At 42.8% G+C, this 72089-nt stretch overlaps 1 protein-coding gene and 1 long non-coding RNA gene across 3 annotated transcripts; both read right to left on the reverse strand.

Annotated features, from left to right (window-relative positions):
• Positions 1–3712: 3712 nt before the first annotated feature.
• On the reverse strand, positions 3713–4227 carry LOC134218374 (uncharacterized). The gene is made up of 3 exons (XR_009981329.1): positions 4096–4227; positions 3906–4005; positions 3713–3826 (listed from the first exon to the last, which is right to left on the reverse strand). It is a non-coding gene; the product is annotated as an uncharacterized LOC134218374 (long non-coding RNA).
• Positions 4228–4661: 434 nt separating this feature from the next.
• Positions 4662–44863, reverse strand: LOC134213902 (coiled-coil domain-containing protein 1-like). 2 transcript variants are annotated; one of them, XM_062693375.1, is made up of 5 exons: positions 44711–44863; positions 6613–6698; positions 6309–6539; positions 5614–6251; positions 5419–5558 (listed from the first exon to the last, which is right to left on the reverse strand). In XM_062693375.1, exons 2-5 carry the CDS (start codon positions 6686–6688, stop codon positions 5553–5555), a joined length of 951 nt encoding a protein of 316 aa, XP_062549359.1. In that variant the 5' UTR covers positions 6689–6698; positions 44711–44863; the 3' UTR covers positions 5419–5552. The 2 variants fall into 2 exon arrangements, with proteins under 2 accessions (XP_062549358.1, XP_062549359.1); XM_062693374.1 differs by having other exon boundaries at positions 4662–6251.
• Between the last annotated feature and the right edge of the window lie 27226 nt (positions 44864–72089).

A 72089-nucleotide genomic window follows, 5' to 3' on the forward strand; every position in this document is an offset into this window, starting at 1 on the left:
AATTTAAGGCGAGACAAATTTTGATCAAAGTTCATATTAATCGCTTGGTGATGGCTGATAGTTTCCGTCGGTGGCGGAATCACGACCGTGCGTCAGGGACGCTACAAAAATGTATTCGCATGGATAGCATCAATACCAGTGGAATTTCCCCTCAAGATTATTATTTTTACTGCTACTTGTTTCAGGTTTAATTTCCATCCATGCAAATACATTTTTGCAGCTTCTCCTTCAGACGCACGCTCTTCGTTCCCACCGATGGCGTAGGTAGCGCTCGTAACAGGATCGTTGCGACAGAGAATCCAACGATGGCAATCTGTTGCAGTGTAGCGGTAGAACCATAGAGCCAGCATCTGCATTTGAGTGAAATACTCTTGTGATATTCTGACTATCGAATGGTTGCTGTTGTGTTGGTGATTAGAAATCCGCATGATCTGAAATCTGTCCTTTTCAGGGCATTAAATTTTTCATTGGAGGAATTTGGTTTGACTGAGAGTAAATTCATGAGATTGTTGCAATAAATCGGCAGCAGTAACGCAAAAATTCATAAGATTCAATCCATCATTCGACTTCTGCAGAGTAAGTGATTAAAAATCCATCGAAAGATAAAGACGCTATTAGTGTTTGAAATCTATCCTAATTTCGCGACGGTCTCGAATTTGGAAATTTCCGTTTTACACCCTGTATCTGAGTCTTCCCCTTAGACGTAGTTTACGTCAAAAAATTATTTCAACTTAACCTTCCTCCCAAACATAATGGTGGTCCTGGAAAGAACCGATTAATTTCCACTTATGTGCCTCATCAACAGCACGGCCTTGATTGCCAGATTCAACGATGCTGTTGGGAATACGGATGAAAAGATGTACTGCTGTTGCCACGACCGCCACCACCACCTGACGAAAAATTTCATCCGCATCATGACTCATAAATCTCAATCAACGAGCCGAGCCCTCCCGTGCTAACGAAATCGTCCGTTCTCCGTGACATGCAGAATAAAAATGACGCGCGCACGCGAAACACGGGGCTTTTTATACACAGGGAAAACGAAGCAGTGGATCAAAAGGCCCGTACGTTACTGCAATCTGATGTCCGTGTTGGGGATTTATGAAGGGGATTGAAATTTTCACCCGGTTTGGAAAGAAATAACATTTTCAATAGTTTAACGTTGATAATCAATAGTATCAATAGAATTGGCAAATTGCTGGAGAGTTTCCGAATCGATTGATAAGCAAATGTCGAAAATCCATCGAAAGATAAAGACGCTATTACCGTTTGAAATCTTACATGATTTCGTGACGGTCCCCAATTTGGAAATTTTCATTTTGCACCCTGTATCTGAGGCTTCCCCTTAGACGTAGTTTACGTCAAAACTAATTCACACGCAAGCGTATACGTAAACAGATAAAGAAACGAAAAGCAATAGATACCTAGCACATAGTGTAAACAAATACACAAATTGAAAATTCCTTGCTCAACGCGGTTCATTAGAAAGCGCCCATGGCCAACATACAAGCTGCCGTTGATAGTGGTCAATTGATCAATTGAATAATAAATGATAGTGGTCAGGTCAATTGAATAATAAATGTAGTTATATTTAGCACATAAGTTTGTTTTGACTATGATCACAGCACATAGTCAGATTTAAATTTGCTATTTTGTCACTAGAAGATAGTGAGGGCAATGAATCTTCTTAAAGTAGTATTAAGAATGATTATATGGCACCAGAACAACGCTGTATTCAAGGTCCAGTTAAGGAGTCTTCTGTTGAATCAGCATATCATAAGATCGGCAATCACCACATCCACTATCACCAGATGGAAATTATCGCGAAATTTTTGTGAATGTCCATCCTATTCCATTCACAAAAATTTCGCTGCGCTTCGCTTGGAGTTGTGTTACAATGACCAACGAATTACTCAACTGATTTAATTTATAAAATATGGCATTATGTACAACACTGTTCGATGCCGGTCAGCACCACTCACAACGCAAACTACAGTGAAGCAGTAGGATAAAACGAAACGCATAAATCATCTAACACTCATACAGCACATTTCCGGTACGAACGAGTACTAGCAGACTAGTGAAACAAGCAAACAATCGACTCGGTACCAGGTTTGTACTCGCCCGCGTTGAAAGTGCCCCGTTCCACAAGTGTGTCTGTGTAGTGCATGTACCATTAGACTGGCCCAGGAAACAAAAAGTTGTCTAATTCCACGGGGCACCCCCCAGGATTGTGTCTTTGGGTGAGAAAATCAATCTCTGAAAATTTCAGCTCAATCGCTTGTTGCATAAGCTGGCGCATTTGATTTGAAGTTTGTATGGGGATTTCAGTCAACATGTATAGGAAAATACACCTCCGTCACTTATTCGATCTGGAAATTGGTTCTGATTGCTCGATTGACCTCAGAATTGCAAAAACGGCAGTTGGTATGCTACAGAACAATTTCACAGAACATTGTATGATGATTAAATGAACTTTTATATGGGTTTCGGCTGATGCGATTCGATCAAAAAACCCAAAAATACACAAATCAGCTCCTAATAATTCAGCCGAAAATTATATAAAAGTTCATTTAATTATCATGTAATGTTCTGTGAAATTGTTCTGTAGCATACCAACTGCCGTTTTTGCAATTCTGAGGTCAATCGAGCAATCAGAACCAATTTTCAGATCGAATGAGTGACGGAGGTGTATTTTCCTATACATTTTGGCTGAAATACCCATACAAAATTCAAATCAAATGCGCCAGCTTATGCAACAAGCGATTGAGCTGAAATTTTCAGAGATTGATTTTCTCACTTAAAGACACAATCCTGGGGGGTGCCCCGTGGAATTCGACAACATTTTTTTCTCCCCATAGTAATCTGGGCCAGTCTAATGTACCATCTAATGCATCAAAGTGCATTACCGAAAGTGCAAAGTGTTGCACCATAACGTCAGCAATAATATTCCGGCTGAAGATCCACACAATGAATCCCGTACATCATTCACAAATCGAGCTCTGAGAAGTAACCGTAGTAGTGGGATTGTTCTGTTTCGTACAATACAACGGTCGAAGGGCAGGGTACGGAAATCATCGTGCTATCGTGATACCAGTGTGATTCTGGCTGACAGACATATGATTTTATGCTGTACAGTGGTATTGGTATCATATATGTGTCACAAGTATTACTATGTGCTTATTTACATCGGTCATTGATCTTCAGTGTTAATATCATTAATCCATATTGGCGGAAAAATACTGGAAGTATTTCTGAGTAATTGCGGTTGCATACTAGTCGGGCAATTGAAGTCAAATCTTATCGGTATCAACTGTTACCTTTAGTCTTCAATGAGATCGGTTATCTACTAGACTGGTGTATTTTCTGTGAGGCATACACACTTAATTCTATTTGCCGGGCTCGGTAAATGAATTACCGATTTCTCAACAGCTGAGCTCTCGGTAGTCACCTCGGTAATCGAATTCAATTACCGAGTTCTCGGTTCAGCATTCATGATAGCGAACTGTCAGAAAATACCGAGCAGATTTGTAATAGTTACTGAGTCATCGGTAAAATAATACTGGTAGATCTGTAAAAATATTACCGATTTCAGTAATTCATAGTTCCGAAAGGAATGTGATTAAATTTTCACTTTTTTATTGATATTTAAAAACACAAGAAATCTCAGGTCTATAAACATATTTATTGCGGTTTTTTAATCAGAAAACATACAAAAAGTTTCTGCGGCTAGCTTCTTCCAGTATTACAGCACTAGCGGTATTCTTTCACGCCCGGGAAATCATCACAATTTTAGCGGCAGGGAACCTCATTGCCACTCAATTATCTAAAAATGTGGAAACAAGTTGTAGAAAGTAAATTATTATAAAACCTTTTGGAAAACAGTATATTCATAGTTTACATACCTGATGTCTTGTTATAGATCCAGAGTCCAGACCCAGAACTAAGCATTTTGGCGATCCGGCATGCCGTAAGTCGTACGCTGATGATTTTTGTTTTCATTGACTTGGAAATGTATAAATTAAAAAATAAACAAATCTTCAGGAACCTAGCACAAATAAGCTGATACATGATAGTACAAAGGTTTAAACTTACCTGAATATTTAAGTAATCAAGAATTTCTACGGGTAGCATCAATCACTCGCCAAAAAAGTTCGTGCGATGCCATCAGACTTCCAGAAGTTCCGGTTCGCAAATAAATATGGCGCCAAACCATGCGGCACCTGGCCGAAAACTGAAAACTTTGTACTTATTTTACCGAGTGCTCAGTAAAATGAATTTGTTTTTACTGAGTGATCGGTTTGTTTTTTGACAAGTGCAGGATATTTTCTTAGAACAGAGTTGATCGGTAATACATACTACCGAAACCCAGTATTTTATTTTTTACAACTGAGACATCGGTAAAACTGATTGCAGAAATCCGTTAATTCTTTTAAATTAACTGTGCTCTCGGTTCAAATTGTCTTTTACCGTATAAAATCAGTAAAAAATATTACCGAGCTGGAATTATCAATTTAAGTGTGTAAACACCGTGAGTTGGTCGATACACTCAAATATCGCACCGTGAATATCGCTCCAGTTGCTTCTATCATAAACTTACTATAATAAATAAGATATCGACTCACAAGATGTGGGCAGTGTGATAATACAAAAATTAAATATTTGTAATGTTTATTCATCGCTAGTTTTTATTATCTCATTAGCGTCGAGACATTTCGGTGTTTTTTATTTGTAGGAGGTCAAGTCTTTTTACATTTTGAATAAATTAAATAAATAATTAAATAAATAAATAAATAAATATTTAAATTACCTTAATACTAAGGTCTTCTAAGACAATAGTCCTGTTGTCATGTACTTGTCTTTTACTTGGTCTTAATCGTTGATGGCTTTAGTTATATCGTTCATTGAGAAGTATACTGATTTGACATATTAAGGACAACCTTCGTACATCGAAGATTTAGTGTAGTTGGAGCTTCGTAACATTCATTTGCCAATCTAATTTGATTAGCACTTGAATGTTTGATCGCAAGCTCCTTAAATAAAGTCTTGTTTCTTCCATGTTCTCCCGTTTTTTCACTTCCTGAATATCCTTAAGGATTCAAAACCACCCTCTGTTTGAAACGTGAAACAACTTAATAATAATGATCAGTTAACATCTCATATCACTTTTGCACTTTGCTGCTTCTGATGATACTTCCCATATTTACTTATAGTTCTATACATACATATCTCAAACACGATACTATAATAGTTGAATAAGACTTAGTACTGAACATTATATTGAGTTGCCTTAACCTGGTAGTCTGGTCACACATCAGATTCTGCAATTTCTTCAACAGCGCTCTCATCGATCAATTCGTCGCTGTCCTCATCGTCATCGTCATCGTCATCGTCTTCGGCATCTTCAGGTTGTACCTCAGTATCGTTACTTCCAGTTTGTTCATTTTTCTGAGGTATCACTTCATCGCTATCATCGTCATCGTCATCATCGTCCACTAAAGATGTGATACCTTCGAAGATGTCGTCGTCGTCACTAGTCGGCTTCGTCGCAGTCACAGCTGCAGGAGCGGCAACAACGTCAACTTTGTTATTATCAGAGGATAATGATTGTACCTTTTCTGGGGAGCCCTCGTCGTATTCTAATTCGTCTTCCTCTTCCGCTGCAGGTTCCGTTGCTGGTTGAGCATTCTGGTCAGCCTTTTGAGCAGCGAGCGATTCCACAATTTTGTTTACTTCATTGTTTACATCTATTCCCTCTGGCTTCTGTTTTGGTGGAGCATCAATCTCGTTTTGGGCTGCGGCAGCATCAGCGAGATCAAGAAGAGCCTGAGTGTTAGCACCGACTGGTTCTTTAACAGGCACTGGCTTTCTCTTCTTCTTCTTGGATGGAGCTATTGGTCCAGGAGCATCAGATGACGAAACTGGCGCAACAGCAATTGCTTGATCGTCGTCATCGTCATCATCATCATCATCGTCGTCATCATCATCGTCATCATCATCGTCGTCGTCGTCTAAGGCGCCTAGAAGATCTTCACCGAAAAAAGACAATGCATCATCTTCATCATCTTCATCATCGTCGTCATCATCTTCATCTTCATCTACGGCAACAACTGGAGCAGCTGGTTGACTAACAGCCGACTGCTTCTGCTGATCGAGAATTACTGGTGCAGCGGGTGCAACTGCTACTGGGACATCATCTTCATCATCATCATCATCATCATCATCGTCATCAATTTCATCTTCAACTGATCCTAAAAACAGGACAAAGTTTGAAAAAAATTCTGTGTTAACTTATTACTAAACGTTACCAATCAGATCATCATCATCGTCGTCATCATCATCGTCATCGGCATCATCATCTTCACCTGAATCATCGTCTCCTAAATCAAACTCATCCGAATCATCATCGTCGTCATCATCATCATCGCCACCTGAAACTGGCACAACTGGCACTGGAGCCACCTCTACCGCTGCTGCATCCGCAACATCATCAGCGGCTTGCCGATAGACTAAAGCCCCTTTTCGAACATTTCGTTGTACTGAGTGAAAACGGATTGACATCGTGAAAGCTTTTAGACATTTTATTCTCAGATTGATTAAATAAAAGCATACCTTCTACTGGTGCGGAGGCTGCAAAAGCGATTATTATGAGAATCAATAAAAGCTCAAGCAGAAATGTGACTTTCATTTTGAATTTTCTGTTGAAGAAAGAAAATAGTGATAGTTATTGCTGGGACGTTCTAATATACTGCCATTACTTGCAAATTTGTGAAATGTTTTCGGGCAATTCTATGGACAGTGATCGTCAACGTGGTTTTTCCATCACATCCCGAGTAGACAAAAATAGCTCAATAATATCAAATGTGGATAAGATTGAAAAATTAGATGTGGACATGATTGATATAAGAGATAAAAGATCAGACGACAATATCAATATTTTGCACTTATAGCGATAAACCGGTCAAGGGCCTCTCTTAAATAAAAATATAAAAAATATATACTTTGCACTAAAATATTATGAGGAGATCGAGTTAAGCATTCAGTACACTGTTTGTCTAATTGACAAATATTTGCTAAATTTCAAAAAATATATTTGCTTTGTGTGTACTGACTTGTCAAATATTCGTTTATCAAATATTTGCAACACTGCGCATAACAAATATTTGCAGAAATGACAAATCGTGTACTGTCAAAACTGTTAAATATTTGATTATGTTTGCAACTCTTTACCGATGTTGAGTTGCAAATACTTACAAATAATTTTAAACTTGGACGAATTGACTGATCCGGAACGAAAAAGAAAAGAACAAATCTAGAAAAATAACTTGGTCCTGTTTGTTTTAAGTGCGTTCTGGGATAGTAGATGGTTAAGTGTGTACACATAAATCTCAAAATAAAAATTTATGGATTTTCTCCGATAAATATGTGCGGATTATCCTCAGAGCAGTCCAATATTTTCCACATTGTTTAGAGATTCGGTTCCAAATGATGTTCCGTAGACAGTTCCTTGGAAATAAGATTTAAAAACAGATTATTCCACTCATGTGGTGTAATCGGACCTGGGGACCCAAACGTTCGGGGGAAAATAGAGGGAAATAGACTAAGGAAATCCCAGCAAACATGAAACAATTATGCGTCTACCGGCAGTATAAATAAAGTATAGTATAATAAAGTTGCTCATAAGAAAAAAGGCGTAATCCTCCTTGATACAGCTGCGAGGTTTATAAATGTTGCAGCAAATTGCGAGTTTTATAAATGTTGCAACAAATAATAGCGTTGACAATTTTATTTCATCGTCGACGTTTCGATCCAGGGATGGGATCTTCTTCAGGGCTCGATGGCAGTCCTGAAGAAGATCCCATCCCTGGATCGAAACGTCGGCGATGAAATAAAATTGTCAACGCTATTATTCATGACTGATAGCCAACCCGAAAATCGAACTACAAAAATTCCCAGTCGTAATCCAACCACATGTTGCAACAAAGTTGTAAAATTCTAGGGTACTCATTTCTAACATAGGGATTAATTCTCCAATGATAGATGATAGAAGATTCTTAAGGGCCTCATATATGGCCCGGCAAACCTCTGGAACAATTCTGGAGATTGTCGTCAGTGGAATCCTGAAAAAATATTGCATTGATGCTTTCTCCGGTAGCGCAGAATCTCAACGTCAGGGTTAATCTTTTTACTGGAGATATTGATTTGCTCATACTCGTGTCCTGCTTCTGGATACCAATTTCAACTTCTGAGGTCCAACCAAACTTAAAAGGTCGTAAAAATAGGTCAAAATCGGCGGTGGACATTCTGAAAAAGTTCTTGTACAATGTCTAATGCGAGTTTGACGACAAACAATGTACTGTCTTTTGAACAACATTTGACAAATAGTCAAACAAAGTTTTCAAACATAGTATTTGACAAATAGGTTTTATTCAAATATTTGCTCATCGTGTACTGGCACATAACAAATAATCAGCAAACGTCAAATTTTGTTAAAACAGGCTATGACAAATATTTGTCGATTAAACAAACAGTGTACTGAAAGCTTTATGCTATATTTGTAATACACTTGTGACACATATATGATACCAATATCACTGTACAGCATAAAATCATATGTCTGTCACCCAGAATCACGCTGGTATCACGATAGCACGATGATTTCCGTACCCTGCCCTTCGACCGTTGTATTGTACGAAACAGAACATAATTTGTTGTTTGAAATGTCAAATAAGCCGTTTGACATATGAAATTAAAACAAACATTAAATTTTGCAAATTTTGCAAGCTGACTGAGTAAAAATCGTTTTTCTGCAATTCCGGATGATTTTTTTTCACAACAATGGCATAATAATTATTCGTAAGCCCATTATTTGCTACAATTTTGCTCTGAAGATGTCTTTATATTGATTTTGCCAGTTCTTGGGTTGTTTCCGGGATGATCTACCTTCACTTTTACATTATATTCAATGGTTTGAGTTCTGTATGTGATTTCATACATTTTGTGCAGGGATCCCATAGGTTTTAATTGGAATGAGGTCTGGGGATTGGAAAGTATGGGAGATCTTTGATTTGCCATTAGTCAGCATCTACTTTTTTAGATGGGAAGAATGTTTTGTACCATTGTTTTGGACAAATACAAAATTAGATCTATGACCCAATTGAACGGTGCTGGCTTTATCCTTCAAAATGTCCACATGAATATCATAGAATAGAGGGAATAAGGTCAGCAGAAATAATAGCCAAAACTCGCATATTTCTGCTAAAATACCTATACGAAGAATTGGAAAACTATGACGTTTTCATATCGATGAATTTACAATTTATTCAAAAAGTATGGGTAAATATTTTGTAATACTCATAAAAACTATAGTAACAGTTTATGATTTCTATACATTTTGAGGAAAAATATTGTTTTGGAAAGCGGTAGAATCAGTTTCAAAGCAAGCTGTCAAATTGATACAACGGTGGAAATGAAAGATGTATGTCATCTTGTCACTGTACGCGTACAGCGTGATATGAAAATCATTATGCGGAAATCATATGTTTGTCGATAGTATAAGATATGATCAATATCATGTGCCATTAGTTTGTTCTTATCCATAGCATTTATTGATATTTGAAAGATATTTCAGTACAAATTTTTGATATATCAATTATATCAATCAAGTATGATATGGACAGTTTGTTTTGTTATTTTGTTCATGGCTTCTGTTTGGGATTTGGACGTTTAACGTTTGTTTTTGCCTTTCTCGTACAACAAAGTTGTACCGAAAGGCTATCATTTCACCCCAAAATCGAACTTTTTATAGAAGTCTCGGAGACCTATGATGTTATATACCAATCGACTCAGCTCGTCAAACTGAACAAATGGCTGTCTGTCCGTGTGTATGTGTGTGTGGATGTGTGTGTGGATGTGTGTGTGTGTGTGTGCACACGAAAACCGAAAAACATGAGCCACTTTTTCATATAGTAATTCTTAACCGATTTTGATCACTATTGAATTTCATAACGATGGCTCATTCAATAAAAAACTAAATATTAAGATAGTTATGAAACATAGTAATTAAGTTATAGCATGCCATAAAATACCTTGAAGTATCAACCCATGCAAGCTCTTCTATTCGATTTTGTACACGACTTTAGTACAACAATTGCAACGCAAGCTTTGATTGCATGCAAGTTACGACGCATAACGCCATATAACGTTTCTGCAGCTTTCTGGTATAATAAAAAACCTCGCATAAAACGCGCACGCTAATAATACGTGATAATACTTTACTTAGTGATTTTTAAAATCAATAATCAAATTATTTAGCATTTCAACGAATTTCCCGATAATGCATTTGATTTGTTGATTGGGTTGTTTAATAATGCACGAGTAAGGCACAATCACTGCTAGGTGGATCAATCTGGGTTTTCAATTGGATTTCGCCCCAAAGTGCATTGATACTGGTTCTTACAACAAAATGATTCATATTTGAAAACAAATCATGATTCCAATTTGATGTCGAAATCAAAATATGTTTTCTATATGCTCTCAAACTGTTGTCAGACTCCACCCCTTTCGCACGTATCTAATATTCATGTATCGTTTACCAATTTCCAACAGGTGAGAAAGAGATAGGCGAGTACACGAGGTGATGACGTCACCGTAAGTGGAGTATAACGCAAGTGGAGTATAACGATCATCTCGGATCATCACACACACACACACACACACACACACACACACACACACACACACACACACACACACACACACACACACACACACACACACACACACACACACACACACACACACACACACACACACACACACACACACACACACACACACACACACACACACACACACACACACACACACACACACACACACACACACACACACACACACACACACACACACACACACACACACACACACACACACACACACACACACACACACACACACACACAAGACTGAGGTGGTTGTTGTTAACAACCGAAAGTCGGAGCAACAAGCGGTGATAAGGGCAGGCAACTGCACGGTCACCTCTGAACGCTCCATCAAACTCTTGGGGGTAATGATCGACGATAAGCTCACCTTTGGTAGCCACGTCAATTACGCCTGCAAGCGTGCCTCCACAGCTATAGCGGCATTGTCCCGGATGATGTCCAATAGCTCTGCGGTTTATGCCAGCAAGTGCAAGCTTCTGGCTAGCGTTGCTCTGTCCATACTGAGGTATGGGGGTCCAGTTTGGGACACGGCCCTGCGTATTAACTGCTACAGAACGAAGTTAGAAAGTACGTATAGGCTCATGTGCCTAAGAGTTGCGAGCGCGTACCGTACCGTGTCGTACGATGCACTTTGCGTCATCACCGGTATGATGCCTATTGACATCGTTATCGGTGAAGACATAGAGTGCTTCGAAATGCGCGGCACGAGAGGCATCCGTAGGACTGTCAGATTGGCCTCAATGGTCAAATGGCAGCGTGCGTGGGACAGTTCCACTAAGGGTAGATGGACACATAGGTTGATACCGGAGATAGGTACGTGGGTCAAGAGGCGCCATGGGGAAATCACTTTCCACCTGACCCAGGTCCTTACAGGCCATGGTTGCTTCAGACAGTACCTACACCGGTTCGGACACTCGGCCTCGCCCGAGTGTCCGGTGTGCGTAGGTTTAGAGGAAGCGGCGGAACACGTGTTGTTCGTGTGCCCGCGTTTTCGCACAATGCGTGACCACATGCTTGCCACATGTGGTCTGGACACTACCCCGGACAACCTAGTCCGGAGGATGTGTAAAGATGAAGTTGGCTGGAACGCCGTTTTATCGGCTATCGTCCAAATCGTCTCGGAGCTACACAGAAGGTGGCGCGTGGACTCGAGGAATGGCTAGTTCAGGCGCAAATAAGAGGTGGTCCAAGGGTTCGGAGTCGGCTTCATGGGTCATACCGGTGCCCTGTGGTCGAACTCGATCCTTTCATTGAACAAGTGGCCGCATGAAGAACAACATGGTATCGTCGCTTTCGCGGCGTCGGTCAACCAGGCGGTTTCCGAGCCCGAGGACGGAAAGGGTCCTCGTCAAGGTTGGGGCAGGCGTAGGCACCGCGTCGGAAAGTCCCTCTGTGTGCTGGCGAATAGGCCCTATCGCAGAAAGGTCAATTTGGGGTGCACGCGGCATCATCATTCTTGATACCAGTCGTGCAGAGGGAAGCAGGCGCGAAGTCGACCCTGCCCACCTTCCGAGGACATAGGGCGTGGTAAGGCCACCTGGAAAGCCGGCAATGCGCTGGCACGACACCATGGTGTTCTTCTAAAAAGCGAGTCACGATGTTCGATGCTGCAAGGACACGCAGCTAACCTCGAGGGTGCGTTATGCACTGGCCCCTTTGAAGCATTACTTTCTGGTTGTACCGAAGGGACGATGGGCTTGGCGGCAATGGAAACGGTTTAGCTGGTCGGGGATGCAGTCCTGCCTCCCTCATTGGAGGTGGCCCCTAACCCAGCACTTCCTGGTCAACCCAGGATGTCTGTTGAGCAGATTCCCCACCATTGTTTAGGAAGAAAAACACACACACACACACACACACACACACACACACACACACACACACACACACACACACACACACACACACACACACACACACACACACACACACACACACACACACACACACACACACACACACACACACACACACACACACACACACACACACACACACACACACACACACACACACACACACACACACACACACACACAGGGGGGGGCAGCAGGGACTTTGTCCAAGGGCTTGACGACCCCTCCCCATGGCCACTGAGAGTTAGACCGGGACCATCGTCCCTAACCCCTAATCCCAAGGCGTCAAGCGACCCGTGCCGAGGGGATGCATGGCCAGGGGGTGAAATAATAAGCTAGGCCTTTAACGGAGCCTGTGGGGTACCTGGGCACCCTCCACAGTAATTGTCCCTTACCGCGTTATGCTGGGCTCTGGCGTGGTGGACCTCTTTTCCCGAGCAACTCGTGGGACCAAAATGGAAAACCAAGTCAATTCTTCAATTAGTGGTAGTAGTGTAGGCGACAACCCCTTCGCAAGAGGTGGGTTGTTCAGGTCTCCGCCTAGGAGGCCAGAGGCAATATTCGGCAGCTCAGTGCGCAGCGCCAGCGTGGGTCACTCAACCTTCCTCTCGGCTATAAAAACGCCGGTAGGGGTTATTGACGGCCCATGGCTTGTGGAGGCGATGAACCGCAAACGCGATGGGCTTTCGGCCTTCGAGGTGGCGACGGAACAGCTGGACGCCATCATCGACTTTGCGTCATCGAAGCATAATATCAGCAAGGACCTCAAGAGGAGCTTGCAGAAACTTCGAAAGTCGATGCTGGACGCCAAGCTGGAGAGGGCGGTCGGGACGGCCAAGTGTAAACCCGTGAAATCGGTGGAGTCGATGTCTACCCAGACTGAGGCCCAAGGATTCGCGGACTCGGGCAAGGTCGAATCGACCGAAGGCGTGCCAGCTAAGACGGTGGTGCCAGCAGGCTGAAAGTTCTCAGCCGCACCAGACCAGGGAAATAGAGGGGAATGACGCCTCTTGGACCCTGGTCAAGAACAAGAGGAAACCGAAGACGTCAAGGGCCGAAAAGAAGGCCCAGGCGAATGAGGGTAGCAAGAAGTCTAGGGTAGGCGCCAATCGCTTCAGAGGCGATGCCCTAGTCATCAAGACGGACGAGGCTAAGTACTCGGACATCTTGAAGGCGATGTGGAGTGACGTCAAGCTCGGTGAACTCGGCTCCGACGTACATCGAATAAGATGTACCCGGATGGGCGAGATGATCCTCGAGCTGAAGCGGGGCGTCTCGCAAAGGGGCGCCGCCTACAAGAAGTTGGTGGAGGAAGTTCTAGGAGAGACGGTCTAGGTGAGGGCACTCACGACGGAGGTGAATCTAAGGGTTAAAGGCCTGGACGAGATCACCGAAGTAGAAGAGCTCGTCACGGCACTGCGGCGACAGAGTGAAGTGGAGACGCCCACCGCAGCCGTTCGGCTACGGAAAGGTCCGGCAGGGACACAGGTAGCATTGGTTCGGCTATCTGCAGCGCATGCCTTCAAGGTAGTCAAGTTAGGGAGCGTCAAGGTGGGTTGGTCGGTGTGCCCTGTGGGCATATACGAGCAACCCGAAGTTTGCTTCAAGTGCCTGGACCCGGGGCACAAGCAATGGGACTGCAAAGGCCCTGACAGAAGCTAGCTCTGTCGACGCTGCGGATTGGAGGGACATAAGGCACAATGCTGCACGAACCCTCCAAATTGTTTGATTTGTTCCAGCAAAGCTGTGAACAGCAAGCACCCCATGGGGGGTTCGAAGTGCCCGGCGTTTAAGCGTGCTGCAAAATCACAGTGCAGGTAACGCAGCTGGCTTGCTCGGCCTCGCCCGAGTGTTTGCTGTGCGCAGGTTTAGAGGAAACGGCGGAACACGTGTTGTTCGTGTGCCCACGTTTTCGCGCAATGCGTGACCACATGCTTGCCACTTGCGGTCTGGACACTACCCCGGACATCCTCATTCGGAGGATGTGTAAAGATGAAGTTGGCTGGAACGCCGTTTTATCGGCTATCGTCCAAATCGTCTCGGAGCAACACAGAAGGTGGCGCGTGGACTCAAGGATGGCTAGTTCAGGCGCAAACAAGAGGTGGTCCAAGGGTTCGGAGTCGGCTTCATGGGTCATACCGGTGGTCATGGCCTGTGGTCGAACTCGATCCTTTTATCGAACAAGTGGCCGCGCAATGAACAACATGGTATCGTCGTTTTCACGGCGCGGTCAACCGGGCGGGTTCCGAGCCCGAGGACGGAAAGGGGTCCTCGTAATGGTTGGAGCAGGCGTAGGCAAGTCGGCAAGTCCCTCTGTGTGTTGACGAATTGACCCTATCGCAGAGAGGTCAATTTGGGGTGCACGCGGCTGCATCATTCTTGATACCAGTCGTGCAGAGGGAAACAGGCGCGAAGTCGACCCTTCCCACCTTCCGAGGACATAGGGCGTGGTAAGGTCACCTGGAAAGACGGCAATGCGCTGGCACGATACCATGGTGTTCTTCTAAAAAAGCGATGCTGCAAGGACACGTAGCTAACCTCGAGGGTGCATCGTGCACTGGCCCCCCTTTGAAGCATTACTTTCTGGTTGTACCGAAAGGACTATGGGCTCGGCGGCAATGGAAACGGTTTAGCGGGTCGGGGATGTAGTCCTGCCTCTCTCGGTGATCCCTAACCCTGCACTTCCTGGTCAACCCAGGATGTCTGTTGAGCAGATTCCCCCTCCACTGCTTAGGAAGAAAAAAAAAAAACACACACACACGGTGAGACTGGACTCTATGGTGAAGTGGCTGCAGGAGTGGGACAATGCGGATAATGGAAGGTGGACCCATCGGCTCATCCCCAATGTGTCGACGTGGGTGAACAGGGAGCATGGTGAGGTGAACTTTTACCTTACACAGTTCCTGTCCGGACACGGTTGTTTCCGCCAATATTTGCACCGGCGTGGCCATGCGTCATTGCCATTCTGCCAGGCGTGTATCAACGTGGAGGAGACTCCAGAGCACGTGATATTCAACTGCCCGAGGTTTGCGGAGGCACGTAGAAGAAGGCGGACATAAGGGCGGACAACATCGCAGAGCGAATGTGTCGCAATGAAGGTATATGGCATGCGGCAACCAGAGTCGTGACACAAATAATGTCAGAGCTGCAGCGTCGATGGAGAAGGGACCAGCAAGTAAGCGTCGGATTGGAGGGAAATCCAGCACAGTGAGCAGTGTTTGGTCTCGAGTCTTTGGGGCGCCACTGAACCGGAAGTCTTCTGCCAACCGGAATCGTCGGACCGACCTCGGCACTCGAACCGTCAACCTGCTGAAGAAAGAAGAAAGAAGAAGGAAGTGCTTCGGGTATGTAGGGCACCGCCAGTGCGGACGTTATCCACCACCGGAACTGCCGGACCACCTCTGCAACCCGAAGACGAAGTCGGCGCAATGCGCGAAAGCGTCCCCTGCGATAGCCGCCGGTAGTCGGGGCACCATCAGTGCGGAAGTTTCCTTCACCGGAACTGGTGGACCCCCCTCGACGCCGGGGGAAGTCAGGAGGAAGTTTGGAAGTTTGTGGCACAGCCGCCAAGGGATCGAGACAAAGTAGCAGTGGATCTCAGCAAGCCAGTTGGCGAACTAGCCTAAGCTAGGGGCCGGCATTTTAGAAGAAGTGCATGAGCACACCCCCCCCCCCCCAGTGGTCGCAGCATCCCGTGGTCCCGGGGGGATCGAGGCAAGGAGGCAAAGGGACCCGGTTTATCCGGGCGGCACATTTTTAGCAGGTCGGGAGGAGCCCATCCCTGTTCGCCTTCGAGCATAGTGTGGATGCTCGAGGTGTCTGTCACGCAGGTTTTTCCAATGCCTTAAACCCTTGTATAAATAAAACACACACACACCACTCGGGGACGCCCACTGACGCTTGAATACTCGGGAAGGTGACTGCGTATAAGAAGCACTGCTGTTGGTGGAGTAATCAATTGAAGATCCATAAGGCGCCAGTTATGAATTTCGATTGTCCGGTAGGGGCCATCCAGAAACCACGTGGTCATATTTTTGAAGATTTTCAACCCCCCCTCCACGCTTATCGTGGTCATTTGGCAGACCACCCCCCTCCCACCCCTTAGACCACGTGGTTTTTTCTCAAGTACAAAAATTAAAAAAAAAACTTATGTTACTAAAACATATGGTTAAACCGATCAATTTTGAAGATGGACAGCATGGCAATTATAAATTTTCATGAATTCGAACATTTTGATGATGTTATCATGTTGTAATGTGTATCGGGTATTAGGATATCTAGAACTCGTACACCTTCAATGCATCAGAAGGATACAAAAAAATGTGGACTCGCGAATATGTTATTAAAATTTCGAGAAAAAATTGTTTGGAAATTTTTTTTCCAAAATATCCCTATAAGAGAAATTTTTTCAAATAATTATAAAGTTCATCACTGAATATCCCTATAGATTCCTAAGAGTATTTGGGAACTTCCGTAGCTCTGGAGGTACTGGAAATTCTTAAGATATATTAACCTCAGCGAAGCATCTGAACTGAACTCTTACAACAAAAAAATTATCAGAGAATTACAAAGTTAATATGTAATCTTAGATATGCAAATAAAACCTCCTACTGTTGTTTCCTTTGAGTAGCATTCCTGTAGAAATTCCAGTTTTGCTTTCAGAATCATCAAATTGGTTTACATTCCAATATTAACAGGTATTAACAGGTTTCAGTATAAATTAGAAAAAAAAATCCAGCTTACTTTTTTTACAGAATCTCTAAAGATTTTTTTCAAAATCCTGGGCAACTTTAATGAATCTTCAAAGGAAATTCTTCTAAATTTCCAATGGAATTTTTTTTCGTTTTCCAAAAGAAATTCTTAGACATTTTCAGCAGTTTTTTTAAATTTCCAAAACAAATTATTCGGAATATGCCAAAATATTTCCGATGGAAATTCCTAAGATTTTCCAGTAGAAAATCGAAAAAAGTTCATCTGAAACAACAATAATGAATTTCCCGAGGAAATTCCGATGTTTTTACAAGTGAAAATAACGAAAAAATTGTACTTTTGAAGGAATTCCTTAAAAAATTAAATCAAAATTTTAAAGATTTTCTGATGTGAAAATTCCTTAAAATTTCTAAATCATTTTCTGTGCATCTTTGCATGGTAAAGATTTAAAGCAATGTTTTGCTGAATCTACAAAGAAATCAAAATGACTTCCCGAAGAAGAATGAATTCCCGATGAAATTTTGGAAGAATTTATGGTACAAATTTAAAAAAACAAGAATCTCGAGAATTCTAAAGATTTATTTTTTGAAAATCCAAAGAATTTTTTGAAGATAATCCATAGACTCTTCCGTGGAAATTCTAAATAATGCCTCGAATAAAAAAATACTTGGAAAATTTTAAAAAATGTGATAGAATTCACAAAGAGCGTAAAAAAGTATTCCGAAAAAACTTCATTTCAAAATTCCAAATTTGAAAAAAAAATCCAGAAACAAAAAATCAACGGAAATATCAAAGTGTTTCATGTGGCATTGGCTGTTTAATATCTTTCGGAAATTCAGAAGAGTTTTTATTGAAAAATTTAGAAGTCTTCTTCTTCTTCTATGGCTCCATATTTCAACTGGAAGTTGGTCTGCTTTTTAACTTAGTTATTCTATTAGCATTTCCTTTGTTATAAATTGAAAGCTTTTATATGCCAGCCATTGCACGATTATATATCTTGTGTAGCTAGTACGATGGATACACTATACCTAGGATGTCGAGAATGTTTCCCACCCGAACACATCCTAGACAGGAACGAGAATCGAACTCGTCATCTCCGGGTTGGCAACCCTACGCCTTTGCTCGCGAAGCTAACTGGAGACTAAACATTTTCAAGTGCACTCCTCAAAATGTTCGAAAAAATTTTTGGAAATAAAGAAGAATTTCTGGTGAAGATTCGAAAGAACTTGTCGTAGAAAATTTCATTAGAATGTAAAAAAAATATATATGAAAATTTGAACATTTTTTTTCCACCGAAAATTATATGTATTTCCCACGGGACTGTTTTGAATTTTCAGACAGAATTCACATGGATTTTTTTTTGGAGTTTTAAGAATTTACACTAGAGATGTTTTGTTTTTTTTTTTCATTAACAATTTGTAGCAAAATTTCCAAGCAAAATTGTTCAGAGGGAACTGTTCAAAAATCATTCTGAATGCCAGCACTTTATCAGGATTATATTAAGTAATGTCAAAGTTTTTACAGCAAATTTCTTTACTGGATTTTTCCTGAATATCCACAAGAAATTCTTTTGAAGTTTTTTTTTGGATTATTGTAAAAACATGAATATTTTTCTAATTTGTAGCTGCAGTCCGCTGATGCAAAAGTGTCGGTGGCGTGATGCCATAACCATCTGCGGCGGGGGCGTGGCGCGGCGGATTTTTTTTATATTTTCCCATTTTTCCCTTCAAAATTTTTGTTGTGAAAATTGAGACTGAATCGCAACCTGTTTTTTCGTTTATTTTTTTATGGAAAAAGGATCTAAGGCTAAGATGGTCAAATAGCGCAGATATGCATCGGCGTTACGACCGACGCTGCGTTACCGGTTTTTTCTCGATGCACACCTGCGTCTTTTTAACGCTGAGTTGAAAAGACGCTACGTGAGCATCGGCCCTAAAATGCGCTTTGCGTTTAATGATTAAATCATTAAATTTTAATGATTTGTATTTTTTACACCGCTATTGTTATTCACCAAAAGTTTTTCGTGTAAAAAAAAACCACGTGGTTGGAGAGCAACACCCCCCCTCCCCCCATGTGGCTTATCGTGGTCATTTTCCAAACCCCCCCCCCCTCCCCCCATATATGACCACGTGGTTTCTGGACGGCCCCGTACGCTGAGTGTATAGTTGGACCATATTTGTTATTTTGTCTTAGTGTCATTTTTCTACAAGTTCTACTGCATATTATTGTGAATCTGCCTAATCATTTTAGTATCATCATGAAACGCTTCAAATATAACACCTTCCTGAGCACACGTAAACATATAATTGAAATTTCTTCTTTACTGATATATACTTATATTCTCTATTTCAAACCAATCACATAATTGCATCACTAATGCAATATAATGAAAAGTATTTACAGCTTGCCAATTACATACAGTGCCTGACTTCGTTCATAGTCAACTTCTACCTTAAACTTGTGTATACGTATAGAGTGAAACAGAAATCAATAGCATCGATAGAGAAGCTAATTGACTTCAAAACGGAAATAATAATTATTCATCAAGTCTTGCACTGGTGCACACCTATGGGTTTCAATTCAATCAAACAGAGCAAAAAATATGCGAGAAAGCGCCTACTTATCCAACCAGCAAAAAACATCTGTGCTGGATGGAAAGTGAACTTTCTTTTTGACCGACACATTGAATTCCGTTATCGTGAAACCAACCAAACCTGTTCTTCGTAACGTTTTTTGCATATTTTTATGGTATCGTTAGCCCAAAAATTAATCACGTAAGTTTTTTCATATTTCCATATTTCATTTAAAAAATGGAAAAGTTGAAAGAAAATGTATGTGTGCATATAAATATGATATAACGAAAAATACCTTGATTATCAAGCATAAATAAAAAAAGAAAGTGTTACACGAAGAAGCCAGTTTCAAGGCCTTTTGATGATGTGGGTATGGCTGGTTGAAATAAATCTTAAGCAGACATAACAAAAAGGAAAGTTGAAACAGGTTTCACCATTCGCTTTGGTGTGGTTCATTGCACCCTCTGCGTCTATTCATTCGTTAGGATGGATATTCCAATTATAGCTGTATTAAGGAATTTGATTCATTCAAATTAGTGATTCGATGGCGTTGTTGAAATAAAGGCTACGAGATGAGCCGACCTAGGGCCGAAAATCTCGTTAATAAAAACAAATAATCTTCTTTTCTATATAATAAAAATGAAATGGTCTGTGTTCGTATCCGCATAACTCGAAATCGGCTGGATGGATTTTCTCCATTCCTTCAGCAAATATGTCTGTTATCGTTTCCGACGGGTTTATATGATATTTTCTCATGCGAAAATCACGAGTAAATCCTGAAAACCTAAAATCAAGAATCGTATCGAAATAGTCAGTTCAGAACGGGCATTTTCGCCTACTATGCGGGACAACGTCTGCCGGGTCGACTAGTAATAAACTGGGTGATGCGGATAGAATCGATTTGGTTGTCAAACTGAAGCCAAAATTTTCTATTGTGCCGGAGCCAAACATTGAAGATTGTGGTTATGTTCGTTCCTGATTTAATATTGAGAAGTATTGTTATGATTTGAGAAAAAAATAAAAATTAACTTATTTTGAGTTTAGTATTCTTTGTAAAAAATATTTTCACATTATATTTCTAGTGCCAAATTAGTAGGAATGCAACTAAAAAGCAATCGTTACTAAATTTCACAAGATTCAGCAACTGATTGGAGCAGGAATGTATGCAAATCCTCGTGAAGTCATGTAGAGTCTCGCGCATTTTTGCGCCCTCGTGCATCATGGAAAGAGAAATTGGAAGAGCGGGAAATGTTTGACAGCCAAGTAACTGCCATATTTTATTATGCATGCATCCATTCAACACTTCAGTACTTAATCATTGTTTGGGGTCATGCCGCCAAATCAAAATTGAAAAAAATTCAAACGTTACAGAACAGATGTTTAAAAATAGTATTCAATCTGCCTTTACTATTTTCCACGTTTCTGCTTTACACTAGTTTACCTCATCGAGTTATTCCCATTGTGGGTCTACGTGACATCCAATCTATTTTATTTGTTCACAATTGTTTGTATAATCGTGAATTCCATCACAATATATCCTTTCCAATTAGAGAAAATTCCTTGCTCACAAGAAACACTAATGAACTATTGAGAAGTAGTGCATCCACAAATTTAGGACTATCGCGCATAACAATTTACGGTCCAAAGAAGTTTAATAACTTACCCATTAGCCTAAAAACTATTTTGAACAAAACGCAATTTAAAAGTAAACTTAAGAAGCATATGATGAGGAACGTGAATGAATATCTTCTCTAATAACGTCAACCATTTCAATTTGTATTGCTGTAGGTTTTTCTGGCTCCTGCTGGTTTTTCTCCTATAGCGTAGCTCAACTAGTTTTAAATTCAGTATAAATATTAATTTACTTGTAGCCACAAAACGTTATCACAATTGTATGTTGTAGTAACTTAGATTTAGTTTTCATTTGTAAATCCCTTCAAAGGAACCTGGTTCCACTGGGATTTCATAAAGTTTAATTAGTTTTCGCTTAAATGTCTCCCGCGTTTTAGTTTTTTTTTTTTATTAGTTTGAGTCCACACCAGGGGGCTCTCAAAGCGAGCTTTTTGGTGCGGGGGTCAGCGGAGGGTCAAAAAAAAAAAAAAAAACTGCAAAACAATTTTGTTTATGCGAGTGATTGCGGTGTATCGTTTGGCGCCGTACTTTTCGACAGTGATTGGCCGCGTGAAGTTTTGTGCAAGTTCCCATTTGGGAAAATAACAACAGCCACGCAGTGTATCACATTCCGAAAATCAGACAATTATACTCAATTAAGTTAAAAACTGGAATAGGGGACTAGTGAAGTATCGTATCGAAGTACATACCTGTCAAGGTACAATTAAGTGGTGGAATTAAATGGGATTTGTATTTGTATTTGTATTTATTTCCTTTCATCCAACTGGCCAGACATGGCCTTATTGAATACTTATAGATAAAATAAGAATAATCATTACAATTAAATTTCATTAGGTACAGCACAATCATCGAATAACTACAGTTTATACATTATTTGCATCGTGATAACAATAATAAAATAGAATAACCCTCGCATCATACAATATAATAGTTCACACAACATAATTGACGTGAATCGATTATTCATTCGCAAAAATACTCACAAGACTAAAAATACATTAATGTGGCTTCCAAGTTTCATTATTATTAGTAACAAACTCCCGGATCCTTATCGATTTCGGCCAAGTTGATATCTTTAGTGCTAACAGTTTATGCTGCATACTGAGGACGACCTTAAAGGAGATATAGTCCAATGCTTCCGTATTCTTCCACTTTGGTACAAGCTTTACCACATCGAAATTCGTTAAGGGCGTACCAAGGCAATGTGACACCATCAGTCGAACATCCTTTTCGCTTGCATTTTTATCAATATTAGATAAAAATAACGAAAATGTCTCAATCTCATTCGCGGCATGTTCTGATAAGTAAGCGATCTCGTTTGTGCCTCCGCAGACAATGAGGAACAGCAACTGGCTTTCCTATGACTTTTGCGAGTGTATCGACGACTTCAGCTACCGTACGCTTTAGATCATTAATTTGATCCTCCACTGAACGGTATGATTCGGTGCTTGTGGCAGCATCTATTGACTGGAATGGTTTGGTGGTAGTGGCAGCATCGGAATTTGTTCTTTCTCTCATCTTGCAAAATAATGACATGCATGTCATTCGGTCAAATCGGTTTCTGTTACCCCAACACAGTCAGCGTGAAACCATTTGGCACACCTTCCTTCGCACACTGTATGTAGATCAGTAACGTTGATAGCAAGAGAGCATTTCTCGCAATAATTCATTGTCATGTCTAATTGTGAAGAATGGCCGACAGTATAATAATCCGGTTATCGATAATATTTTGGGGAGATTCCGAGCAAACACGTGAAATATAGTTCTCAAATCAATGCACTGGTGATAACGACAAGCACTGTAGTTTTGAATTTTAGGTATTACAATTTTTTAACACTTCAACACGTAACAAATTTGCGTTAACGGGAGGCGATAAACAGTGCAGCGATACTTCTTAAGCAGTGTACAAACTCGTCTTATGACAAGTGAAGGCATTCCACTAAAAAGCTCAAAATAATTTTCTTAATAATAATAAAGATAAAAAAAATACAACATGGTTGATTTCCTGGCAACCTGCACCACAGCCTCAACGATTGCTGTCTGCAAGCCCTATTTGAAAGGAATGCGCATTAATTGAGAAGTGATTGAACATAAGCTGACACATTACCTTAATAAAGTCCCGGCTAAGGTCCGACCCTTGAACCAAGGTTTCATCGATACCTGACACTCAAAATAATTTTCACTTAGAAGCTACTTGAAAACATATGCAGATATTTTCCATGTAGTTTCGTGTGTAAAAGTTAAATGATTTATTAGTGATGGCACTCATTATTCTCAATTCACTAGAAAATAAAATAAAATTTAAGTGAATTTTTGTTTGACCATCCTATAGGATATATATGTATACAGTGAACGTTCGCTAATTGGGGTTTTTCTAGTTGGGACGCTTTTTAGTTGGGGGTTCGCTAATTGGGGCGAAACCAAGGGGTGGGACGCTGAGCACAATGTGCCAAGCACTCATTTGCAGATTTTGATTCAAAAGTGTGGCACTCAGTGTGGCACACTCGGCACACTTCTGACATTTAAATGATCAGCACCATAAAATACCGGCAACCTTGCCAAAACTTGTTTTGACTTATAGACAATGAGAATAGATGCTAAGGTGAGGAAGAGAATTAATTGTAAGCGTATTATAGTGGGTGATGGAAAATGAAAATAAAAAATGTTGACGTAGATAATTGCATGACATCTAATGGCAGTTTGTTTGAATTATAAATAGTAGAATCTATAGATGAGCGAAAGCATGGTTGGGTTCATTTTTTTGTTAATTCAAATGGTTTTTGACCGTGTACCAGGCGCATATGACACACCCCTTACCAAACCAACACTTCGAGCTGAAAAAAAAACTTTATCTCGTGCAAACAAGCTTTTTTAGCTAAATAAAACTAGCTTATGGGGCCCTCCTTAGCCGTGCGGTAAGACGCGGCTACAAAGCAAGACCATGCTGAGGGTGGCTGGGTTCGATTCCCGGTGCCGGTCTAGACAATTTTCGGATTGGAAATTGTCTCGACTTCCCTGGGCATAAAAGTATCATCGTGTTAGCCTCATGATATACAAATGCAAAAATGGTAACTTGGCTTAGAAATCTTGCAGTTAATAACTGTGGAAGTGCTTAATGAACACTAAGCTGCGAGGCGGCTCTGTCCCAGTGTGGGGATGTAATGCCAATAAGAAGAAGGATAAGAAAACTAGCTCATTCAGCTCAATTTTTTGTTGGGTAATATTTTCATTGAAACCTACTAATGCGCTTGCATTGGGCTTCTTCCTCACCTTAGTATCTACTCAATGTTCGATTACCCCTCTTGCCACCGGATCGGAACTTCCGAATGGGAAAATCTTGTTTGAACCACAGCATTATATTCCTAAACTTCGTGCTTTCTTATCGCGGTAATAAGTTATTTCTTATTATCGCGATAATAAGTTATTTCTAAAGAACACAAATGCTATAATAATTATATTTTGTGTGTTGCTTGACATCATTGTTGTTCTCTATTTATCTTATCCCGAACCACCGTGCAGTATCATTCATCTGGCCTATGGATTCCGATACCGCATCATCCAGCTTCAAGACACTTGGAACTCCAACCTTCGAATCCATTTATTAAACCTACCTGTATATGATTTACGATAAATAAACGTAATTTGGTCGACCAAGCATGCACGCGTGTTTATCGGTGTTCATGATTATGTTTTTCTTCATCGCGCCAAAACGTAACTTGATGATGACGTTTATAAGTGTTGCCAGAATTTTCTGATTGTCAAAATGACAAATTGTCACACTTAGCTTAGGCACAATTTATGGCACACTGTGGCACAAATAATCACAAAAAATAAAATGAGCTCAAATTGAATTGTGCTCAGCGACCCACCCCTTGGGCGAAACCCAATTAAAAAGCAGCTAAACGTCAGAATGTGATGTCAAAAACGCATTGACGTTTTGTTTCCGTGCTTGGCGGGATCGATATTTTCTGGCGCGTAAATTTTTTCTTTGTTCAATGCAAAAAGTAAACAACATTGACGCTTGTCAAAGCGCCCCAATTAGCGAACGGCATTCGCTAGTTGGGGTGAGGTCGTGCCCCAATTAGCGAACGATCACTGTACTTAAATTTTAAGTGAAACTTTCATCATTTTTTTTCTATAGTATCCCTATTAGTGATGTGTATCCCGTCCACTAGAAGCGGACGAGGGCAAAAATAGGAGTACAAAACTATTTCATACTCAAACATTTTGCTTCGCAAATCGTTCTCATAATGCTTTTGCAAAATGTTTCATTAGCGATAGTTGATAAACATACATTTCGCTCTGAGAACCCCACTCGTATATTTTTCATACATTCATTTTGAGTAGAATTCACTAGAAGAGTATATAGATATTATTTCTAATGTTTTCTACAGAATTCCACTACATTTCTTATTAAGATGCACTTGTGATTTGAATAAGTTTTATTTGATTCCAGTAAGGCCGATGAAAGTTTCGATTTTTTAAGACTACATGACTTTTTATAGTGAAATTAAAGTGACAAATATTTTGAGTGGAGGAATCTCAAGCAGACCCCACACGACGGAAAAAGTTTGACAAACTCTTGATCATTGAAGAAAAAGATTGATGGTGTGAGTGCGAACCCAAAATATTGAAGTAAATATTGAGGGAAATCAGAAAAGTTTGATATTCCTTCCAATATTTCCCCTCATCTCCCCCCGCAGTTTGCCCACAGGAGTCGATGACGGTTGAGCGTGTGCGTGTTTTGTGCGTTATACCGCTATTTGATTTGTATTAGTTCAAGAAAAAAATGAGTTTTTCTTCAGCTACGGCCATGCCGGCTAATCAGTGAAAATATTGAAGAAAAGTTTGATGAAAAGTTTGACGAAAAAAGTATTGTCAATATATGCCTCGTGTGGGGTCTGCAGACCCCACATGAGGCATATATTGACAATACTTTTTTCGTCAAACTTTTCTTTTACATTTAATGTAACCACCTACCCAAATATCCTTCATTCCATTTTTTCTAACTGAACAAGGCCTGACGAGCAATGGAGAAAATTTCGTTGAAGTCGCTTTGACGCCTTCCATAGCGCCCACCTTGGCAAGTGAGTCTGCTCTCGTAAGTCCCGGAATCGAGCAATGTAAAACAACTCATACCAAAGTGATAGTGTAAAAGCGATTCGATAGAGCAGTTAAAAAAAATAAAATGAATTTCACGCTGGAAATACGGTGAGTGCTCATTGAACGAATAGCCTCTATGGGAACATCCATAAATTAGGTAACGCTTAGAAGCGGGAGGGGGGATTGCCTGAAGCGTGATGAAAATTTTGACCTGTCGGTTAGAAACCATTTGTCGCAACTGACATGGCAGTACTTGCTTGAAAAAATTGGTGGTATGCACTCCAATCGGTGCGGATCTGGTTTTCCAAGGATCTCTTTTCTCATGGTGATTTCATGACCGACAGAATCGTTGTGCGATAGAGCTTTATCAGATCTTCCGGATGGGCTCCCCAACATGCACCGGAATCTGTGTGCATGAAGTTGTTTCGTTGTTGGCATTTATGATACAGATGTCTAATGTGCATTCCCCAGGTGCCTTTCGAGTCGAAGCAGAGCTCTAAATATTTATGCAAAATGCCTTGATTGATTTTCTTACCTCTAAAGTGAAGCTCAAGTTCGGGTATCTTATGCTTCCTAGGAAAGACAATCAGCTCAGTTTTCTGCGGAGATAATTTGATACCTAGCCGCATAGCCCAAGTAGACAAATTGTCTAAAGTATCTTGCAATGGTACTTTCAGATCGCCCGCCTCTGTTCCTGTAAACGAGACAACGGTGTCATCCGCAAGGTGTCGTAACGAGCAACTATTCATGAGACATCCGTCGATGTCTCTTCTGTAAAACTGATAAAGAAGGGGGCTTAAACATGAGCCCTGGGGGAGACCTATGTAGCTAATTCTTGAAGTGTTGTTGTAGTTGTAGTTGTAGAAATAATTGTTTAATATTGCTGAAAGCCCACACTTGTGGCGTTTGTTTGAAAAGACGTCAACGAAAACTGAGTCAAAGGCCCCTTTTATGTCCAAGAAAATTGAACCCATTTGTTCTTTTTGAAAATAGGCCTGTTGATTTGAGGGTGATCACCACAATATTTGAGGACTATCTGGGCTACGAAATGTCAACAGGTGGGTACCTACACGGTTAGATGACTTTACCCATTAATGGGTACTGTGTTATTGTTGATATTATTCCCACCGTGAAAAATTCACCCATTTTCTTCAAAAAGCGCCACTACTCATTAAAATGGGTAGTGGCACTTTTTCAAGAAAATGGGTGAATTTTTCACGGTGGGAATAATATCAACAATAACACAGTACCCATTAATGGGTAAAGTCATCTAACCGTGTACTGCAAGGTACCTGGGAGACAACCTGTTGGCAGTATCCAAGCCCGGGTACACTCAGGCAAATGATCTATCGATTATCATAATGCTGCCTTTTGGAAATTTGCCACAAGTTATAAGAATGAAATTCTAAAGGATACATTATGAAAAAAAAAAAATCATAGTCAATACAAACCATAACATTTTCTTAAGGCACTTTTATGAAATCAGAATGATGCATTATGAATGTTGTATGCTGGACATTAATCAATCCATAACTCCACCTTATGATTTGCAACAGTAGTATTTGGCAGCCATAATCACGCCTTATGAAATTCTTAATTCCTATAAAGCATCTTAATTAATTCATAATGCAGGTTTATGGTTTCAATATTGCAATTTTTCATATATCAATCAGTTCATAATGTGACATTATAAATTTTTAAATTGAGTTTAATGAAAATTTGCAGCTGCGTTACCTGTACTGTGATTTTGCAGCACGCTTAAACGCCGGGCTCGAAGTGTGCTCCTCATGGGGTGCTTGATGTTCACAGCTTTGCTGGGGCAAATCAAACAAGCAGCATTGTGTCCCTCCAAATCCACAGCGTCGGCAGAGATTGCTTCTGTCTGTGATCTCATCCAGGTCTTTAACCCTTAGATTCACCTCCGTCGTGAGTGCCCTCACCTTGACCGTCTCGCCTAGGACTTCCTCTGTCAACTTCCTGTAGGCGGCGCCCTTTTGCGAGACGCCCCGCTTCAGCTCGAGGATCATCTCGCACATCCGGGTACATCTTATTTGACGTACGTCGGCGCCGAGTTCACCGAGCTTGACGTCACTCCTCATCGCCTTCAAGACGTCCGATAACTTATCCTCGTCCTTTTTGATGACTAGGGCATCGCCCCTGAAGCGATTGGAGCCTACCCTAGACTTCTTGCTACCCTCATTCGCCTGGGCCTTCTTTTCGGCCCCTGACTTCTTCGGTTTCCTCTTGTTCTTGACCAGGGTCCAGGAGGCGTCATCCCCCTGTATTTCCCTGGTCTGGTGCGGCTGAGAGCTCTTAGCCTGCCGTAACCCTTTGCCACCGTCTTTCCTGGGTGGACGGACCTTTCCAGGTCCTTCCTCCCCCGGTTTAGGAGGTACTTGGCCGGGGTTCCCAGCCCCACTACCCTTGTTCGGGGTAGTAATCCTCCGCGTTTTGGAGCGGCCCCCAGGGAGCTCATCCCCTGGAGACTGTCTCCCCCGTTTTTGTGTCTGCTCCGTTGGAGCAGTCACCCCCGACGTGCCCGCGAATACTTGAGCCTCAGTCTGGGTAGACTTTGGCACCACCGTTTTCGCTGGCACGCCCTCGGTCGATTCGACCTTGCCCGAGTCCGCGAATCCTTGGGCCTCAGTCTGGGTAGACATCGACTCCACGGATTTCACGGGTTTACACTTGGCCGTCCCGACCGCCCTCTCCAGCTTGGCGTCCAACATCGACTTTCGAAGTTTCAGCAAGCTCCTCTTGAGGTCCTTACTGATATTATGCTTCGATGACACAAAGTCGATGATGGCGTCCAGCTGTTCCGTCGCCACCTCGAAGGCCGAAAGCCCATCGCGTTTGCGGTTCATCGCCTCCACAAGCCATGGGCCGTCGATAACCTCTACCGGCATAGCCGAGGAGAAGGTTAAGCGACCCATGCTGGCGCTGCGCAACAAGCTGCCGACTATTACCTCTGGCCTCCTAGGCGGAGACCTGAAAAACCCACCTTTTGCGAAGGGGTTGTCGCCTACACTACTACCACTAATTGAAGGATTGACTTGGTTTTCCATTTTGGTCCCACGAGTTGCTCGGGAAAAGAGGTCCACCACGCCAGAGCCCAGCATGACGCGGTAAGGGACATTTACTGTGGAGGGTGCCCAGGTACCCCACAGGCTCCGTTAAAGGCCTAGCTCATTATTTCACTCCCCTGGCCATGCATCCCCTCGGCACGAGTCGCTTAACGCCTTGGGATTAGGGGTTAGGGACGATGGTCCCTTTGGTCGCACCCACTCACTCTAGCTGATGTTAGAAGGACAACAGTGCCCAGGCTGCACTACCAGCTAAGTACAAAACCCTTAGCTGGCGGTCGATTGTCATCGGAAGACCCGTAGAAGCGTGAGATTGGAACTTGTGAGGACCAAAGCTGTGCTGCCGTAATCTGAAAAAGTGACGTATGCGCCATTTTACAGCATGCATGTTTTCCATTTTTCAGTTAAAGAGCTTGATGAATACTACTCGTTAACATCATTTTTGGAAAATGGTTAAAACCTCACTTTTCCAGTTTACGGTAGTGTGTAGGTCGCTCCTTCCCAGATGTCAACTCAGTATTTTGCAGCCCCGACGCAGAATCTTTGCTTCCTATTGAAATTTGGTCATATCGGACTATGGGCTCAAAAGTTATGGTCAAAATACTATTTTTATCACACACGAGAAAGGCTCCATCACCGTTTAACCTGGGTTTTTTAAACTTTATTTGAATTATACTGTTCGAATTTTTAAAACTTCAACTCATAGTATTTGTGGCCAAAACAACGATGCCAAGCATGTTGGCAGTATTCACTGTGGTGAGTAGCAGTAGCAGCTTGAGATATTTTACAGCAGATCCGCAACGGTTATCATGTTATCATTTGTATCTCGGAATCTACATTCACGTGGATTGAACACAGCGGTAAAAAAAGTTCGCAATGAAGCACAGGAGACTATACGATACAAAAAGAACAACTTGCACCTTAATTTTCTTCTTCTTCTTCTTCTTCTTCTTATTGACATTACATCCCCACACTGGGACAGAGCCGCCTCGCAGCTTAGTGCTCATTAAGCACTTCCATAGTTATTAACTGCGAGGTTTCTAAGTCAGGTTACCATTTTTGCAATCATCTATCATGAGGCTTACACGATGCTACTTTTATGCCCAGGGAAGTCGAGACAATTTCCAATCCGAAAGTTGCCTAGACCAGCACCGGGCATCGATCCCAGCCACCCTCAGCATGGTCTTGCTTTGTAGCCGCGCATCTTACCGCACGGCTAAGGAGGACTCCAACCTTGATACCCCGCTTAACCTTCCGGAACTCGCGTGGTCCTGGATCGCTCACGCAGTCCCGCTTCTGTTGTGAACGAGAAGCGTGCTTTTCCGAAGGTGTTGTACTTTTTACAACGGCGCGAATCCCCGAAGGTTAATACAGCTGTCGTCCACACACAGGAGCATTCCGTATACGGAATCTCCTGCAGCGATTTTTTTTTATTGTTGACAAGGGTCACCGCGACTTGCACCTCTTGACTATTTTGGAGAAAAAGTTTTTGTTGCCAGTCATGCCTGTGGGCGAATCAACACCGCGAGGAACTTTTGTTGCATTTAGTACCCTCTGCTATTCGTTGCAAGCACTGTTGTTCTCAAAAGCAACGTTCTTGCGCCAAGCGCTCAAAGGGATCGTTCATGCCCATCAAGTCACAATGGCTGACGCCGTCAGTTGATTCGCACGAAACAGTAGAGGCCTCCTGGTTTCCAGTGCATGCTTAGCATTCGGCTGCTTCATATTCGTGATGCCGGTGATGCCGGGAAGCGGCCATCTTGGGAGCCACGTGCTTTTTTCAGTAATTGTCCAAAGAGCACGAGTTGAGAAAACCCTAATGCGCATATAATTGAAATAATGGAAGATCATTTGCTTACTTATGCTGAATAATCGACTTAAATTTCAGCACTGTACAAACATTATTTCGTCAGATTTGGTCCTTTGGGAATGGGAGTAGAAAGGTATGTGGTGTATTTGAAATTAACCACAGCATTCATTGTATAATGACCTTAATTCCACCACTTAATACATATACGTATTTCCAGGGTACGGCCGTCTTCAGTGTTCACGTACTTGGCTCGATTTGAATGGGAAAAATGTGCCTTGCGGAAACATGTGCCGGACGGCAACAATTTTGAAAAATTGTTGCCGTCCGGCACATGTTTCTGCGATTGTACGACAATTCCCCGAATGCAAATTTCCCGAATAATAATTCCCCGAATGTAACATTTCCCCGAATGTAACAATTCCCCGAATGAAACATTTCCCCGAATGCCTCCCTCTTTTATTTGAATATGCTGAATACGAAATGTGAGAAAAGGCGTAAGATGGTCAATCCGGAGATAGCGAGTTCGATTCTCGTCCCGGCCTAGGACGCTTTCGGGAGGGAAACATACTTGGATCCTTGTGCATAGTGTATCCGTCGTACTCGGCACACAAGATACATACTCGTGCAACTGCTGCACATAGGAAAGCTTTCAATTTAATAACCGTGGTAATGCTAATGGAACATCAAGTTGAAAAGTAGGCCAAGTTCAAGATGGAAAGTAAAGTCATTGAAGAAGAAGAAAACTAAGCCGTGAAAGAAGGCAATGCTTTCTTTGAATGAACGCATCTGGCCGGTATAAGTCGAAATAAGGAGAAGCTTTCTTTAAATGAATACGTTTGCTCGGTATGATGAAGCATCAGTGCGGTTTATTGTATATCCAGTTGAAAACCGAACTTAGCTCTCGCGACAATCGCATTTTCTCCCATTTCCGGATGTCGCAACTACATCGCGAGTAGTGCGCATCTATGCCATAGCCGTGCGCCATCATGCGCACCACTCACGATGCAGTTGCGACATCCGGAAATGGGAGAAAATGCGATTGTCGCGAGAGCTCAGTTCGGTTTTCAACTGGATCTACAATAATGCAAAGGGGTAAGATAATGCCTTCTTTGAATGACGGCATTTGCCCGGTAGAAGACAAATCGAGGAGATAACGCCTTCTTCCGGTACAAAGCGAATGGAGGAGTTAATAAATTCTTCAAATTAACATATTTGGCCTGTAAAAGACAAAGAGGGTAGATAGTCCCTTCCTTAAATGAACTCGTTTGCCCGGAATAATGCGAATGGAGGAGATAATGCCTTCTTTAAATGATTTTGTCTAGCCGGTATGAGACAAAAGGAATATTTTTGAAAAAAAAGTCTGTCCGTTATAATGCAAGGAGAGAAGATAATCAATTAACTGCCCCTATTCTACACTACATTTATATGAGAAAATGCTAATCTGCTAATGGATCATTCTGCAAAATGGCATTAGCATTAGCATTGTTACGGTGTAATTCGTAGATTGGACACTAGTGATACTCATGTTTTACTTTTGAGATCCTTATCTAGAATGCTATTAGAAATCAAGAAGGGGAGTGGTCCTTGATTCCAGTCTTAAAAAAATAACAAAAGCATGAGGATTACTACTCCTGGCCACGCCCATCTTCACCGTAACTAGGGAGAGGAAGGAAGTGTTGATGTGGTACTTACTTAACGAGAGGCCACCGACTTAGCGACACCCTCATAAGTACCACGGAGTTGGATAATGAGGAAGGTATTCGTTGGGTCAGGATTTGCCTGTAGCTAACAATGTAACCGTGGTAGATCTTACCCCGTAACACACCACTTAAAGGTGTCTACCCAGCATTACGGGTAAAATCATTCTGCAAAATGGCATTCCACCAAAAGTCATTCTGAAAGAGTATAATCCATCAAATGTCATACCACAAGAGTTCTTCTTCTTATTGGCATTGCATCCCTACACTGGGACAGAGCCGTCTCGCAGCTTAGTGTTCATTTAGCACTTCCACAGTTATTAACTGCGAGGTTTCTAAGCCAGGTTACCATTTTTGCATTCGTATATCATGAGGCTAACACGATGATACTTTTATGCCCACGGAAGTCGAGACAATTTCCAATCCGAAAATTGCCTAGACCGGCACCGGGAATCGAACCCAGCCACCCTCAGCATGGTCTTGCTTTGTAGCCGCGCGTCTTACCGCACGGCTAAGGAGGGCCCTCACAAGAGTTACATGCCACAAAATGTTAATCCGTGAAAACGAAATCAGCCAAATGTTTTTCGGTGAATGTTTTTTTTCTTTTTTATTGAAGAGACTTTAAGCCCCGAGCTGGTTCGCCTCTTGAGTGAAATGTTACTCGATACTCGATACTCTTTGCTTAACCTTCCGTGACTCCCCCCGATGTAAAAAGTACAACATCTTTGAAAAAGGAAGCTTGTCGTTTACAAGAGCGGCAGGACTCCGTAAGAGATCCAGGACCATGAGAGTCCCGGAAGGTTAAGAAGGGATTATTCTGGTTAAAGTCGCCTACATCAAAATAAGAGATCACAGTCATCTTTATTACGGACAAACACCTGCTCTCCAAAAGGGAAACTGCCTTTGCCTCATTTCGAGCAAACGACTATTTCTGAAAAAAAAACTACCTTGGAAACACTTGACTCTGATATCTTTTCAATTTACCAACACATTTTGGAGGATCAAGAACAAGAAGACACTCTATAACGTATCTTTGAACGCTGCTCTGTTCGGACGCATACAATCGATCGCAAAGTTGTTTTTGCAAGAGATACTTTCTTTTCGGGGAATTGTTTCATTCGGGGAAATGTAACATTCAGGAAATTGTTGCATTCGGGGAAATTGCATTCGGGGAATTGTCATACAATCGTTTCCGCAAGGCACATTTTTACATCTCTCTCTCTCTCTCTCTCTCTCTCTCTCTCTCTCTCTCTCTCTCTCTCTCTCTCTCTCTCTCTCTCTCACATACACACACTTGGGCTGCGAAATGGTGAGTTGACATCTGGGAAGGAGCGGCCTACACAGCTCTGGTCCTCACAAGTTCCAATCTCACGCTTCCACGGGTCTTCCGATGACAATCTACCGCCAGCTAAGGGTTTTGTACTTAGCTGGTAGGGCAGCCTGGGCACTGTTGTCCTTCTGACATCAGCTAGAGTGAGTGGGTGCGACCAAAGGAACCATCGTCCCTAACCCCTAATCCCAAGGCGTTATGCGACCCGTGCCGAGGGGATGCATGGCCAGGAGGGGTGAAATAATGAGCTAGGCCTGTGGGGTACCTGGGCACCCTCCACAGTAATTGTCCCCTACCGCGTCATGCTGGGCTCTGGCGTGGTGGACCACTTTTCCCGAGCAACTCGTGGGACCAAAATGGAAAAACAAGTCAATTCTTCAATTAGTGGTAGTAGTGTAGGCGACAACCCCTTCGCAAGAGGTGGGTTGTTCAGGTCTCCGCATAGGAGGCCAGGTAACGCAAACGAAGGCCGAAAGCCAGGTACCGCAAACGCGATGGGCTTTCGGCCTTCGAGGTGGCGACGGAACAGCTGGACGCCATCATCGACTTTAAAGTCTAAAAAAAAAAGCTCGTCACGGCACTGCGGCGACAGTGTGAAGTGGAGACGCCCACCGCAGCCCTTTCGGCTACGGAAAGGTCCGGCAGGGATGCAGGTAGCATTGGTTAGGCTATCTGCAGCGGATGCCTCCTAGGTAGTCAAGTTAGGGAGCGTCAAGGTGGGATGGTCGGTGTGCCCTGTGAGTATATACGAACAACCCGAAGTTTGCTTCAAGTGCCTGGAACCGGGGCACAAGCAATGGGACTGCAAAGACCCTGACAGAAGCAATCTCTGTCGACGCTGCGGATTGGAGGCACATAAGGCCCAATGCTGCACGAACCCTCCCAATTGTTTGACTTGTTCCAGCAAAGCTGTGAACAGCAAGCACCCCATGGGGGGTTCGATGTGCCCGGCGTTTATGCGTGCTGCAAAATCACAGTGCAGGTCAGTGGTGCAATTTATCAACAATGCATGGCGAGTGTGATTCTTTTGTTTTGTATTTTTCTCTGCTCCTCTTTGCCTATGACGGTGCCTTTCAGTCAGAACGACAAAGCAGGAGTAGCTTAGCAAACTCGGTTTGCCAACAGCGGGCTGAAGCTGATGATCATTCGGCACAAATTTCCTGTCATTGTCTTTCAAGTGATAGTATTCACTCATGCATTTATATAGGGCCATCGCATTCACACAGCAGCGAGTGAACTGAATAGACTGTCAGTGCCGGCTGCGTGTGCAATGAGAAGAGAGGTCTTTTGTTGACTTTATCTTTGATTGTTGCTGCTAACCATTTTCAGTTTTCACTGCTAGGAAGTGAGTGTGAAGAGGGAATGGTATCAATATCCAACAAATTTCAGTCACTCAGATTGAGAATTCGCACCCCTGGTGCAGGTAACGCAGCTGGCTTGCTCGGCCTCACCCGAGTGTTTGGTGTGCGCAGGTTTAGAGGAAATGGCGGAACACGTGTTGTTAGTGTGCCCACGTTTTCGCGCAATGCGTGACCACATGCTTGCCACATGTGGTCTGGCGACTACCCCGGACAACCTAGTTCGGAGGATGTGTAAAGGAAGTTGGCTGGAACGCCGTTTTATTGGCTATCGTCCAAATCGTTCGGAGCTATACAGAAGGTGGCGCGTGGACTCAAGGATGGCTAGTTTAGGCGCAAATAAGAGGTGGTCCAAGGGATCGGAGTCGGCTTCATGGGTCATACCTGTGGTCATGCCCTGTGGTCGAACATGATCCTTTTATCGAACAAGTGGCCGCACGAAGAACAACATGGTATCGTAAATTGGTATCATAAATTACTCTCGATTTCGCGGCGTCGGTCAAACGGGCGCGTTCCGAGCCCGAGGACGGAAAGGGGTCCTCGGTCACAGCGTCGGCAAGTCTCTCTGTGAGATGACGAATTGGCCCTATCTCAGAGAGATCAATTTGGGGTGCACGCGGCATAATCATTCTTGATACCTGCCGTGCAAAGGGTAGCAGGCGCGAAGTCGGCCCTTCCCACCTTCCGAGGACATATGGCGTGGTAAGGCCACCTAAGCGGGTAAAGATGTTCGGTGCTGCAAGGACACGCAGCCATCCTCGAGGGTGCGTTGTGCACTGGCCCCCTTTTGAAGCATTACTTTTTGGTTGTACCGAAGAGACGGCGGGCTTGGCGGCAATGGAAACGGTTTAGCGAATCGGGGATGTAGTCCTGTCTCCCTCGTTTGCTGATGGAGGTGGTCCCTAACCCGCACTTCCTGGACGTCCAACCCAGGATTCCAGGATATTCATATAAATTCAGGATATTCATATAAACAACAAATTCATTTTCTTTTCGCTCTTGTATTTTTGTGTATCCTGAATCATGGTGTTCACTGATAGGGATAAAATATGTTCTAAAAAATATTTCCTCGTTCTACTTAGCTACATGAAAACATATTCCAAGAATTATCTTGGGTCCGTTGAAATTTTAAATGTTAATCTGTAGAAAAACTTAGAGTTGTATTCAATTCAGGAGAGTCTCTCCTCGAATCTAATTAAGTACCTTAATAAAGCGATTTCATTGTTATTCTGTAGGCAGATTTCTAGCCAAATACAAATTCGGGAGCGTCCGGATAATTTTGTTCGTGGGTGACGACGTTCTATTCACCCAGTAATGTGTCTTCTGTTACTATTTCGGGTATTATCAAAGTTTGGAAGATGCGCTACTGACAAAAGATTCTGCGTTGAAGATAGTTGGACCTGGAAGGCATCGAGGGATGAATGATCAAGGCTTAGCAGTAGATCAGGTTGCTCAATTATCCAAACTGACTGAAGGATTTCGGTGAGCTCATTCTGATTTAAAAGACAGGGACACCGTCTTCGACCAGAAGTCGTACAGACTGAACACTTAACACCTTGCATGAGACAACGGACAGGACACATAACACCCTATGGACCAGTGGAGAATTTTTCGATCACGAAAAGTTTTCTCTTTAGCGGGGCGGGAATCGAACCCACACTCCATAGCACATGCGTCTAGACGATTGACGTCGCTATCCGCACGGCCACGAAGCCAACAAATTTTTTTGTATTGTTATTTTATAAGGGTACATTCGTAGTTTTTTTTTCTATTTCAAGTATTGAAGTTTATTATCTACGCTGTGCAAATCAATAAGTTTTGAATATCATAAATTACTCTCGTTCCACATTGACAATTTCATCTGGTATAGATTCTAACATCTATATTTCAACAGATTGCAAGGGTATTCACCCTTATTCTTGTTTACGTACGAACGCGCTTTCGAACGAAAGCTAATGTGCATTCTCGTTTACGCCAGCAAAATTAAATGGAGAAACGATTCGAACGAACTGCATTCTTTCGAAAGGGGTGATTTTCAAAATAGAGGGAAATATCGACACAATATTTATTCTAAAACATTTTATGAGTTTTTCTTTTTTCTAAGTGCAGATTTGCCAGAGTTATTTAAACAATTTGAGATAACAGTAGTTTTAGTTTGAATATTAACCTGATATTATCATTAGTTTAATCAGGTACCTATATCTGCTTTCTACCCAGCATCTACACCCAAAAAACAAATCTGACAATTATTGTATAAAATCTGGGCATATACAATTCTGTAAGCTTTTTATACAAATATTGTATTAAAATAATACAAATCTGTATTATTTCAATACAATAATTGTATTGAAATAATACAGATTTTGTATATGCCCAATTATTATACAGTTTCAGCAAAGTTTCTTATGCAGAACTGTATTAAAATCTGCCATCCGCTGGTTGGGTGATATAATTTTTAGTATTTTTATAATTTTTGACAATTTGCTAAGTTTGGTTCCATACTTAAGTAATATTTCGATTAATAACAATGTAGTTTGCTGATAATCATAACGACCGAATTCTCTATGACGTCAAGCTCGGTGAACTCGGCGCCGACGTAGGGAGTGAGTGCTAGTAATGGACCCCTTAACGACGGAAACTTACTTCTCGCTTCGCTAGAGTAAGACTCATGACAAATTGCCATTCTGCAGCACTAGATGACAATCAACAGGTATCAGCATCGCGTTTCGTACATAACACATGGTAAAACATTCATTTTTACTACTAAAATATGTATTTTAAAAGTATGTAGCCAGGTTGCCTATTATGGCCACCCCCGGGTCCATAATACGCAACATCGAGTTTGTTTACATACGTATTATGGTCCCCCCCATTTGATTCACATGTTCCATTTCCACATGTTCCTGTTGCCTATTATGGACCCCCCCTTCTGTGCTAGTAATGGACCCTCTAGCGCGTTTACATTCATAAATTAGTTAATATAACTAAATTCCAGTCTCCCAGTGCAAAACAATTGGATGGAACTACTACCCTGATAAGTGAAGCAACTTTATCCTATGGAAGTTTGCAGGAAATTGTAGATTCAAGCGTAAACTCTCGGTTTTTGTTCAGGGGGTCCATTATACGCACGGGGTCCATTACTAGCACTCACTCCCTACGTCGAATAAGACGTACCCGGATGGGCGAGATGATCCTCGAGCTGAAGCGGGGCGTCTCGCAAAAGGGCGCCGCCTACAAGAAGTTGGCAGAAGAAGTTCTAGGCGAGACGGTCAAGGTGAGGGCACTCACTACGGAGGTGAATCTAAGGGTTAAAGACCTGGACGAGATCACCGAAGTCGAAGAGCTCGTCACGGCACTGCGGCGACAGTGTGAAGTGGAGACGCCCACCGCAGCCGTTCGGCTACGGAAAGGTCCGGCAGGGACGCAGGTAGCATTGGTTCGGCTATCTGCAGCGGACGCCTCCAAGGTAGTCAAGTTAGGCAGCGTCAAGGTGGGATGGTCGGTATGCCCAGTGGGCATATACGAGCAACCCGAAGTTTGCTTCAAGTGCCTGGAATTGGGGCACAAGCAATGGGACTGCAAAGACCCTGACAGAAGCAATCTCTGCCGACGCTGCGGATTGGAGGGACATAAGGCACAATGCTGCACGAACCCTCCCAATTGTTTGATTTGTTCCAGCAAAGCTGTGAACAGCAAGCACCCCATGAGGAGTTCGATGTGCCCGACGTTTAAGCGTGCTGCAAAATCACAGTGTAGGTAACGCCGCTGGCTTGCTCGGCCTCGCCCGAGTGTTTGATGTGCGCAGGTTTAGAGGAAACGGCGGAACACGTGTTGTTAGTGTGCTCACGTTTTCGCGCAATGCGTGACCACATGCTTGCCACATGTGGTCTGGCGACTACCCCGGACAACCTAGTTCGGAGGATGTGTAAAGATGAAGTTGGCTGGAACGCCGTTTTATCGGCTATCGCCCAAATCGTCTCGGAGCTCACAGAAGGTGGCGCGTGGACTCAAGGATGGCTAGTTCAGGCGCAAATAAGAGGTGGTGCAAGGGATCGAAGTCGGCTTCATGGGTCATACCGGTGGTCATGCTCTGTGGTCGAACTCGATCCTTTTATCGAACAAGTGGCCGCGCGAAGGACAACATGGTATCGTCGCTTTCGCGGCGTTGGTCAACCAGGCGGGTTCCGAGCCCGAGGACGGAAAGGTGTCCTCGTCAAGGCTGGGGCAAAAGTAGGCACCGCGTCGGCAAGTCCTCTGTGTTCTGGCGAATAGGCCCTATCGCAGAAAGGTCAATTTGGGGTGCACGCGGCATTATCATTCTTGACACCAGTCGTGCAGAGGGAAGCAGGCGCGAAGTCGACCCTTCCCATCTTCCGAGGACATAGGGCGTGGTAAGGCCACCTGGAAAGCCGGCAACGCGCTGGCACGATACCATGGTGTTCTTCTAAAAAAGCGAGTTACGATGTTCGGTGCTGCAAGGACACGCAGCTAACCTCGAGGGTGCGTTGTGCACTGGCCCCCCTTTGAAGCATTACTTTCTGGTTGTACCAAAGGGACAATGGGCTTGGCGGCAATGGAAACGGTTTAGCGGGTCGGGGATGTAGTCCTGCCTCCCTCGGTGATCCCTAACCCCGCACTTCCTGGTCAACCCAGGATGTCTGTTGAGCAGATTCCCCCTCCATTGCTTAGGAAGAAAAAAAAACACACACACACACACACACACACACACACACACACACACACACACACACACACACACACACACTTGACGACCCCTCCCCATGGCCACTGCAAGTTAGACCGGGACCATCGTCCCTAACCCCTAATCCCAAGGCGTCAAGCGACCCGTGCCGAAGGGATGCATGGCTACACACACACACACACACACACACACACACACACACACACACACACACACACACACACACACACACACACACACACACACACACACACACACACACACACACACACACACACACACACACACACACACACACACACACACACACACACACACACACACACACACACACACACACACACACACACACACACACACACACTTGACGACCCCTCCCCATGGCCACTGCGAGTTAGACCGGGACCATCGTCCCTAACCCCTAATCCCAAGGCGTCAAGCGACCCGTGCCGAGGGGATGCATGGCCAGGGGGGTGAAATAATAAGCTAGGCCTTTAACTGAGCCTGTGGGGTACCTGGGCACCCTCCACAGTAATTGTCGCTTACCGCCTCATGCTGGGCTCTGGCGTGGTGGACCTCTTTTCCCGAGCAACTCGTGGGACCAAAATGGAAAACCAAGTCATTAGTGGTAGTAGTGTAGGCGACAACCCCTTCGCAAGAGGTGGGTTGTTCAGGTCTCCGCCTAGGAGGCCAGAGGCAATAGTTGGCAGCTCTGTGCGCAGCGCCAGCGTGGGTCACTCAACCTTCCTCTCGACTAAAAAAACGCCGGTAGGGGTTATTGACAGCCCATGGCTTGTGGAGGCGATAAACCGCAAACGCGATGGGCTTTCGGCCTTCGAGGTGGCGACGGAACATCTGTACGCCATCATCGACTTTGCGTCATCGAAGCATAATATCAGCAAGGACCTCAAGAGGAGCTTGCAGAAACTTCGAAAGTCGATGCTGGACGCCAAGCTGGAGAGGGCGGTCGGGACGGCCAAGTGTAAACCCGTGAAATCGGTGGAGTCGAGGTCTACCCAGACTGAGGCCCAAGGATTCGCGGACTCGGGCAAGGTCGAATCGACCGAGGGCGTGCCACCGAAGACGGTGGTACCAAAGTCTACCCAGACTGAGGCTCAAGTATTTGCGGGCACGTCGGGGGTGACTGCTCCAACGGAGCAGACACAAAAATGGGGGAGACAGTCTCCAGGGGATGAGCTCCCTGGGGGCCGCTCCAAAACGCGGAGGGTTACTACCCCGAACAAGGGTAGTGGGGCTGGGAAGCTGAACCCCGGCCAGTTACCTCCAAAACCGGGGGAGGAAGGACCTGGAAAGGTCCGTCCACTCAGAAAAGACGGTGGTAAGGGGTTACGGCAGGCTGAAAGTTCTCAGCCGCACCAGACCAGGGAAATAGAGGGTGATGACGCCTCCTGGACCCTGGTCAAGAACAAGAGGAAACCGAAGACGTCAAGGGCCGAAAAGAAGGCCCAGGCGAATGAGGGTAGCAAGAAGTCTATGGTAGGCGGTAGCAAGAAGTCGATGGGCTTGGCGGCAATGGAAACGGTTTAGCGGGTCGGGGATGCAGTCCTGCCTCCCTCGTTTGCTGTCGGAGGTGGCCCCTAACCCCGCACTTCCTGGACAACCCAGGATGTCTGTTGAGCAGATTCCCCCTCCATTGCTTAGGAACAGTACTGGAAAAGGTCGTGATCGTCACAAGACAAAGAGCAAAGCGCCTTTTTCTATTTCAGGCGACCAAATGAAAGAATCGTGGGTTCTTTGATCAATATCGCATAAAAGGCAGTCATGAAAGGATGTTGCACTTTATTTTACAACTATAATTTCTAAATTATTTTAAAAGATATATGTGAAGAACAGTGACTAGTCGATAAATTAATCATATTCCTTTAATTCACTGAGTTGAAAGTGTCAATAAACACAACAATAAAGCAAATATTGCACACTTTCAAGCCCTGTCACGGGACAAATATTTTTTTGAGATTTTTGTAGCATGCCATTCATCCTTCGTGTTTCTATAGATATTGAAAGGAGCAGATATGTAAACATCGCGTGACATCTCTCATTGAAAATGAGAAATTCCAGTACTGCTTAGGAAGAAAAAAACACACACACACAGACATCACCTCAGTTCGTCGAACTGAGTCGATATATAACACTCCGGGCCTTCTATAAAGTTTGTTTTTGGAACGATCATATAGCCTTTACGTATACTTAGTATACGAGAAAGGCAAAAAAACCTTTTTCTCGTGCGTTGTTTCCCGACTGTACGTATGTTAAAATGTTGATGACCGTTCACTTAGTAGTTGCTGCTCCATGATTGACCCAGGCATCCAAGGAACAAAACATGAGGGTTGATTCCCAAGTAAGTATAGTTGCCCTGTCTGTACATCAAAGGATTCAACAACTAGAATGGTTTGCTGACAAACGTAGCTGTCAAATCTGATAATTTCAATAAATGCGTCACTGGTCAGCAGAATTAATATGTCAACGTTAGTGTACCATATGATTAAGAATTGAAAAACTAAAAACTTAACCGAAGCAAAACCGCAGTTTTTAGAATAATGCAAATGACGATTTGTTAATTTCTTTTAAGTAACAAATGTTTATTGATCATTTTTTTTATGGATTTTTGAAAAGTATGTTTGATAGGGTATTTGGTAAATATTGTACTTTCACTGTCGGTTCCAGTATTTCAAGGTACGGAAGAAAAAAATAAACGCTGAAAAAGTCAATAATTTCATTGCAATCCACTAATATATTTTTTCTATTCATTGAGTCATCGGTAGAAGAAATCATGATTTTTACAGTAAGTTTCCATATTTCGGTAAAATCATAATACCTATAGCTGTAAAATTATTCCCAAACAACTAAACCTTTGCTTAATATGTACGCAAGCTCTGGGATTGTAAGTTTCCAGAAACAGGTTCCACTATCGCTTTTGAAATCATGGGAACTGTTCGTAGTTATGCTGTCCTCTACTAATCTGATTTTATATGTATTGTCTGATTTACAGCATTTTAGATCCGAATAATCCAATTAAAGCCTAATTTTTGTCATTACAAAAACGTGCTTAAAGTTTTTTTTTTGCACCCAGTGGCATTAATTATTATCACCGGATGATTAGCTCTGCCTACAATCAAGTAATACATTTGGAATCGAAATTGGGCATGACCTGCATGCCCTCTGCCTATTAACAATTGATCTAATATTTGTTCAAACGATCTGGGTGCAAATTTTTTATACGCTCGTGTTAATTATTTATTTATGTTCGAAATTCATCATTTCATAGCCGGAACTCCTTAGCCGTGAGGTAAGATGCGCGACTACAAAGCAAGACCATGCTGAGGGTGGCTGGGTTCGATTTCCGGTGCCGGTCTAAGCAACTTTCAGATTGGAAATTTCTCGACTTTCCTGGGCATAAAAGTATCATCGTGTTAGCCTCATGATATACGAATGCAGAAATGGTAATTAACTGTGGAAATGCTTAATGCGAGGCGGCAATATCCCAGTGGGGAATGTAATGCCAATGAAGAAGAAGAAGAAGAAGAAGAAAAAGAAGACATGCCCTGTGCCTATTAACAATTGATCTAATATTTTTTCATATGATTTGAGTGCAAATTTTTAATCCGCTCATATTTTTTATTCATTTATGTTCGAAATTCATCATTTCATAGCCGGAACTTTTCTCGATCATGACATTGAAAAATCACTTGTTTAAAAATGTATATTTGTAACGACAATGCTGACATGATATCAAGGCGAGATTTTTTTTCTTTTCTTCGGGCAAATCTAGTTCCCTGGCCAATTTAATGCCTGAAGAACATTTCTATAGTAAAATAAGTTTCACTTTATTTTTAACTGAAAATATCCAGTCCATTTTCAAAATTCACATGCTATACGATTCCAAACCATTTCAGACTTGAGTACACGTTTTCTTGATAATTCGATGAACTTATTCACTAACAGCGTGTATTTCCAGTTCCAGTATCCTGTCCAAATTGAGAATATAAAGTCTCAACAAAGTTTGAACTCCATAATCCACTAATGTCAACGGAGCACTATTGTTAAGTATCCTCAACTATTTTTCACCCTGAACCAAATCAAGTTGTCACCCAAAATCAACTCGTTCTAAACTCACTATACTTAATCTACGACGAACTGAGTCTTCCACACACACACACGTTTCTTCCTTGAAGGCAAAAAACACGACTTTCTTCGCCCGATCACTCTGCGCGACTGACTGAACTCTTTCCACTTCTTCAACTCTTAATGAAAACTTTGTATGATGAACGTGATTTTTGTTGTTCGGCTACTTTCTTTCCCCCGCTCTGCAGTTTCCACTGTTGGATCAGCAACACGCTCCCGTTGATCTCATACTGCGTGGCTGTCTCACTCGCTCCTTTCACATATTGTTTCTATAGTTGGTGGTATTTGGAGTACCAAAACGATGTTACTCGCGCAACGTCTACAGTAAAAAGTGTTTTACAAATATCGACTATATCATTCTTTTCTTCGTAATATCCTTCAGCAAATTGAAGTTACTAGCACATATTGAACGTTCATCAGATTGATTCCACATATCTCGTTCCAAACTAGGCACGTATGGAAGTGTGCTTTTCCCGTCAGTAAAGGTGTTTTCTTTTTGATTTTTGTCTTTTGTCCATAGTTTCATATTTTACTCTCGTCTCATACTCTACACACAAACGAGATAGCGAAAGACACCCATTTATATGTATTCAAGTGCGTTTCACAATCAAAGCATATTTACTACAACATGCTTGTTTGCTTATTCATGGAGAAAGCAGTTAAGCGATGACTGTTGAGTCTAAACCTCAATCCTTTTCCTATGATTCAATACAATTTGCAATAAGTGAATATATAAATACACTCATTCATACATGATTATTTGGCTTTTCGTATTCCATGGTCAACCAGTTATGGTTACTACACTTCCTTACGTCATTATTAATCAAGCATGAGACCTCTATTATGTATTAATAACGAACTAAGAGCACGATTTCTAAAATATGTCTTCTCATTCTAATGTTTGTTACGTTTGAATTGCTATTATTATTATTACTACACGGACAGAAAATAATATACATTGAACCAAAAAAAATGATTGTTGTTTTCAAATGGTCATATCTTATAGAAAATACGACAAAATTTATTGTTTCAAACAGATTTGTCGTGATAATAACAATGACGATTTATTATTATTTCAACAATATTGATTGGGAATGAGGTTTTCAAAAAAGCTCGTACGGTTTGTGTATATACATTAGAAAATAACCCCAGTATGTTTTTGTGGGCAAAATATAGTATTATGTATCTTTTCGTTAAAATAAGAATAGCCGTTTGATAAATGCTTACGCTTCTCTTAACAAATGCCGTTTCAAAAATGCAATACAGATATGCAGTGATGTAGTTTGGACGCCAAATGATTGCACGATAATGGCGGCAGAAGCAGATCAATCCGATTTAACGTATTCCGATTCAACATTCTTGTTTCAAAATGAAGGGATCTGCTCTTTTTCTTTGTTGTAATATCCCTCTCTGGGACATTGCTGCCTCGCAGCTCTGTATTTATTAAACGCTTCCACAGTTGGTCACTGCAAAGTTTCTAATCTAAATTTATCATTTTTGCATTAATATATCGTGAGGCAAATGTCGGCAAATAATATGCGTTGGGAAAATTGTTTTATTTAACACTTTTTGCTTAATACCAATTTTCTGCAGCGAAAAGATCTGGGTATCCGTTACCAAGATATTTTCGTTTACACGGTTATCCAGATTTGAGTAAATGTATCCTTACTAGGGTGGCTCAAAAAACACTTTTTCAACACATTAAAAGTTAATTGCCTATATGCCGGGTATTAAGCCACCCGGTGTGGAAATTAATTACTATGTCGTCTGGAACTTGATTATGCATATGTACAACATGTGATAGATTTAGTTCGGAAAAGGTATTGGAGGGTAACCGCCCCTTCGGTGGGGTTTGATCCCACGACCCCAGTTCGCATGACAGGTGCTTTCCCTACTAAGCTACGAAGAACATCCGTCGTCCTCCGCAGCTTAGCGGGTACTGATGAAACCAAATTCCCAGCACCAGGTGTAGGAGCCGGACAATACTAAATACTCATCCTACTTGGTTGATATGTGTACAAAAATACATTTGAGAGAGTTAGTTCTGAAAATGTATTGCGAGAGATCGGCTGGTACCTGGTGCTGGGAATTTGGTTTCATCAGTACCCGCTAAGCTGCGGAGGACGACGGAGGTCCTTCGTAGCTTAGTGGGGAAAGCACCTATCATGCGAACTGGGGTCGTGGGATCAAACCCCACCGAAGGGGCGGTTACCCTCCAATACCTTTTCCGAACTAAATCTATCACATGTTGTACATATGCATAATCAAGTTTCAGACATAGTAATCACTTTTTCAAGTTTTTTGATGGGCCGCCCTCTTATTCGGTTCTATTTGATGCCCTGATGCTCTGGACAAAGTTTCAGCCAAATCGGTCAACGTTTGGGCGGTGCTAAACTCATTGGAAGTTTATATGGAAAAATGTATCCAGAAACATCCAAAAACAGTGATTTGCAGTTGGACGGCACAATTTACGATCATGATACTCTTTCAGTTCTTGTAGAATTAAATACAGAATGTTATGCTGAAAACCGCGAGAAGATTAGAGTTTATTAGACAAAGATATTAGGAGTGTTGTAGGGGTGAATTTATTTCTTTTCAAAGGTAAAAGAAACGAAATTTACCCAAACCCCAATTCAGAGAAATGCTAATAATTAAGCCTTCGCGGTTTTCTGCATAACATTCTGTATTAAATTCTTAAAGATCTGAATGAGTATCATAGTTCTGCATCGTAAGTTGTGCCGTCCAACTGTAATTCACTGTTTTTGGATGTTTCTGCATACATTTTTCCATATAAACAACGAGTTTAGCACCGCCCAAACGTTGACCGATTTGGCTGAAATTTTGTCCAGAGCATCAGGGCGTCAAATAGGGCCTAATAAGATGGCGGCCCATTAAAAAAATGAAAAAAGTTTTTCCCATACTAATTTGAGCCACCCTAATCCTTACCCAGATTGTAATAATCACGGTTTTGCTGAGTCATTTTGACATAATTTTGTGTAGGTCTTGATTATGCTTTTTGAATTCATATACATATGATGACTTGATCATAAGGGTCTAACCAACCGGGTTCACGCACGGTTTAATATTACATAATGTATGAACACGGCCAACGATGGAATAAAGCCAAGTAGCCATTTACATTATCTTTAGCCTTTTGAGCGATACAGAGCTATTACAAAACCAGTACTGTAAAACCTCTTTTTACGCTCCCTCCTTTTACGCTCTCTCCTTTTACGCTCCCTCTTTTTACGCTCAAAATTCCAAATAACGCTCCCTCTTTTTACGCTCCGAATTCGAAATAACGCTCCCTCTTTTTACGCCCTATAGGAGCGTAAAAAAAGTTTCAAGCATTTATATGAGGTAAATTTGGATTAGTTTCGAAGGTTGTTTTTAGATGATCTAAGTACTACGGATGTTCTAGAAACAGAATATAGGCTTGCATGCGAAGTGGAATTAGCGGTTGTCATGATCTACGAACTCCACACAGTCAAGATCTGTTGATCAACCTTCGTAATGGAGACAGTTATTGAAAAATAAACAAGTTGTGTGACCCCTTCTGGGTATATGTTTGTATTCCTTGTAGTTCTTGTTGTTGTCGTGGGCTCCAGGAAGTTTACCAACTCCATAGAGTCAAGGTCTGTGGATAAACCTCCGTATTGGAGGCAAGTATTGAAGAATAAACAAGTTGTGTGACCCCTTCTGGGTATATGTTTGTATTCCTAGTAGTTCTTGTTGTTGTCGTAGGCTCCAGGTAGTCTACGAACTCCACAGAGTCAAGGTCTGTGGATCAACCTCCGTAATGGAGGCAGTTATTGGATAATAAGTAAGTTGTGTGACTCCTTCTGGGTATATGTTTGTATTCCTCGTAATTCTTGTTGTTGTTGTGGGCTCCAGGAAGTATACCAACTCCATAGAGTCAAGGTCTGTATAATAAACCTCCGTATTGGAGGCAGTCATTGAAGAATAAACAAGTTGTGCGACCCCTTCTAATTATATATTTGTATTTCAAGCAGATCTTGATGTTGTCATTGATGCCAGGTAGTCTACGAACTCCGTAGAGTCATGGTCTGTGGATCAACCTTCGTAACGGAGACAGTTATTGGAGAATAAACAAGTTGTGTGACCCCTTCTGGGTATATGTTTGTTTTCCGAGTAGTTCTTGTTGTTGTCGTCGGCTCCAGAAGGTTTACCAACTCCATAGAGTCAAGGTCTGTGGATCAACCTCCGTAATGGAGACAGTTATTGGAGAATAAACAAGTTGTGTAACCCCTTCTTGGTATATGTATGTAATCCAAGTAGTTCTTGTTGTTGTCGTAGGCTCCAGGTAGTCTACGAACTCCACAGAGTCAAGGTCTGTGGATCAACCTTCGTAATGGAGGCAGTTATTGAAGAATAAACAAATTGTGCAACCCCTTCTAGGTATATATTTGTATTTCAAGTAGATCTTGATGTTGTTATTGATGCCAGGTAGTCTATGAACTCCATAGAGTCAAGGTCTGTAGATAAACCTCCGTAATGGAGGCAGTTATTGAAGAATAAACAAGTTGTGTAACCCCTTCTTGGTATATGTTTGTACTCCAAGTAGTTCTTGTTGTTGTCGTAGGCTCCAGGTAGTCTACGAATTCCACAGAGTCAAGGTCTGTGGATCAACCTCCGCAATGAAGGCAGTTATTAAAGAATAAACAAGTTGTGTGACCCCTTCTTGGTATATGTTTGTTTTCCGAGTAGTTCTTGTTGTTGTCGTCGGCTCTAGAAAGTTTACCAACTTCATAGAGTCAAGGTCGGTGGATCAACCTCCGTAACGGAGACAGTTATTGGAGAATAAACAAGTTGTGTAACCCCTTCTAGGTATATATTTGTATTTCAAGTAGATCTTGATGTTGTTATTGAGAGATATAGAGTCTACGAACTCCATAGAGTCAAGGTCTGTGGATCAACCTCCGTAATGGAGGCAGTTATTGAAGAATAAACAAGTTGTGTAACCCCTTCTTGGTATATGTTTGTATTCCAAGTAGTTCTTGTTGTTGTCGTAGGCTCCAGGTAGTCTACGAACTCCACAGAGTCAAGGTCTGTGGATCAACCTCCGCAATGGAGGCAGTTATTAAAGAATAAACAAGTTGTGTGACCCCTTCTTTGTATATGTTTGTTTTCCGAGTAGTTCTTGTTGTTGTCGTCGGCTCCAGAAAGTTTACCAACTCCATAGAGTCAAGGTCGGTGGATCAACCTCCGTAACGGAGACAGTTATTGGAGAATAAACAAGTTGTGTAACCCCTTCTTGGTATATGTTTGTATTCCAAGTAGTTCTTGTTGTTGTCGTAGGCTCCAGGTAGTCTACGAACTCCACAGAGTCAAGGTCTGTGGATCAACCTCCGTAATGGAGGCAATTATTGAAGAATAAACAAGTTGTGCGACCCCTTCTAGGTATATATTTGTATTTCAATTAGATCTTGATGTTGTCATTGATGCCAGGTAGTCTACGAACTGCATAGAGTCAAGGTCTGTGGATCAACCTCCGTAATGGAGACAGTTACAGTCAAACCTCCATGAGTCGATGTTCTATGACTCGATATCGACTCATGGAAGCAAATTATTCCATACTAAAAATTATTTTCTGGGTTACTGTGATGGTCCCTCCAAAAAGCTTTTCAAGGATTTTCTATTCCACATCTCGATATTTCCATGAGTCGATGGTCCCTTCAATATCGACTCATGGAGGTTTGACTGTATTGGAGAATAAACAAGTTGTGTAACCCCTCCAGGCAGGCTAGGTAGGCTAGGCTCCAGGTAGTCTACGAACTCCACAGAGTCAAGGTCTGTGGATCAACCTCCGTAATGGAGGCAGTTATTGAAGAATAAACAAGTTGTGCGACCCCTTCTAGGTATATTTTTGTATTTCAAGTAGATCTTGATGTTGTTATTGATGCCAGGTAGTCTACGAACTCCATAGAGTCAAGGTCTGTGGATAAACCTCCGTAGCGGAGACAGTTATTGGAGAATAAACAAGTTGTGTAACCCCTTCTTGGTATATGTTTGTATTTCAAGTAGTTCTTGTTGTTGTCGTAGGCTCCAGGTAGTCTACGAACTCCACAGAGTCAAGGTCTGTGGATCAACCTCCGTAATGGAGGCAGTTATTGAAGAATAAACGAGTTGTGCAACCCCTCTGATGTATATATTTGTATTTCAAGTAGATCTTGATGTTGTCATTGATGCCAGGTAGTCTACGAACTCCACTGGGTCAAGGTCTGTGGATCAACCTCCGTAATGGAGGCAGTTATTGAAGAATAAACAAGTTGTGTGACCCCTTATAGGTATATATTTGTATTCCAAGTAGATCTTGATGTTGTCATTGATGCCAGGAAGTCTACGAACTCCATAGAGTCAAGGTCTGTGGATCAATCTTCGTAATGGAGACAGTTATTGAAGAATAAACAAGTTGTGTGACCCTTTTCTAGGTATATGTTTGTATTCCTGTTAGTTCTTGATATTGTTATTGATGACAGGTAGTCTACGAACTCCATAGAGTCAAGGTCTGTTGATCAACCTCCGTAATGAAGACAGTTATTTGAGAATAAACAAGTTGTGTAACACCTTCTTGGTATATATTTATATTCCGAGTACTTCTTGTTGTTGTCGTGGGATCCAGGTAGTCTACAAAGTCGAGGTCTGTGAATCAACCTTCGTAATGGAGGCAGTTATTGGAGAATAAACAAGTTATGTATTATATGTACCACAAAGGGGTTGTACCACTTCCGAAACAAGCCGAAATATTTTTGGTTACGCGTGTAGATTTTAAGGCCCTTTTTCAGGATTTTCTTGGATGACCATGAACCTATGCAATGGACGCATTCTATTATATGTACAACAAAGGGGTTGTACCACTTTCAAAACAAGCTGAAGGATTTTTGATTACGCATGTAGATCTTGAGGCCCTTTCCAAGGTTTCCTTGAATGACCATGAACCTATGCAATGGACGCATTCTATTCTATGTACCACAAGTGGGTCGTACCACTTTTAAAACAAGCCGAAAGAGCACTGGTTACGCGTGTAGATTTTAAGGCCTATTCCATAGTTTTTTTGATGACCATGAACCTATGCAATGGACGCATTCTATTCTATGTACCACAAAGGGGTTCTACCATTTTTGAAACAAGGCGAAAAATGTCTGGTTACGCGTGTAGATCTTAAGGCCTATTCCAGGGTTTTCTTGGATGACCGTGAACCTATGCAATGGACGCATTCTATTCTATGTATCACAAAGGGGTTGTACCACTTTTGAAACAAGGCGAAAGATTTCTGGTTACGCGTGTAGATCTTAAGGCCTATTCCAGGGTTTTCTTGGATGACCGTGAACCTATGCAATGGACGCACTCTATTCTGCGTACCACAAAGGGGTTGTACCATTTTTGAAACAAGGCGAAAGATTTCTGGTTACGCGTGTAGATCCTTAAGCCTATTCCAGGATTTTCTTGGATGACCGTGAACCTATGCAATGGACGCATTCTATTCTATGTGCCACAAAGGGGTTGTACTACTTTTGAAACAAGGCGAAAGATTTCTGGTTACGCGTGTAGATCTTAAGGCCTATTCCAGGGTTTTTTTGGATGACCGTGAACCTATGCAATGGACGTATTCTATTCTATGTACCACAAAGGGGTTGTACCACTTTTAAAACAAGGCGAAAGATTTCTGGTTACGGGTGTAGATCTTAAGGCCTATTCCAGGGGTTTTCTTGCATGAACGTGAACCTATGTAATGGACGCATTCTATTCTATGTACCACAAAGGGGTTGTACTATTTTTGAAATAAGGCGAAAAATTTCTGGTTACGCGTGTAGATTTTAAGGCCAATTCCAGGGTTTTCTTGGATAACCGTGAACCTATGCAATGGACGCATTCTATTCTATGTACCACAAGTGGGTCGTACCATTTTTAAAACAAGCCGAAAGAGCACTGGTTACGCGTGTAGATTTTAAGGCCTATTCCATAGTTTTTTTGATGACCATGAACCTATGCAATGGACGCATTCTATTCTATGTACCACAAAGGGGTTCTACCATTTTTGAAACAAGGCGAAAAATGTCTGGTTACGCGTGTAGATCTTAAGGCCTATTCCAGGGTTTTCTTGGATGACCGTGAACCTATGCAATGGACGCATTCTGTTCTATGTACCACAAAGGGGTTGTACCATTTTTGAAACAAGGCGAATAATTTCTGGTTACGCGTGTAGATCTTAAGGCCTATTCCAGGGTTTTCTTGGATGACCATGAACCTATGCAATGGACGCATTCTATTCTATGTCCCACAAAGGGGTTGTACCATTTTTGAAACAAGGCGAAAGATTTCTGGTTACGCGTGTAGATCTTAAGGCCTATTTCAGAGTTTCCTTGGATGACCGTGAACCTATGCAATGGACGCATTCTATTCTATGTACCACAAAGGAGTTGTATCATTTTTGAAACAAGGCGAAAGATTTCTGGTTATGCGTGTAGATCTTAAGGCCTATTCCAGGGTTTTCTTGGATGACCGTGAACCTATGCAATGGACGCATTCTATTCTATGTACGACTAAGGGGTTGTACCATTTTTGAATCAAGGCGAAAGATTTCTGGTTACGCGTGTATATTTTAAGGCCTATTCCAGGGTTTTCTTGAATGACCGTGAACCTATGCAATGGACGCATTCTATTCTATGTACCACAAAGGGGTTGTACCATTTTTGAAACAAATCGAAAGATTTCTGGTTACGCGTGTAGATCTTAAGGCCTATTCCAGGGTTTTCTTGGATGACCGTGAACCTATGCAATGGACGCATTCTATTCTATGTACCACAAAGGGGTTGTACCATTTTTGAAACAAGGCGAAAGTTTTCTGGTTACGCGTGTAGATCTTAAGGCCTATTCCAGGGTTTTCTTGGATGACCATGAACCTATGCAATGGACGCATTCTATTCTATGTACCACAAAGGGGTTGTACCATTTTTGAAACAAGACGAAAGATTTCTGGTTACGCGTGTAGATCTTAAGGCATATTCCAGGGTTTTCTTGGATGACCGTGAACCCATGCAATGGACGCATTCTATTCTATGTACCACAAAGGGGTTGTACCATTTTTGAAACAAGGCGAAAGATTTCTGGTTACGCGTGTAGATCTTAAGGCCTATTCCAGGGTTTTCTTGGATGACCGTGAACATATGCAATGGACGCATTCTATTCTATGTAACACAAAGGGGTTGTACCATTTTTGAAACAAGGCGAAAGATTTCTGGTTACGCGTGTAGATCTTAAGGCCTATTCCAGGGTTTTCTTGGATGGCCGTGAACCTATGCAATGGTTGCGTTCTATCCAATGTATCACAAAACACAGGTCCAAGCTCCAGGAGGTTCTTGTAAAACTTTAAATACGTGAAAACGGTGATGAACGTCTTACTCTGCGTTATCAAGGATCTGCACCACTCATGACTTGTTGATTAATTGGCGTACCAAGAACATCTTAAGGCCTCAGCATTCAAACAATTGGACGACCATGATAACGGAAACAATTTGGACGACCCTAATACCAAAATTGGTAAAAGACACATCTTAAGACTAAAAGTGAGTTAAATATCAAATTTTGCTTACCTAAAAGATTGCAAACTTTTTTTACGCTCCAAATTCCAAATAGCGCTCCCTCTTTTTACGCTCAAAATTCCAAATAACGCTCCCTCTTTTTACGCCCTAAATTCGAAATAACGCTCCCTCTTTTTACGCTCTGATTCCATTTACGCTCCCCCGTTTTGGGCGCAAAAAGAGGTTTTGCAGTATAGAGCTTGTTGGTGTGTATGATGTTATAGAGGTGCGTGCGACGAATGCAAATGATTGCCGTCACCTGGTATTTATTTCACAAAAATAATTAGGCATTTTGAAATGTACGGATTGATTTTAGTGTCAACAATGGTGGGACTTGAGAAAAATTTGTTTTCAAAAACGCTTGAGAATAAATTGGCGGCTTCCTGTTGGATACTTACCATTCATTCACCAAGGTATGTTTTTATATTTTTACCAATAATGTGAAATTGTGTTTTAATCTGGTTTTGACTTTTGATTATTACAGAACAAGCCACTTTGAGGAAAGATTCAACTAACAATTTCACCGATTGAACAAAACTCACATACGACGGAGTTTCGGAGAAGCGCTGGAGGACAAATATTTTGCGTTCAACATTGCCAGATGGGTACATTTCTAAACAGGTAAGCGAATAATTGATTTTTTCCTGATTTTCAATACTAAAAGGATTTGGTTTCAGAACGGCATTTGGTTCCTCTCATACAAGAACGCAGGCGGAGGTTTAAAATGAAAATCTGTATCATTTTTATTATTGTGAAAAAACGGAAAAAAATATTAACAACAAAACCAAAAAAACAATTGAAATATTTATTTGAATTCAATGTAATATTGCCGAAAGAAAAGCCATTTTAATCCAAAATTAATGGCATTTGAATTAAACATAGATCTCTTGTTGAATCAACAATAGTATTGTAGTCGATGAAAGCTTTTCAGAAAGCTCCTTCAAATTCCAGCTCCAGCTCTCGTAAAAACAATAATATTGGATTGTTGAAACAACAATATTTCTTATTACCGCCAAAACAATGCGAAATCCTTTTTAAATTTATGTGAAATATTGTTGTTTTTAAAATATTTTTTTCTGCGTGTACTGTTGCTAGATCGGTGACACCAAAAAATGTTTTAAACTACAATGAAATATTATTACTACGATTCCCAAGTGGGTTTATGTTACTCCGTTCAGTAAAGCGTAAAACATTTTGCCGGTTTTGCAGCAAAATTATAGATTTTCTTAAAATGTTGTATTCTGATCTGTATTGAAATCCATTTTACAGAACGAAGTTCTTTTTACACGGGTCGGTTTTAGTCGATTAAGACCATTAGTGTAAATGAAACTTTGAATTAACCCCATGAAAAAAATCACAAAAAATTAAAAAAAAAAAAAACAGGTGGTATTTAAAAAGCTGTGAAAAATCATTTCCCAGTAAAGAATACCAACCGTGTAAAAAAATATTGGGTGTGCGTATTGCGACCTCAAACATGAGGCCGGTTCTGGTGTCTCTTGATTGTATACTAGACCTCTTCATGTTTTCAAAAAGTATCAAAAATTCAACCGGTCAGCCCAGAATCACAATTCTTATGCTAAAAAAAGTCTACTATCAAATTTTCAGCAAATTCGGATAAAATTTCGAGGTAGCTCAAGTCAATTTACTGTTTTTGGGCTATTTTCAATTTTGGAAAAAATCTAACAAGAGATATAAACGTCGAAAACTATCGCAACAACCTCTATACGGAAGCTTTTGGTGTGCTCTACAAGTTTTGTTAACATTGCGATTCGTTCCGTTCACGTTTTGTCCATGTTAAAGTGATTTTTAAGCTTTAAAGTGCATAAAAATACTGTTTTCCCCAAACGTCGTTGTCTACAAAATTCTTGAATTTATGACAAATGATTGCTAATTTATTATATTATTATTCCTCTTTTTTCCCTGGAAATTTGAGTAATATAATTGCCAATGTGCGATTTACCGTTGAATTCTTAAAAATCAGAAGCTGAACATTTGTCGTAAATTTGCACGTTAGGTTTTCTTCAAACAAGTTGTTCGAACAAAACATAAATCAAATCATATGATATTTGAAACAAACGACTTCCAAATTTTGTTAATATCACCATATGTTTGCATGCTTTTAACATCGAGTGCATCGTAGTAACAAGTGAAATCGAAGCTTCTTTGTTTGAACAACTTGTTTGAAGAAATCTCAGCGTGCAAATTTATGACAAATGTTCAGCTTCTGATTTTTTAAGAATTTAACGGTAAATCACACATAAGCAATTATATAACTCAAATTTCCAGGGAAAAAAGAGGAATAATAATATAATAAATTAGCAATCATTTGTCATAAATTCAAGAATTTTGGAGACAACGACGTTTGGGGAAAACAGTATTTTTCCAGGGAAAAAAGAGGAATAATAATATAATAAATTAGCAATCATTTGTCATAGATTCAAGAATTTTGTAGAACAACGATGTTTGGGGAAAACAGTATTTTTATGCAGCTTGAAAATCACTTTAACATGGACAAAACGTGAACGGAACGAATCGCAATGTTCACAAGACTTGTAGAGCACACCAAAAGCGTCCGTATAGAGGTTGTTGCGATAGTTTTCGATGTTTATATCTCTTGTTAGATTTTTTCCAAAATTGAAAATAGCCCAAAAACACTAAATCGACTTGAGCCACCTCGAAATTTTATCCGAATTTGCTGAAAATTTGACAGGAGACTTTTTTTAGCATAAGAATTGTGATTCTGGGCTGACCGGTTGAATTTGTGATACTTTTTGAAAACATGAAGAGGTCTATTGTATACTTTTCCTCATTTCGAAGTTCAAAGTTTATATCCATTAATGGGTGAAAATCGACTTGAGTATAATTGTAATAAACAAACGTTGAGTGCGGAGCAAAAAATTTTCGCGTAATTTAAATGTGAGTCTTCTTCTTCTTCTTCATTGGCATTACATCCCCCACTGGGACATTGCCGCCTCGCAGCTTAGTGTTCATTATGCACTTCCACAGTTATTAACTGCGAGGTTTCTAAGCCAAGGTACCATTTCTGCATTCGTATATCATGAGGCTAACACGATGATACTTTTATGCCCTGAGAAGTCGAGACAATTTCCAATTCGAAAATTGCCTAGACCGGCACCGGGAATCGAACCCAGCCACCCTCAGCATGGTCTTGCTTTGTAGCCGCGCATCTTACCGCACGGCTAAGGAGGGCCCATTTAACTCAAACTCCAGGACAATTTGGAGATCTTACAACAACTCAAATGCCTGGATTTGAGACGCAAGTGAAAGATAAATACTCGGAGGACATAATTGGGTTGATACCGCGGTATGGGACATCATGGAAGCCTTGGTTGATTCGGTAGACCATTTGATTCAAACTCCAGGACAATTTGGAGATCTTACAACATCTCATATGATTGGAGGACAAAATTGGGTTGATACTGCGGCTGGGGGCATCATGGAAGCCTTGGTTGATTCGGTAGACCATTTGATTCAAATTCCAGTACAGTTCGGAGATCCTAGAACATCAAAATTTATTATCTCACATGTTTCGTATATGAGTTTTAAGTTTTTTTGAGATTTTGAGTTACTACCAACACTGATCATTATATGAATAGATATCATTTTTGGTAATGAAAGATAAGTATATCTCCAAAAATCGCATTTTTCTAAATCCGTTGCTTTACTCCCACAGCTCTAGTGAAAAATTGAACACCCCTAGATACAATATTTTGCAATGTACAGAAACTAGAAGAGATGGCTAAGAGGTTGGTGAAAAAACTGAGAAAATCGGTTGAAAAACCACTGAGATATACCCATTTGAAAATTTAGTTACAACGATTTTCTGCACGAATGTATTGTATTTATTTTTCACGAATGATTAGATTCGCTCGACGAAATTCAAGAGTTGTCAATTTTGTATTTCAAGGCATTTTCGACAACCTTTTTATAGATTACCTTGATCGTCAAGCACGTGGTCGGTTGAGAACAATAGGACTGAATGTAAACATCGAAGCGCCAGCTGATTTTGTTGTGTAAACATGATCAGCTGGAGAGCTGAGAACAATGAAAAAATATGTAAACATGAGGGGGCTTGCGGCAGCTGTCACGATCTTCAAGTTAAATGCGCACGGTAGCCAGCAGCGAAATCGAAATCGACTTATGCAGGGGTTCATCGAATTCACTCACCCGATGGATTTTGACATTTGAGCGGCTCGTCTTCTCGAACAAAAGTTCATTTTGCGTTCATTATGCGACCCGCTCAAACGTCATAATTTCTTGGGGGAGTTCATTTTGCGTTAGTCTATATCCGCGTAAGTTTTTTTAGCGAATCAATCCTAGTGTTAAGGCTCAAGACTCCATCACAATGTTTTGAAAATTAATGACTGTATCACTTGTTTGTAATAGTGATGCAATTGGTACAGAAAAGTGCAGCAGCGATGAATAAAATGTTGTTTACAACTGGGGTGGGTGGAAATGGGGCTGTAAAAATATGCCAGCTGATGCATAATGTTGCCAGACTTGACGAATTGTTTAATTTATATCATAAGACATGTTCATGGTGTATCAAATATATGGGTATTTATCGGTTTAAATTTTTTTTATACACCACTTGGAATGTAATAGAAGCTTACGTAACATGTTTCAATATTTATTTTTGGTTTTATTGTTCAATACGACAAACAGCAATGTTTTTTTCCAATAAATTAATCTGGCAACTGCGAAGAGATGATTATTTACTTGTGTATGCACATCTTTGTTTGCGTGTTGGCTGGCGTATACGTTGTATTGAATGAAGTTGCATCGCGTAGATTTTGTACTCACCATTTCACTTATTGCGCTAGTGAATTTGAGTCTTCCGCATTTTATTGCATTCACACTACTGTCGTCAAATTTGTCTCTTACTTCGATTTTTGGAAAGCAGTTTTCAACAGTTTTTGGGCGTGAAGTGAATTAATTGGTACACAGAAAGAAAATCATTATTCAAATTAAAAATCGTTGGTTATTGATAACAGTGTAACTTGAGTTAAATACAATTGAATTACCTAATACTGTTTTGTTGTGTATTGAAACGTCAAATAAAAATTACTAGTTGTTCTTATATTCACTGCAAAGTACGCGTTTTATTTTCTCTCGTATTAATAGGTTATGTGCCCAGCATAACCGCGTTTTTTTTCGGAAAAGTACCGCAAAAAGTGTCGGGAATGGAGGACGATACCAGAAGTCTCCGGATTAAGCCGTTCGACGGGACCGGTTTTAACAACTGGGTGTTCCGTATGAAAGCATATCTCCAGCAGTTGGAAGTGCTTCAGTGCGTCGAGGTAGCGGCGGAGGATGAGAGCTTTTGGGTGATTCCAGCGACAGAAACGGCGGACGTAAAAGCGGTCAAGGAGGCGAAGAAGAAAGCACGAATAAAGCAGGACAACAAGTGTCGGTCCGTGCTGATTCAAGCGATAGCGGACAGTCACCTCGAATACATTATGCTACGTACACACCAGTCAAGCAGTTTGACGAACATTGACTCCGCCCTCCAGAAAACGCTTCTGTTGCTGCTTTGTTTGAACGTGTGTGAAGTTGTTCGAACAACCATTTGACAGTTGGCGGCTCGGTTGGAAAAAATTAAAACGGTTTGATTTTGGTTTGAGTTGTCGGGGCTGGAGTCAAGGTTCGCCGAACATGTTTGAGCATTTGTAGTGAAGTTGCACAAACCCTCATATAGTTTCTGATGTTTGGTACTCAAGTTGGCGCTTCGGTCTTTCGTGTATGATATTGTTGGTCGATTGTTCGTGCCGCTGTTGGTAAAACTTGATGGATGTTTGAATAAACGAGAGGTGGAGTCAATGTTGGTCGAATTGCTTGACCGTGTGTACGTTCCATTAAAGACAAACAAAGTCCGAAACAGATTTGGGACGGGCTTCACGATGTATTCGAAAGGAAGAGTATCACCAATCGTTTCCTGTTGAAACGACAGCTGCTCTCCATGCGCTTCCAGGAAAATGACCGACTGCAGGACCACTTTCTCCGTTTTGATAAGCTGGTCCGAGAAATCTAAGGAGCCGGTGCACAGATGGACGAGGAGGATGTCATTTGTCATTTGATGTTGACAATGCCGTCATCGTACGATGCGGTCTCCACCGCCATGGAGGCGGTGTCCGATAAGCTCGCTATGAATCTCGTTCGCCAAAAGTAGGTATTTTGATATGGAGGCGAAGTGTCGCGAGCAGCAGCAGAAATCAGAGGTGGACGGAGCGACTTTGCTGGAAAGCAAAACAAAGCAAAACTCAAGTGTTTTAGTTGTGGTCAGCCGGGGCACCGAAAAGCGCAGTGCCCGAAAATGAATACAAAATAGCCCCCCCGAAGCAGTCGAAGAAAAGTGCAGTGAATACCGCGAACGTCGGGACGAAAACAGTTTCGTTTGTTGCGGCGGATAGTCATTCAGATGTTGTTGCGGCTAGTGCGGTGGCGAGTTCCAAGTGGTATTTGGACAGTGGAGCATCGGAACACATGTCGAACAACAAAGCGGTTTTCGATTGTCTGGAGAAGATTGAGTCGCCAGTAGTCATTCAGACTGCCAAAAGTGGAGTAAATCTGATTGCTCGGTTTAAAGGTCGTGTTACCAAGTGTTACTGCTTGTGCGATTGTGGATGGTAGCGAAATAGAAATTCGGATCGGATGTTTGGGCTCGCCCCTTCCTGAGCACACCAGTGGTTTCTGCGATCTCTAGCAGCAGCCAAAATACGTTTATCTGCAGTGGATCTATCGCCCGGCGAGCAATGGATGTTGTTGCTCTTCTTGTGGTCTACCACCGATAGCAGATCGTCTACAATGCGGCATGGATGGGAGGGAGAGAAACAATGCTTTACGCTGTACGACGATCGTTGCCGCTGCGCCGCCTATGGCTATAACAGCTGACCAGCCGATGGGTAGACTGGACAACAGAGCAACCAACAGACAATGATAACTCTGCTGTTCGTTCGTTGCTGCAATGGATATTCGGTATATGGCGATACCACTATATCGATCGAGATGGATGCCGTAGCAGATTGCAAGAGAATCCGACGGCGATGTGCTCCCATGCTGTCAGTAATTACGTCACTGATATCTTCAACAGAGAACGGAGGAAGGTTGGATTGCTCTGTTGAAGATATCAGTGACCAGTACAAACGTAAACTAGATTTGGTTCGGTCGGTAATATTGGATACCGTATTTTGTTAAAATTGAGTAGCAGTAAGTTTAGATTTTAATACAGTTTAATATTAGAAAACGGTCCGTGTTTAAAGTGCATCAACGAAAGAACTTAATCCTGGGATAATCCTTGACTGCGGGTGATTTTCAAGGAGTGAACGGTGGTCTGTGTTTCTCGTGGATATTGCCCGGGTGTCGTTTGGGAGGCAAATTAATTGTGCGCTTACGGAGCCTAGGCTAGACGTAGGAATTTCCTAGCCAGAATCGGAGGTAGGTTCCGGAGTGGACATTTGGTCCTTCGAACCAGATAAACGGAACCAGGATATTTACGAAATCGGAGCGATAAAATCTCCGCCATTGGGAGGGCAAAGTGATCTTCTGTATTGTCATCACGGGACAACAGCGAATCGCCATCACGATCGGCGAAGAATACCCAGCAAGGATAAAAGGATAAAGAGAGTTATTATCGTCTTCGCGCCAAGTCGAGCCTTGTTGGATTCCAATTGGAATCGGGGTGGATACAGCCTGCCTGGAACGGTTTGGAGGACAACACTAAGTTAGCACAACCTGCTACTTTTCCAGGTAATTAATTAAGGATACTTAGTGTCTGTCTTCCCGTAGCTAGGCCTTCTATAAACCAACCCAGACTCTCAATCCATTGCTGCACGGTACGTCGCCATCACGGAGCCGTAGTCAGGCTCATCAACAGGGGTTGATTGGATTTTCGACCAAGCTGGAGCTAGCTGGATTACTCTGCCGGACCCCGAGAATTTCGTTGGTGCAGTTTCGGGTGGACTCAAGCAAGGAGGCAGTGACGTGGTTCGTCTTCCAGGTTAGTGAACACATAGTGTATGTCTTCCGAAGCGAGGACATTGGATACTCCACGTTTTAAATAAAATTATCCTCCTTGGCTTTCACCACACTACCTCCACAATTCACACACTGACTGCTACTGTTGATTATCGAGGCTAACATAATATAGCCTCACTCAAAATTGAACGTTTGGATTTGGATACGTTCGGCTATATTTGATACGGGCATTTGGTACGCCGTTGTTTTCTCTGGGTGAGTTGCACGGTATATGTCCCGTCGAAGCAAATATTTTGGTTTACTACACACATTATTCCTCCTCTTCACGCCATTCGATACATACTTCTTATACTTGGACCAAATCTTGAGCCGTCAAGCCAGCGATTTGGAATTTGAACTTCGGGTTTTACGTTATTGCTGCTCCAGTGACGCTGTTCACTCGATCAGGTGAGTTGAACAGTATATGTGCAGCCGAAGTGTAAACGTTTAGGATACTACAGCCTCATTTCTCTTCGTCTTCAACCGATCAACTACCGTTCGACTGCTGCCATGTCGAGGAGCCAAGCTGCGATGTATAAGATGCTGGTTTCTAAGCTGACGGAGGTGCAGCAATCTTTCAGCGATATTTGAGACTTCGTTGGAGATTTCCCCGGGGATGCCTCACTCAATCAAGTCACGGTTCGTTTAGAAAAGCTAGACGAATTACGTGAGAAGTTCTCCAAGTACCTTATCGAGGTCAAAACGCACGATTACCACGACGATAAGACGGACCCCTTTAACAAAAGAGAGGTAGGAGTTCAACGAGTGCTTCTACTAAGCGAAAGCGTTTTTGTTGGACCAGACCAAGCTGAAGCAGGACCCAGTGGACTTAAATCATACCAATAATGTGACTAAGCCTTGACCATATCAAGTTACCGCAGATCAAGCTCCAAACTTTTGGTGGAAACGTGGAAGAGTGGCTTAATTTTCGTGATCTCTTTTCCTCCTTGATCCATGGCAAGGCGGATCTGCCTGAGGTAGAAAAGTTCTACTATCTCAAGGGGTGTCTACAAGGGGAACCGAAGAACTTGATCGATTCTCTCCCGATCACCAGTGCCAATTACAAGATCGCTTGGGATCTTCTACTCAAGCGGTATGACAACAGCAAGCATCTGAAGAAGCTTCAAGTGCAAGCGCTGTTCAAGCTTCCGTGTTTGACGAAGGAGTCCTCGTCAGATCTGCACACACTCGTCGACGGCTTCGAGAGAATAGTGCAGACCTTGGACAACATTGTTCAGCCCGCCGATTATCGAGATTTGCTGTTGGTCAACATGCTTACTACACGCTTGGATCCGGTCACGCGGCGGGGATGGGAGGAGTTTTCGTCAACCAAACAACAAGACACGGTGGAGGAGTTGAGCGATTACCTTCAGCGGCGCATTCGTATGCTGGAATCTCTTCCAGCGAAGGCAGCAGAATCAAGAGGCGCTATTCAGTGGCAGCAATCTAGTAAATCCAAGGCTTCCAACATCAAGAGTAGCTTCAGCACTACTCAGACGGTAGGAGGACGATGTGTAGTATGCGGCGCCAGTCACTTGCTGTTCCAATGCAGCGTTTTTCAAGGGATGCCGCAGTTTGAAAGGGAAGGAGTGCTCAGAAGCCACTCGCTGTGCCGCAATTGCTTCAAACCTGGGCACCACGCAAAGGAGTGCCAGTCTAAATTCTCATGTCGTTTCTGCCAAAACCGCCATCATTCGCTGGTGTGCTTTAGGCCTGGTAGGGAGAGTTCATCGAAGCCAACGGTGATTACAAAGCCTACGAAATCCACCGCTTCAAGAGAAGTTCGCGATTCCACGGAGCCATCTACTTCACGTGGCAGTTCAAGTGTCAACCCTAGTGTACTCGATCCCCAAGTTTCCAACATGGCGGCTGCAGACACGGTTGTGGGACATGGATCTACTCGACAGGCAAAGGTATTGCTGGCGACTGCTGTCGTGATCGTCGAGGACAACAATGGACATCGTTATCCAGCTCGCGCTCTTTTAGACTCTGGATCGGAGAGCAACTTTGTGACTGAAAGCCTCAGTCAACGGATGAAGGTCAGACGCAGCAAGGTAGATGTCAAGATTCATGGGATTGGCCAGGCAGTTACCAAGGTTAGGCAGCAGCTTGAGGCCACCGTTCGATCGAGGCTGACGGAATTCTCTCAGCGCATGAGTTTCCTCGTTCTACCTAAGGTAACCGTCAACCTACCGACTTCATCGATCAACATTGAGGAGTGGAACGTCCCAGATGGAGTCGAATTGGCCGATCCATCGTTCAATGTGTCCATGGGTGTAGACATGGTTCTGGGAATCGAATCATTTTTCAATTTCTTCAGAAGCGGGCGGCAGATTTCATTGGGAGATCGACTGCCGGCCCTTAATGAGTCCGTTTTCGGTTGGGTCGTTTGTGGAGGAGCATCGGTTTCCAACCAATCGCTGAACATCAGCTGCAACGTGTCGGCTTCAGAAGGCCTTGAAGAATTAGTAGCCCGATTTTGGTCCTGCGAGGAGGTCGGAGTTACCGAAAACTATTCGCCACACGAAGCGCGTTGCGAGGAGCACTTTGTTCGAACGGTCCGACGTGGGGAGGACGGCCGTTATACCGTTTCATTGCCGAAAGATGAAGACATTTTGGGTCGAATTGGCGAGTCAAGGGGCATTGCAGTTCGTCGTCTTCAAAGCACGGAGCGCAGGTTAGCGAAGGATGCAGAGCTCCGTGACCAATACCGCTCTTTCATGAAGGAGTATCTTCAACTCGGCCACATGACCAAGGTCGAGATAGCTCAAATTCAACCGAAACGCTGCTATCTACCACATCACCCGGTAGTTAAGCAAGCCAGCACTACAACCAAGGTTCGTGTTGTGTTCAATGCTTCAAGCGAAACGTCGACTAGGGTGACGTTGAATGATGCACTGCTAGTGGGACCCATCATACAAGACGATCTACGATCGATTATCATGCGGAGTCGGACAAAACAGGTGATGCTTGTAGCGGACGTCGAAAAAATGTTTCGACAAGTCCTGGTTTGTAAGGAAGACAGACCCTTGCAATCCATTTTGTGGCGCTCATCACCGGAAGAGGAAATCAGCGCGTTTCAGCTGAATACTGTCACGTACGGCACGAAACCAGCACCCTTTTTGGCTACAAGGGTTTTGAAGCAGCTCTCAGACGACGAGGAAGAAGGGTTTCCGCTCGCTGCCCAGGCAGTACGGGAGGACACGTATATGGATGACGTGATAACTGGCACAAACGAGGTGGACGAAGCGGTGGAGTTGAGGAAGCAGCTACAAGGTTTAATGGAGTCTGGAGGATTCAAGCTCCGGAAGTGGGCGTCCAATCATCTGCAGGCGCTGCATGGAGTTTCAGATGTAGATTTAGCATTGCCGTCTACGGAGATTTGTCTTGATCCAGATCCGTCGGTAAAAACGCTTGGCCTAACTTGGATGCCGGGTACTGATACTCTACGATTCCAATTCAATGTTCCACCGTTAGATGAAGCAGAAACTCTGACCAAGCGCAAGGTTCTGTCTATTATCGCGACCCTTTTCGATCCGCTAGGACTCATCGGTGCTGCCATAACGGCGTATAAGGTGTTTATGCAGATGTTGTGGACTCTGAAGAACGAAGATCAAGAACGCTTAGATTGGGATCAGCAGCTTCCCAAAACGGTGGGTGAGACGTGGCGATTGTTTCATCAACAACTTCCAATACTCAACCAGATCCGGATCAACAGATGCGTCATTATCCCGGAGGCAACACGGATAGAACTCCATTGTTTTTCGGACGCATCGGAGAAGGCATATGGAGGTTGTATCTACGTTCGGAGTGAGGATTCTCATGGCACGGTGGTAGTGCACCTGTTCGCGTCAAAATCGAAAGTAGCACCGTTGAAGAGTCAGACAATCCCGAGGTTAGAGCTGTGTGGTGCACTATTGACTGCGGAGATGTATGACAAGGTGAAGAAATCCATCAGACTCCCATTGCCTGTACATTTCTGGACGGACTCTACGTGTGTGCAGCGGTGGATAGCAGCCACACCATCTACCTGGAACACGTATGTTGGAAACAGGTGCGCGAAAATTCAACGGTTGACGGAAGGTTTCTAGTGGCGCCATGTTCCAGGAGTTCAAAACCCTGCGGATCTTATCTCCAGAGGAATCACACCAGAAAACATTGCTGAGAACAGTTTCTGGTGGCATGGTCCTGGTTGGCTGTTAGAAGGACAATAAAAATGGCCTCAGCCACCAGCGCTTCAGGAAGCAGAAGAGGTCGAAGTAGAGAAACGCCGTACTACAACGACAGCCACGACAACAAGCGAAGGTACATTCATCAATGAGTACGTTGCCAAGTTTTCGAACTATTCTAAATTGATTCTAAATTGGCAACGTTTGATCAAGTTGCTCAAGATGCCGAAGGAGTATCGGAAAGGTGGATTTTTCACCACGGAGGAGCTCAGTAAAGCCAAAAACACCATCGTTCGGCTAGTCCAGAAAGTTACGCTGTCCGATGAATGGAAGGCTTTATCGGAAAGGATTCCAGTTTCACAGAAGTCGCAGCTACGATGGTTCCACCCGTACATGTCGCAGGAGGGAATGATTCGCCTAGGCGGACGCTTACGACATTCATCAGAGTCGGAGGACTTCAAACATCCTATTGTACTACCGTCGTCGTCAACTGGCTCGATTACTGTTTGAGGACTATCATAAACGATTGCTCCATGCAGGACCGCAGTTGCTACTGAGTACTGTTCGGTTAAAATTCTGGCCATTAGGAGGAAGGAGTACCGCACGGCAGGTGGTTCATCGCTGCTACAAGTGTTTCCGAGCAAAGCCGTCTCCAGTGAAGCAGTTCATGGGTGAATTGCCAGCAGAAAGAGTAACGGTAGCCCGTCCGTTTTCGCGAACGGGAATAGATTTTTTTGGTCCTGTGTATGTTAGGCCAGGTCCCAGACGAACCGCTGTGAAGGCGTATGGTGCCATTTTCGTGTGTATGGCGACCAAAGCGGTGCACCTTGAGTTGGTCTCGGACCTCTCCACGGACCGGTTTATTCAAGCACTGCGAAGATTTGTGGCCAGACGGGGAAGGTGTTCGGAAATATTCTCCGATAACGGCACCAATTTCGTGGGTGCTCGGAACCGGCTTCAATACCTACTACGAATGCTGTAAGACAAGGACCACAGGAAGAAGGTTAAAAATTGCTGTCTTGAAGAAGGGATACGATGGCACTTCAACCCGCCAAGTGGACCACACTTTGGTGGCATCTGGGAGGCTGCCGTTGGCTCGACCAAATACCATCTCCAAAGGGTAATCGGGGATAATCCGATGTCCATAGAAGACATGACTACCTTGCTGGTCCAGGTAGAGGGGTGTCTCAATTCGCGACCCCTTACTGCTCTCTCAACTGACCCCAACGACCTGGAGCCACTTACCCCGGCTCATTTCCTGGTCGGAGCGTCCCTGCAAGCATTACCAGAGGTCGATGTGACGACAATCCCTATGAACCGGCTCGCCCAAATTCAGATTGTTCAGAGGAGGCTCCAAGATTTTTGGAACCGGTGGCGACGAGAGTACCTGTCTCAACTCCAAGGACGAACTAAACGTTGGCGACCACCGGTGAAAATCGAAGTTGGTAAGATGGTAGTTATCTGCGATGATAATCTGCCACCCATGCACTGGAAGCTTGGCAGAATCGAGAAGATCCATCCCGGGTCAGATGGCATTGTTCGCGTGATAACCGTGCGAACTGCTACGGGGAATTACACACGACCGGTAGAAAAGGTTTGTCTTCTGCCGGAACCAGCAGAGGAACAGGAATTCTATTTAAATCGCCAACACTAAATGAAATCATTACCATCCCTTTCCCAGTCCTATCCCAGCCGAAGAGGAGTTTATTTTCTATTTCAGAAATTCAACGAATTTCAGGGTGGGTGAGAATGTTTGGGCTCGCCCCTTCCTGAGCACACCAGTGGTTTCTGCGATCTCTAGCAGCAGCCAAAATACGTTTATCTGCAGTGGATCTATCGCCCGGCGAGCAATGGATGTTGTTGCTCTTCTTGTGGTCTACCACCGATAGCAGATCGTCTACAATGCGGCATGGATGGGAGGGAGAGAAACAATGCTTTACGCTGTACGACGATCGTTGCTGCTGCGCCGCCTTCCTATGGCTATAACAGCTGACCAGCCGATGGGTAGACTGGACAACAGAGCAACCAACAGACAATGATAACTCTGCTGCTCGTTCGTTGCTGCAATGGATATTCGGTATATGGCGATACCACTATATCGATCGAGATGGATGCCGTGGCAGATTGCAAGAGAATCCGACGGCGATGTGCTCCCATGCTGTCAGTAATTACGTCACTGATATCTTCAACAGAGAACGGAGGAAGGTTGGATTGCTCTGTTGAAGATATCAGTGACCAGTACAAACGTAAACTAGATTTGGTTCGGTCGGTAATATTGGATACCGTATTTTGTTAAAATTGAGTAGCAGTAAGTTTAGATTTTAATACAGTTTAATATTAGAAAACGGTCCGTGTTTAAAGTGCATCAACGAAAGAACTTAATCCTGGGATAATCCTTGACTGCGGGTGATTTTCAAGGAGTGAACGGTGGTCTGTGTTTCTCGTGGATATTGCCCGGTTGGGGTTTATTGTTCGCTCTGAATGGTGGCTGTTTGTCCCAGTGGTGGGATTTATTTTGGTGTCGTTTGGGAGGCAAATTAATTGTGCGCTTACGGAGCCTAGGCTAGACGTAGGAATTTCCTAGCCAGAATCGGAGGTAGGTTCCGGAGTGGACAAAGATGTTTTGTACATTCCGGAATTATCGTTAAATTTGCTGTCGCTGAGGCGCTTAGAGAACTCTGAAAAGAAAGTGATTTTCTTCGGTGGGCGTGTGACAGTTGAGGCCGATAATGAAGTGGTCGCTACAGGTCGCCAGCTCGGCCGGCTCTACTGTATGGATTTTGAGTGTGTGAAGCTGCGAAGCGAAAAATCCAATGCGATGATCACCGGAAAAGTAAACAAGCAGTTGGAACTGTGGCACCTGCGATTTGGCCACCTCGGAAACGATAACTTGCTGAAGTTAGTGAATAGGGGAATGGTGGATGGTATGAAAATCGCAAGTGATGTGAAGAAAAATGAGAAACTGCTCTGTGAGCCGTGCATAACCGCGAAGCCATCCCGTGAACCGTTCAAAGCGCGTAGTGATTCGAAACGCGCTTCGCGCCCGTTGGAAATCGTTCACAGTAACGTATGTAGGAAGATAACGCCATTGTCGTGGGACGGAAATGAATATTTCGTGTCGTTCACGGACGATTATACTCACGTTTCGGTGGTGTATTTGATGCAAACAAAGGACCAAGTGCTTGAGTGTTTGAAGGAATATGAGGCTATGGCCAGTGCTCATTTCGGCACGAAGATTTCTCGCCTCAGAACCGATAATGGGGGAGAATATTCTAGTCGTGCAATGAAGGAGTTTTGTCGCAGCAAGGGAATTCAGATGGAGAAAACGGTTCCGTACACGCCAGAGCAAAATGGCGTGAGCGAGCGGCTTAATCGTACCATCGAGGAGAAAGCCCGAGCGATGTTGCTATCCAGTGGTCTCCCGAAGGTGTACACTGCCGTATATTTGATGAATCGGAGCCCAAGTGCTGCTGAGGTGGGTGATATGACACTGTATGAAGCCTAGAATGGTCCAGAATGGTCATAATCCAGAAGTTGCGAACTTGCGAGTTTTTGGCAGCGAGTGCTATGTGCATGTGCCGAAACAGTTGCGCAAAAAGTTGGATGCTAAGAGTGAAAAGGTAAGCTTTGTTGGGTATGCGCCGAATGGGTTCCGATTATGGAATGGTACCAAGGTTTTCGTCGGCCGTGATGTCATCTTTAATGAGAGCGAGTTGCGTATTTGTACGGTGAAGTCAAAGAAGAAGAAGAAGAACGATGAAGTGATTATTGAAGATCGGGTAGCCGATACGGAAAGTGAACTTGACGTAAGTGTAACAGAGCAAAACGATACAGATTCGGAAAGTTTTTTTTCGGATGATGACAATGATGATGGTGAAGTGTCAGATGCTGGCGGCCCCTCGAATGGTCCCGCAGTAGAGGAAGGTGCTCGGAAAAGCGGTAGGAACGTGATTCCACCGAGTTGGCACAGTGAGTACGACATGAACATAAGTGCATTCGCTCTGAGTGCGGAAGAGTTCGTTGAAAATATTCCGACTAATGTGAATGAACTTAAGAAAAGGGGTGACTGGCAGTTGTGGAAGAGTGCTATCAGAGAAGAACTAGAATCGCTAGAAAAGAATGATACGTGGCAACTTGTCGAATTACTCGCTGGAAAGAAGGTGATTGACAGCAAGTGGGTGTTCAAGGTGAAGCGGAACAGTGAAGGTGGGGTGGAGCGGTATAAAGCTAGACTGGTTGCTCGTGGCTTTACGCAGCGGCTGGGATTTGACTATGGCAAACTGGGATTTGACTATGGCAATTGACCTGTGGCAAAAATGGCCACGCTACGCATTCTTCTGGCTTTGGCAAATCAAAAAGACTGGCACGTCCATCAGATGGACGTCAAGTGTGCCTTCTTGAACGGCTCGCTTGACGAGGAAATTTTCATGCGTCAACCCGCTGGGTTTGAGAGGGGGAAGAATCGTGTTTGCAGACTCAATAAAGCCATTTACGGTCTAAAGCAAGCTTCTCGGAATTGGAACCAGCGGTTTCACGACTTTATGTGCAAACTGAGGTTCAAACGCAGCGAGTATGACTTCTGTCTTTATCAGTGGTCGTGTGATGGCGTCGTCGTACTAGTCGTCATTTATGTGGATGATATTTTAATCCTGAGTAATTCTCTGCAAGCGATTGAAGTCATCAAGAAACGGTTTTCAACAGAGTTCGAGAGAACGGACCTTCAGGAGGTGAAAAGTTTTCTCGGGTTGAATATTCAGCGAGACAGACAAGCGGGAACGATGACTATCGATCAGCGGGCATACATCCAGAGCGTTCTCGAGCGGTTTGGTATGGAGGAGTGCAAGCCTTCGCCCATTCCCATGGAGCCGCACCTGAAACTTATGAAAGGCACCAAGGAACAGACTACGGATAAGCCATACAGAGAACTGGTAGGGTGCCTCATGTACCTAATGATAACCTCACGACCAGACATCTGTGCGGCAGTGAGTTACTTCGCTGGGTTCCAGTGTGGTGCTACCGAGGAACACTGGGTGCACCTCAAGCGTGTACTCAGATACCTGAAAGGTACTAGTGACGGCAAGCTGGTGTATCGACGAACTGAATCGGCGGAGATGTTGGAAGCGTTCACGGATGCAGATTGGGGCAATGATCCCTGTGGTATCTGAAATATCGAGGTACTTCCGAATTTGGGGTTCACAAGAAACTACAGAGCACAATTTACTGAAGCACGACAATCTTTATTCACCGCTCGTCTCACACCACTGATTATACTAATCTCTCTCTTAAAACTTAATCAAGGATCACTAGATCTCTTCGACATCACACTCCCCCCTTACAAATAATTTTAATCCAATAATGCTTGTATATATTGTTCGAGATATTCAGGACGTTTCGTCTCTCGACGACTGCGACGGATAGCTGTTTGTTCTTCCATTGGAATCTGGTGATGCGGAGTCTGTATCATTTCTTCACCAGGTGTTGATGTTTAGGTTTCAACCGGTTCATTTACGGATTTGAGATGGGTGATATTCCTGCGATATACTTTGCCAGTTTCCATTGAGCGGAT

The sequence above is a fragment of the Armigeres subalbatus genome, chromosome 2, assembly GCF_024139115.2.
Source record: "Armigeres subalbatus isolate Guangzhou_Male chromosome 2, GZ_Asu_2, whole genome shotgun sequence".
NCBI lineage: Eukaryota > Metazoa > Arthropoda > Insecta > Diptera > Culicidae > Armigeres > Armigeres subalbatus.

Bases quoted from the DNA above. Each gene is read 5' to 3' on its own strand.
- LOC134213902 (XM_062693374.1), bottom strand. From the start codon at position 6,688: ATGAAAGTCACATTTCTGCTTGAGCTTTTATTGATTCTCATAATAATC. The intron at 6,540-6,612 runs GTATGCTTTTAT...GTTTTCACTCAG, and splicing joins AGCCTCCGCACCAGTAGAAG to TACAACGAAATGTTCGAAAA. The intron at 6,252-6,308 runs GTAACGTTTAGT...TCCTGTTTTTAG, and splicing joins CGATGATGATGATCTGATTG to GATCAGTTGAAGATGAAATT.